The 72089-nt window shown below is 32.7% G+C and overlaps 2 protein-coding genes and 1 long non-coding RNA gene across 6 annotated transcripts; 2 read left to right on the forward strand and 1 right to left on the reverse strand.

Annotated features, from left to right (window-relative positions):
• The first annotated feature begins 3501 nt into the window (after positions 1-3501).
• LOC130955308 (probable LRR receptor-like serine/threonine-protein kinase At5g10290) lies at positions 3502-9826 on the forward strand. 4 transcript variants are annotated; one of them, XM_057882146.1, is made up of 12 exons: positions 3502-3687; positions 4108-4245; positions 4894-5026; positions 5190-5261; positions 5761-5904; positions 6014-6085; positions 6171-6236; positions 6654-6724; positions 6838-6972; positions 7327-7668; positions 8094-8488; positions 9237-9826. In XM_057882146.1, the coding sequence occupies exons 2-12, from the start codon at positions 4161-4163 to the stop codon at positions 9549-9551; spliced, it is 1830 nt and encodes a 609-aa protein (XP_057738129.1). In that variant the 5' UTR covers positions 3502-3687; positions 4108-4160; the 3' UTR covers positions 9552-9826. The 4 variants fall into 4 exon arrangements, with proteins under 4 accessions (XP_057738129.1, XP_057738132.1, XP_057738131.1 ...); XM_057882149.1 differs by having other exon boundaries at positions 6841-6972; XM_057882148.1 differs by having other exon boundaries at positions 3680-3726.
• A 9735-nt stretch (positions 9827-19561) lies between these two features.
• Positions 19562-21269, forward strand: LOC130956103 (uncharacterized). Its single transcript, XR_009077004.1, has 2 exons — positions 19562-19975; positions 21037-21269. It is a non-coding gene; the product is annotated as an uncharacterized LOC130956103 (long non-coding RNA).
• A 26864-nt stretch (positions 21270-48133) lies between these two features.
• On the reverse strand, positions 48134-48607 carry LOC130956786 (uncharacterized). Its single transcript, XM_057883771.1, has one exon. It carries the CDS (start codon positions 48605-48607, stop codon positions 48134-48136), a length of 474 nt encoding a protein of 157 aa, XP_057739754.1.
• Positions 48608-72089: the final 23482 nt, after the last annotated feature.

The raw sequence follows: 72089 nt of genomic DNA on the forward strand, positions 1-72089 counted from the left end.
ATATAAAATTATTAATTAAAAATTATTAAATAATTTAAGATTGTCTGACTCCATAATTCTGTACTCAACTCCATGCCGAATGCTGTAATTTTCTACATTCAGCACAACTTTCTCTTTACTCTAGAACGAACAATTGGCCAATCTGAAATTCCGTCCAAGAATTCGCATCATACATACCCTGCCCCACGAAGGTTGCCTCTACATTCTGGTGTATGCCGATGGCTTCCAAGTTCAAGGTCGGCAGGTGTGGAGGGTACTCTTGTGTTCTAGAACTGAAACCTCCATGGACTGTAGGTGTACCGCTTGGAATATCATCGTCACTGTCTCCTCAATATCGACCGACTCCTCATCCGAATCATGGTCACACAAGCCATTCTCAACTCGATCCGGTCCGGCCTCAAATTCAAAATCAGGCACAACAGGAGGCACATTAGCATGAACAGCACGTTGGGGCTCAGGAATCAGAATTGCCGCTGCTACCACAGGCATCGATGTTGAGGCACCACCGACTGTGGTCGACTGAGGATTCGGTGCCGATGCCCCAAAGCTGTCAACACCATCTTCCAACTTCACAAGCAGCTCAGGTATTCTCACATCCGGAAAATTATGCCGACAGTGAAACAAGACCTGCAGGTCTTCATCCGACCCTATCACAAATGTCTCATATCTCACATCAGCTGACACAATAGCAATGGGAATCTTGTAAAACAACTTTTTTACCCACTTCGTCCCACATGCACCGAGCTTCCGTAATATGCTGAGCTTAATCTCTACCAACGTAATCGAAGATCGGATAAAAATACTAAGCGGTTCTCTATCCGTGAATTTCATACCATGCCTTTTGCTCTTTTGAATTTTTACTGAGTAGTGGACCAGAGCCACAAAACTTTCTTCACCATCCATTTGTGAGAAATAACACTCTTCTTCCACCTTTGGCCCCTCCACGGTTTATGTAAGCCGCAATGCTCACACATACTAAACGTAAATTGCTATAGGCTCTAGTGGTTTACACACGAACTACTAAGCACATAAACCGTTATTGGCAGTAGCGATTTATGACAATCTCCAAACAAGCAGAAATTGCGGCTGGCTACAGTGGTTTCTGAGCTGCCACATTTGCTTGTATTCCACAGCTGACAGCAGCAAATTCTGTGTATTCACAAACCGCTACTGCCAGTAATAATTTATATAAATACGTGAAATAATGCATTTGTATCTTTATTTTAGAAATAATATATTTGCTTAATTTTAAAAGTGTAATAATTTATTTACATAAATTATCCTATTATTTAATATCTCTCATCTGTCATTTGTAAAGGAAGACACTTACATACACGTCTTCTCCTTGTTTTATATAGGAAGTGCAGTAGTGCAGCCCGCATTGTATACGATCCACAAGGGATGCAAGTATACAAATACAAGTAGAACAAGTTAGGTATGTATTTAAGTCTTACCTTTTACATAACTTTTCTACTGCAAAATGTATGCGTGCGTGTTAGAAAGAAAGCCCGATTGAAATCGAATTAAATTTGAAAACAAATAAAAACTAGAGTATTAGGACTTATAAGTTTTGCAAGAATTTTACGACGAATTTATAGGTCATTAAGAAAAATAATTATTAAGTTTCTGAAAAGAAAAATTGTGATAGATATATAGATTTCTAAGGAAAAAAAAAAAGTTCCCGAAAAATTGTAATAGTAGACTTATAGTTGTTTGACAGAGTGAGATAAAAGACTAAGAATATGAATTGTATTTAGCGCTGCAATTTTTCAAAGATTTGGTGTTTCAATTTATAGGATAAAAGACTGAGCATGATGAACTGTGTCCAATATTACAAATTTTCAAGAATATATTTGTCTATCATTATTACTTGTTTGATATTCTTTATTTTAAAAAACTTGCATGATATTTTACTTTTCATAAAGACCTATAAAATATAAATTCAGTACGAAATTTTTATATATTTTTATTTTGTGAAATGCAGGTTCGAGAAGCTAGCAGTGGTAGTGGACTAGTCATCCAATAAAGTCCAAGTAACGACCAGTGAGAGACACAGACATCGGCCAATAATTAATTGGTCATAGTCTTAAAGTTAGTTGTTCTACCTAGCACACAATGATATGGATAGACTCCACTATCCAACTATTATTAATGTTGGAATCTTTTAGTTTTGCATACATTTTATGCATTTTCCTTTAGTTTTTAATTAATTTATTTGTTAAAAACATCTAAAAGAAACAAATAAAATAAAATAAAAGGAGTGAATCTTTAAAATTTGATATAATTTAATGAGAAACAAAACTAACTATCAAATTAGTTATTATATATTTATACATAAATATATATATTATTTAATTTATTTTTAATATATATTTTATATTTTAATGTGTATTTTATACAAATAACTAATTTAATAGTTAATTTTTAATTTACACATAATATAATTAAAAAATAAAGAAAACTTAGAAAAATTAATTGATTATTGGTTAAAGAAATATTAATGAATTTAATTTTAACATACTGTGAATTTAAAATAATTTTATATATATTTAATTATTTTAAATTATAAAAACAAAATTAATTATTTTTATATTAAACACCTAAATAATTATTTAAACAAATAGATATAATTAAATGATGATATAAAATATTTTATGCTTATTATTTTTTCTATGCAGTGTGTATAACAAAAGGATGAGACAATGTTATGGAATTAGAGAAAAAGAAGTGTTCAAGTCCAAAAAAAAAAAAAGGAAAAAGAAGTGTTAGGAATAATAAGTTTTATGATTTGTGGGCATCAATTTAGTTATTATTAGTATTTTTAATAGTATGAGATTATTCACTTTTTTTTACTGGTTAAATGTTAGCCAAATTTTAGTAAAAATATTAATCCTCTAAATTTTCTCTTAAAAAAATTGGTGTCTCTGATCTCTTATTTAGTTGTATAATGTTCAAAAAATTGAATTTACTAATTTAAGTTGTTTAATTTTTTTAAAAAGAAATTGAATCATCCGATTTAAGTTTTAAAAATTAAAAGTTTTTTTATATTAGAATTTTGTTAACTTGTGTCTTACATAAAAAAATATTTTATAAAAATTAATTTTTTATATTTTAATACAATAAATACATAAAAAATATTAAAAAAATATTATTATATTTTTAAAATGTGTTCTTAGAACACGAATTAATTAAATTCTAAATATTAAAATTGAATTCTCTAATTTTTTTTTTAAAAATAAAAAAATTTAAAAATTAAAATCAAACCCTCTAATTTATAATTTTTTTTAAATAAATTAAACCATTCAATTTGATTAATATCAATTTAAAAAATAAATAATTCCAGAAAAAAACAATAACAGTGTATTACACATATTTAATCCATATAAAAAAAGTTAGCCATCTAAATGAGCTGCCTCAATAAAAAAAAAGCTGTCTCTCTGTTAGTTTAGTATTAACTAATCAGTATTCTGCTTCTCCTTCAATGTTCATTCAAAACACTCTTTTCTCACCTAGTAGGCTAGTACGTACCTCATTTCCACACATTTACTTCCTTTATTTCTTTCCTCAATTATTTATTTTACTTCTTTATCTTCCACTCACAAAAAATGACAAGAAATAAAAAGAAAAAAGAGACAATGTTTCATATTTTGTCTTCTACTCACCGCAACTCTATTGATGACCTAATGAGTAATGACTAAAGACTCTTCTACATAGTTCCAATTCTGGGTTTCGTTTTCTCTTTCTTCTTCTTCTTTAACCGTATCTATTAGTATTAAGTTTTCTCACTCATGCTTTTGGCAGATATGTCATATGTTTTTTATTTTTTATTCCTTTCTTTGCTCTGATTTTTTCTTTTGCAATAAACACTGATTTTTTTTATTTTTTATTTTTTGCTCTGTTCATATTGACGGTTATTTTTGAAAACGGAGGAAGAAATTATATATATAAATGAGGCATACATGCAAGACATCTCTATTATGAAGAGTTTTTTTTTTTTTTTTGGAGGTTCATGACTTTGGCATTTTGGTTCATATCTTTATGTAGCGTTTGTCTTTATTGTTTTAATTTAATTGTTTCATCTTAATGGTTTGATATTCTGCATTGCAGAGTTGAAGGTCGTTCGTTATGCTGATTGATTATCATGCACATGGTGCAAGTGGATGATACAAGTAGAAATGGGTTTCATAGTGTTGTTTTTGCTATTGGCTAGACTATGTTCTTCAGAGCTTGAAAATAATTCACAAGGTACAATCTTGTATTCATCTTACGAGAAAAATATTGAGAAGCATGGGAACTATGTAACATTTAAGTCAAATTGTAATAATCTTGTTTCCTTTTGTTCTTGTTTCCATGGCCAATTTCGGATTTCAGCTTTAATGTGGATAACAATTGAGGTTTCATAAGAAATTAGATTCAATATTAACTTTTATTTCCCTCTGCCACTGGAATCAAAATCGGCTTTTAGGGTTAGGAGGAAGTTGGCTGCGCTAGTGTGATAGAGGATAGGGAGAATTTCAGAGTGAGAAGTTGAGTCACATTTGACATAAAAACCCCAAAGACTAATATTGCTATTTTCTATGAGTGTTTGTTTCGTTTGAACTGCTTGCAATCTTTATGTGACGTTTGTCTTCTATGAATGATCATTATGCCAATTGTAGAATAACCATTTTCGTTGATTATAAAACTTTGGAATTCTGGTCATTTACTTATTGAGGAAGAACATGTTTCAGAAATTTGAAAAGAAGCCGCTAATTTTGTATATGGGATATACATAAAAAATTCTAAGGATCTTAGATATAATTGTCTTTTTGTTTTTGTGAAAGTTGCAAGTGTTGATGACTTCTAGATTTAGTTGCAATAGCTGTATGAATTATGATGATCCTGTTCTTTCAGAGGAAGCCCTATATGCATTGAAGTTATCATTGAATGCTTCAAAAAATCAGCTTACTAACTGGAATAGAGACCAAGTCAGCCCGTGCACTTGGTCTAATGTTTACTGTGACCCAAGTGGCAATATTTATCAAGTGTAAGATATTCTTAACGCAAATCTCTCTCGATTATTTTCTTTTAAATATTTGATGTGCGGAATAGGTCAATGGACGTCTTTGTTACAGTAAGATTATCCATGCCGCATTTTTATATATTGAATATTTATGTGCTGGATAATTATATAAATTAGTTTGTTGCAGTTCACTAGCATTTATGGGATTTACAGGATACTTGACACCAAGAATAGGAGCATTAAAAGGTCTTCAAACTCTGTAAGTCTTTATAAATGAAATATTCACACATGGGTAAAATTTTATAGAAACTTTGCAACTGAATTTTACTTCCCTTCACTTGCCCACATTTTATTTGCTAGTCGTATCTTTCTTGGTCTTTTGCATGAGTATTATAATCTGAACTGTGAAAGCATGTAAATTCTCGGTGCACGTTTATCTCAGGATTAAATTTTAGACAATGAATATAGAAATATGTGTCACATGTGTCATCCTTTGCTTGCTTTCTCCCCTGCTCTCTATGTGTTTCTATGGGACTGTGGATGTGTGGTGATTTGGATAGTCATTTGATATTTTTCCAGAAATGTATTTTCTTTTAATGTGAGCCATGCATGTGCATCTTTGTATTGTAATCTGGTTATATTCTGAAAAGTCATTTGTTGCTTTTCCAAACTGTATTTAGTATTTACTCCTACTATGAACCTCACAATCAAGATTTAAAATGTAACAAATGGCTTATGTCTGTATTCTATGCATATAGTGTTCTAAATGGGAATGGCATCACTGGAGGTATACCAAAAGAATTAGGAAACCTTACAAGATTAGTCAGATTGGATCTGCAAAACAACAGATTAACCGGTGAAATACCCTCTTCCCTTGGTAACCTTAAAAAGCTTCAGTTCTTGTAAGTATGGAAATCTGTTTCCAAGTTCTACAGATATATAGTGATTAATAGCATTTGTTTTCCATTGTTAACCTTTTTTGAATGCATCTATTTTTTGTCTTGCAATCAGAACATTGAGTCAAAACAACCTCAACGGATCTATTCCTGAATCATTAGCCAATCTTCCAAGCCTGATCAATGTGTATGTAATATTTTCTTAGATGCAGGCATAAAACTTTCAGTATCACTTTATGATCTGATTGATTTTTTGAATTTCTGTTTTGCAGTCTTCTAGATTCAAATGATCTCAGTGGTCAGATTCCAGAAGGCTTATTCAATGTTTCTAAATACAAGTATGTATGGTAATCAACAGTTACTTGAGACATTTAAACCATAGTTGAAAGCTACCGTTCTTTCCCTGACTCAAAGATCATAGGTAGTCACAATGTCCAAAAGAATCCGACACAAGATGCCATATGAAATAGGCATACTGAATGAGCAGGGAAATTGATGACATTTTAGTTAATTTAAGAAAGATACTCTGTATTATAGCAATCAAGAAATTAAACTTGTAAAAAGGCACCTCTGTCGTTGTCCTTGAATTATTTGCGTCTGTCAGGGTGCTCCTGCTGTGAGAAGTGAGAGTGTTGTGTTGGAATGGCCACTCTTGTATATTCAAATTTCGATCCATGCACTGTTTTTGCTTGTTAATAGCGGAATTAATTTAACTTTTTAATAGTTCCACTTTGTTTCTGTGTTCCATGTTGCAGTTTCACTGGAAATAAGTTGAACTGTGGCATGAATTATCATAAACTTTGTGCCTATGATATTGCAGACCAAGGTTACTTGTTTGAAATATTTGCTGATCCTTTTCTATTTTTGAAGGCTATTTAGTATTTACCTCACCCACCCCTGCTACACACAGTATTCTGAAACTAGTTTTCCTTTGTTCAGCAGGTTCATCGCATAAACCGAAAACTGGCATCATTGTTGGAATAGTTTTAGGTTTAGTTGTTATTATTTGTCTTGGTGGTCTACTGTTCTTCTGGCGCAAGAGCTACAAGCGTGATGTTTACGTAGATGTTGCAGGTTCGAGTTCTGTTTATACTCTTTGCAATTTTTTTTGTTAAGCTTTTCCTACATTTTGGTCGACTAGGGCAAGATTCGGTTAAATCTCGATAATCTACGGATTAAACCTTCTAGTACTGCTTTCATTGTGAAATCATGTTGAAATAATGCTATATAATATATATTATGTTAATTTTCATACAAGGATGTTTTCAACATAGAAAAGAAGAACAAGAGGAAAAGTTATCTTTTAAGAGATGAAAAATTTAAATAGAAAGAAAAAGAGAATTCAGGAAACTGGAAGCTTTTAATGTAGAGTGTAATAACAATATGAAATTAATTAATGTAAATTACCTATCTCCCTTGCTTTTTCAGGTGAAGTTGATGGGCGAATTGCATTTGGTCAGCTGAAAAGATTTGCTTGGAGAGAACTGCAAATAGCTACAGACAACTTTAGTGAGAGAAATGTTTTAGGACAGGGAGGCTTTGGGAAGGTTTATAAAGGTGTTCTACCCGATGGCACAAAAATTGCTGTTAAAAGGTTAACCGATTATGAAAGTCCTGGTGGAGATGCTGCTTTCCAGCGTGAAGTTGAGATGATAAGTGTAGCTGTCCATAGGAACTTGTTACGGCTGATTGGGTTCTGTACGACTCCAACGGAGCGCCTATTAGTCTATCCCTTCATGCAGAACCTAAGTGTTGCCTATCGTCTTCGAGGTATTTAACCATCAACTTATATGGCACGAGCAGTCCTGCTAGTTATAAATCAAATTGGCTTTGCGAGAGTAATATTTTTATTTATTTTTATAACTGTGATTGCACAGGTTCTTCGTATAGTTGAAGAGTTGCCTCCATTTTGCATCCTTATTTTGTTTCATTCCTATAGCTATTTAACATTCCAGAGTATAATTATCATCATCATAACAGAGGCTTAGGGAAATAAAACACGATAGAGAAAGATGAAGTTGATCTATATAATCAATAGAACTGTCATAATGTAGGCTTACCCAATTTCAAATGTCCACTAGTTAGCATAAATAATTCTGTATCCTGCTCCGCCAAATTTAAATTTGTATTGATAACATAGAACTGTATATTGTTGTTTATGCTAGCTCTAAAACTTGGGTCATTTTTTTATGAAGAACTTAAACCTGGGGAGTCTGTTTTGGATTGGCCTACGAGGAAAAAAGTGGCTCTGGGAACAGCCCGAGGCCTAGAATATCTTCATGAGCAATGCAATCCTAAGATTATCCATCGGGATGTGAAGGCAGCTAATGTATTACTGGATGGAGACTTCGAGGCAGTTGTAGGAGACTTCGGTTTAGCAAAGTTAGTTGACGTTCGAAGGACTAATGTGACAACTCAAGTTCGTGGGACCATGGGCCACATAGCTCCTGAATACTTGTCCACTGGAAAATCTTCAGAAAAGACTGATGTCTTTGGATATGGAATAATGCTTCTAGAGCTCGTTACAGGTCAACGCGCAATTGACTTTTCACGTTTGGAAGAGGAAGACGATGTGCTGTTGCTTGACCATGTAAGACAACCTCCTTTTATCCTAACCTTTTTGTCTGCTCCCCATGTGTGTCTGGTTGTTTTTTAAATGTAGGAACATGCTCTGAACTTTGCTTCGATGCCTTGATGATTTCCGGTTTGGCATTTTATTTTATCAATACACATTGTGAGTATGATTGTATATGGTAAATTACAGTGATCTCCCTTAAAGTTAAGTGACATTAGACTCAGCACCCTTTTATCTATCATATTTACACCTACCACTCTCAAATCTTATGCTTGTAGTGGAGATCAGTTTCATATATTACACAATTTAGGAATATAAGGGTATTAAGTATGGTCTTTTTAAACCCCGGGGAAGTTAGTGTTTGCTTTTGTCCATAATAACTTATTGTTTAAAGTGTACGTTTTGGTTTCAAATGCCCTTACCTTGATCGACTAAAGCTAGGGAACCAATTTTTTTCAGCCAACATTAGCCAATTTTTTTAAGATTATTTTGTTTATCTTAAATTCTAAACCCTATGTCAAATCCTTAACTCTAAATTTTAAATTATAAATCCTAAATGCTAATCCTCCAAAAAATGAAAATTTTTATAATTAAAAAAGAAAAGTTGGTTCCTTATACTTTCTCACCTTGATCATATTGATAATTGATAATGAATGGTGAATGGTGAATGGTGAATGGTGAACTAATAATAAGAGACGTGGAGCTTGTGCAATTCTGTTTGTGCTTTTTGGTTACTGTTTTTGCCATATTTGTGATGTTGAAGGTTAAGAAACTTGAACGGGAGAAAAGACTAGATGCTATTGTTGATCGCAACCTGAAACAAAATTACAAAATAGAAGAAGTTGAAATGATTGTTCAAGTTGCATTACTCTGCACACAAGCATCACCAGAGGACCGACCAGCAATGTCGGAGGTCGTGAGAATGTTGGACGGAGAAGGACTGGCCGAAAGGTGGGAGGAATGGCAACACGTAGAGGTCAACCGGAGGCAGGATTACGAGAGACTGCAAAGAAGATTGGGGTGGGGAGAAGATTCAATAAATAACCAAGATGCCATTGAGTTGTCTGGTGGAAGATGATACGATCGATGAGGTCATCAGTGTCTTTGTAGAACAAAAAATTTCTGTTATTAGAGTATCCAAATTACAATCACACGTCATAAAATGTTGACAGCTGTGGTTGAAAAACATGAGCCAAACCCAAAAAAATTGGGGGCCAAACTCTGTAGTCTGTTTTAGTGAATTACAGAAATTCTTCCATGTAATTCCTTAAAGTAGTTCATGTGCATAGAGCAAACCCTTGTGAGAATACATGAGACTTTTCAACCAAAGCTATGAACATGACATTTTGGATCTTTCTTTTCCTTTTCTAAGCCGTGATTACAGGTTTTGCAGTTTGTTTAAATAATGCATGGATGTGTGAAACTGAGCAGGTACTCCTCAATAGCTCGAAAACCCAGTTTTAGGAAACCGAGAAATCGAGGCTCCGTTTGTTTCTGAATTTTCTAAGAATTTTATGTTGTCTTATGGTATTCATTAAGGGCACAAGATAAAGTTTTAACGTAGATAATCAAAGTGTACATCATAACCTTTAAATTTCTCTTCATAAGGCTAGAAGCAACCGTTAACATAAGCTGAGTTTATGAATTTGTAATGGAAGTATGATTTTGTGAATTTGTAATGCAAGCACGATTTTGTAGTTAAGCTCATATATTAAATATGTCGAGTAAGTTCAACTCATTGGTTTGTGTTTTTGTGTTAATTCAATTATATACATATTAGGTTTTTTGCCCGTAATAATATTATTACGGGAATATAAATCTTTTGAAATTACGTTGATTTTGTTCTGATATTATATATTATAAAATATTTTTTTATTAATACTTAATTTTAACATTTATTTCTAAAATTTAAAAGAATTTAATGTGTATGCTTTTATATTTAATTTGGTGTTAAATCTGTTGTATAAATAAAAATGATTATTTTTTATGTTTGCTATTTAAAAATAATATTTTTTCTTTATATATTTAAATTATATTATTTTATTAATTTTATTTTTTGTAGAATAAAAAAAATAGAGAAAGATAAAGACGAGGAAGCCTGGAAGGAAAGAGAGAGTTTGTCAATTTAAAAAAAAAAGATTTTATTTTAATTGTAATGAAAGAATATTTCATGGCATATTTTGATTTGTCAAATTAGCAATATAAAATATAAAATGTAAAATATATATTATAAGTTATATATAAAGTGGCAAGGGTAGAAAGAAATAGTTAAATAGACAAAAGAAAGCAAGGTAGATAAGAAAATAGAGGAAGAAAATTTATTAATTTTAAATAAAAATATTTCATCTCAATTTGAATGAGTGTCATGTGACACATTTTAGTTGTTAAATTAGTAATATGATATAGTTATATTTTAATTTTAATATTTTAATTTTAGTTTCAACTTTAATTTAATTTTAATTACAATTAGAGAATGTCATGTACATTTTAATTGTCTAAGTTGTGGTTAGCCATTGATAATGATATATAGGAGAGATAGAGTAGAGACAAAATGAAAGATAGAAAAAGGGAGAGAGGAGGAGGAGATAACTCTTTAATTTTAGAGGAAAAGATTTAATTTCAATTGCAATAAAAGAGTAACATGTTGTTAGGGGTGGAAAAAGGCCAGGCGCCTGTCAGGGGCCTATAGCCTGGCCTGTGTTTGGCCTGACCTGTTTTAAAAGCCTTAATATATTAATAGGCCAGACCCAGGCTCACTAATTAGCCTTATTGGCCTGTCAAGCCTGCCTGGACCTTTTAAAATATAATTAAATATATAAATAATATTTTATTATTAACAAAATTATGAGATATTTTAAATTTATTATATTTTTATTATAAATATTTTTGTATATTTTAAATACTTTAAAAGATTAAAATTTTTTATAATATTAAATATGACATTACATATAAATATTTATATTAAAAAAATAATTTTTTTAAATAATATTTTTATTTCGTAAAAAAAAAAAGAAAAGATCAGGTCTTTTAACAGGCCAAGTCAGGTCTAGTACTTTATAAAGAGCCTATAGCAGACTGTAGGCTAATTAACTACATGACAGACCAAACCTATTAAAAGTAAAGTCTGACTTGACCTGATCTGTTTCTATCCCTGCATGTGGTATATTTATAAAATTAGTAATATATATAATTTTAGTTGTTAAATTAATAATATAGTATAGATATATTTTTATTTTAATATTTTAATTTTAATTTTAACTTTAATTTAATTATAATTATAATTAGAGAATGTCATATTGTATATTTTGATTGTTAAATTTATAATTAGTCAATGATAATAATATATAAGAGAGATAGAATAGTGAAAGAATGAAAAATAAAAAAAAAAGAGAGAAAGAAGGATAGAACTCTTTAATTAAAAAAAATTGATTTAATTATAATAAAAAAATAACATGTAACATATTTTGATTATAAAATTAGTAATATATAATAGATTATAATTATTTATATTAATACATATATTATGCGTTTTATACGTTTAATTTATGACCGCAATAATTATACACACAAACTCATAATTTTTATATATAATAGAGGATTGAAAAAATGGAAGTTTTTTCATTATGTTATAATTTATTTATATAAAATTATATAAGGAGATTCTATGGTGCTGAAACTCAATTTCATCTTCACGTAATGAAGTAACGTGTCCACTCTTTTATGATTACGCGTGTCCTATGGGAATGACGGTTTCATTATAACGGTCACAGTTGACTCCAATACAAACGGAATCCGGAGGACGGGACCCACAAATTACAGCATTTGTCCCTCAAATTACTTAATTGTAAAATTAAAACTGACCATAAACACATATTAACGATTTATTTAAAGAAATATATTTTATAATACTTTATATTATTTTAATTTTTTTGTAGACCTGGTTTTGAATTCTAACGAGACTTTCCCACAATTTAGAAGTGGATGTGTACAATGGGTTTGAGCAATAAATAAATAAATTAATTAAAAATGGGTCTCTGCTACTAAAATAAGAAAAAAAAAACTTAAAAATGTGTGATCCTTTTCAGAAATGCAAGACCAAATAATGAAAAAAAATCAATTTTCTAGTGTTTATTATTTGATGTTGAATTTAATTTTTCTTTTATAATATTTTAAAATTTATTCATTTTTATATTTTAAATTAAATATTAACTATTTAAATTTTTTTATTAATTAAAAATTAATTTTTAAAATGTTATAACAAACACCATAAGAAAAAAAAATTTCTTTTTCATGTTTTGTTATTATTAATAAATTATGAGCGATCTTAAACTCCACATATCACAATACACTGAAGATCACTATTAGAAGCACCACTTATTAGGTATTCAAGTGTGAGTATCCATTAATATTAAAAGAGATATATATAGTAGTTAGGTTATCGTTATGCAATTGTTCTTATAATTAATATTTTGGCCTTTTATTTTTTAGTCGATATTTTTGTTTTATCATTTTCCAAAAGACAGTGATGTAATTTAATTTAATTATTGAATTTATAGTTAAAATAGTTTCTTTTAAAAGAACATATATAAATAATTTTCATCTTTAAAATTATAAATAATTAGTCTAATTAATTATTATACAAATTAATCTTCTTTGTCTTGTTAACATTAAATCTATAATATTCTCTAATAATATCAAACCGGTTTCATTCTAAACTTAACTAATTATGTCGAATTTATTTTATAAATGGATAGACATATTATCCCAAAATTCATTTTTATATTTTGAATTAGAAAATTTTGACGATTTTATATAAAAAATGTAATTTTTTTTTGGTAATCAATGTAAATTTTATTTAAGAGTAATAAGAGAAATAATCAATATCGACATAAAGTCACACAAAAAAATCAACAACATGGACATAATCACATAAGTATACTAATAAGCCACTCAAATTCTTTTGTTATTTTGTTTTTTGTTTTTGTGTGTTATATGAAAGTAAAAGATTTAACTTCTGCAAAACGTAATTAATAAAAATGATAGTGGGATCACCAAAAAAAATGATAGATATACCAAACTATGATACGTGTGTGAGTATATATATATATGAAAAATTTTAAGTGTACTGAATATTGATATTTTAGTTATTTTAACAGTTGATTTTAATTAACATATATTATATATATTTTTTATAATTAAGATTAATAGTTAAAACAACTAAAATACCGATATTTTCGATACACTTAAAACTCTTCCATATATATATTTCTTTTCTATAACAAGATATATCCTTTATTATATTTAGTTAACTTCTAATTTAAATTTTTTAAAGAAGGCAAAAATATTGTTTATTTAGGTTAAGTATTATGAGTTTATAACATGATCGGAGAAATTTGTTGACCATAAACTTTTCTTCTTTGGATTTTTTTTTTTATTATTGGCCATAAACTTTCTTTTTTTTTTCCTTATTAGTAATAGAGCTCCATTATTTATTTATTGTTCAAACCCAAGCTAAACTGATTAATAATTTTACTGTACATAATCCACTCCTAAATTGCATGAAAGTTTTATCAGAATCCAAAGTCAGGTCCACAAAGAGATAAATTAAAATAATATAAAGTATTATAAAATACATTTCTTTTAATAAATCATTAATGTGTTTACGGATAGTTTTAAGTTTAAGGCTAAGTACGTCGAGAATAAATGTCATTTGCGGGTGATAACTTTATTGGGACAATTACTTTTATAGGACACGCGTAACACAAGGAGAATGACATCTTATTTCATTAGGTGAGGATGGATTTTAGTTTTAGCACCATAAAACTTTCCAATTATACATTATAATTATGTTATTTGAACAAATATGTGAGTTTTTTGGTAAGCCAAAGTTTGAAATTTATAAATAAACTCAATTGTTAATGAATGATCTTGATTAGAGCTTAATTTTCGTGAGTCGAAATTAAGTTTGGTTTGACTCATATCACTTCTAATTCTAGTTTCACAAAACTTGAAATTTAATGTTTGAGTTATTTATTTGTAATAAATAAAGTTTGAAGCATTGAATTTCTTAGGTGTGCTTGAATAAACCTTTTTTTTTTAATTTGGTGTATAAAATATAAGAGAATTTTAATATTATAATTAGTTTTTAAATTTTAAAATATCAGTTTTAGTTGAGATAATTATATTAGTTTATTTTTAAAATATTTTGTCTTATAAAAATATTTAAATTATGTTTATTCATAAAATACGTAGCTAATTTTATAATTTATTAGTTTTGAACTTTACTTATTATAAATGCATTTTAAAATGAAGTAGAGAATGGAGGAAATTAAAATTCCTTTGTTATAAGTAAAAATTAAAATTTCTTATTTTTAATAGTTGAAATCTCTTTTAAAATTTGAAAATTCTTTTAAATATAAATTCAAATATAATATTTTGTCTTTAAGAATTTTAAATAGTTTCAAAAAATACATTTTTTCGTCGAAATACCGTATTCAAAAATAATTTTTTTAGTAAAGTAGTGTTTTATTCTCTAATATTTAAACTAAGTTTTAATTTTGTTTTTTAATGTTTAAAACATCTTATTTTCATCCTAAATATTTTATTTTGTTCTATTTTAATTTTTTGGTTAAAATTAAAATTTGTTCTTCCAAAAATACTCTTTCTTTTTATTGTTATCTTTTTTTTTTCTCTTTTATTTAGTTATTTCATACTCAAATTAGTATAATAACTACCATGATCACTATAATTATAATTTTTGTCGCTATTTAAAAAAAAATCATAATGGAGGAAAATATATTTTTAAAAAAAAAAAATTTAATTTTGACTAGAAGGTTAAAATAGAACAATACTATATATTTGAAAATAAAATAAAACGTTTTAAATGTCTTAACTCAAATATTAAAGATTAATATAATATTTTATCCAAATCAAATAAGATAAATATTATATTATACATATATGTAATTTTTTAGACATTTATATTTTTAATTTCGTATTATATCTTATTTATAATGTAAATAAAAATAATAAAAAAAAAATTTATTTTATTTGCACATGAGATAAATAACCGCAGTTGATATTTATCTTGTTGGTTGTGTAAATTAAACAAGATAAGGATAAATGAACAAGAGAAATATGTGATTTTTTTTACATTATTTATTATTTATAGAAATAAAACACATAATTTTTTATTTGTAAGAATTAGAGAAACAACAATATTCATTTTTAAATAAATAGCAGTAATAATAATATACCAAAATTTTTAGTGTGAAAAATTTTTTTAATGTGAGAACTGAGAAGTAAAAATTATGAGTTATTCAAATTAAGAAAATAGTGAAATTATAGTTAAAAGGAATAAGTATTGTTTTGGTCCCTACCGTTGAAGGTCAGAATCGAAATCGTCTCCAATGTAATTTTTTATTTAGAATCATCCTTAACGTTTTATTTCGTTTTAAAATCGTCCTTTTAAATTTTTATGGACAAAAATATCCTCCACCACCACCACCACCACCTTTACCATCACCACTACCTCCCTTACTTCACCACTACCACTTTCCTTACTTTCATCAAATACTAATAATCAGATTCAAGAACACTAACAATAACACATTCAAATTCAGAAACAACAACATCAAATTCAATAGCAAAATAAAAAATAGAAGAATAAAAAATAGATACAGAAAAAGAAGTAAATTCAACAGCAAAATTTAACAGATGTAGAAAAAGAAGCAAAATTCAGATGTAACAGCAAAAACAACAAAAATAGCAAATTCAACAGCAAAAATAGCAAATTTAATAGCAAAAATAGCAAATTCAATAGCAGAAGAAGAAGCAGATGCAGAAGAAGAAGAAGCAAATACAGAAGCCGAAGCAGAAGAAGAAGCCAAAGAAGAAGCAGATGCAAATGCAAAAGTAGAATCGGAAGCAGATGCAGAAGAAGAAGCAGATGCAGAAGTCGAAGCAGACCCACTGACGCTTCGTCCTTTCTCCTTCCTCGTGCATCTCCTCTCTTCGCTGTTCTACTTCCCCAACGGTAGCTCGTGGGCGAATTGGCGGCGACGGCTTAGCGGCGTGGTCTCCCTCCAAGGCCCGATGACGACGCAGAGACGTAACACCATTAACACCATGCTGCTGGTGCCGCCCAAACCCATCAACATCACCATCACCATCTCCATCATGCTCCTCTTCATTTTCTTCCTCTTCTTCTTTGTCTTCCACTTCCTCTCTTCCCTCTCCCCCATCACCACCACCACCATCACCAGTAGAAGCGCTCGATTCACTCCCGCCGCCGCCGCATTGGAGCCATTCACCGATTTGGTGGGAGCGTTTAGGAGGTGGGACTCAAATGTGGGGTACCAGCGGTTCAGGGAGAAATGGGATAATGGGTTGGCGTTGAATCAGTCAAAGGATGCAGCTTTGCAAGGGCTCGGTAAGTGTAAGGATTTGAAGATGAATAATGTGAGTGTTTTGGATTTTCTGACGGCGACGACGGCTCCAAGCTTCGCCGCCGGATCCATCCCCCTCCCTCATTCCCCCTTTTCCTCCTTCCCTCCCCCCTTTCCCTTTTTCCTTTCTCCCCTCCCTTGGCGTTCTTTTCTTCTTCTTTTTTTAATTTTACTTATTTTTTATTTATTTGAATAGGAGTATTTTTGTAATAAAATTAAAAATTTTATTAAAAAGGACGATTTTAATACGAAATAAAATATTAAGGATGATTCTAAATTAAAAATTATATTGGGGACGATTTTCATTCTAACCCTTAACGTTAAGGACCAAAATAATACTTATCCCTAATTAAAATAGAGTAAAAGAGAATCACAAATCACTGCACAAAAAATGTATACAATAAGTCAAATAACCCAAATATTAAAACTTACAAAACAATAACAAAAAATATGAACATACCACAAAAATAGAGCTGCCATTACGTGGATAATATCTCTAATTACAGATCTCTTGTTGAAGATCCAAACAATTAAAACAAAAAACTAAGTGTCTAAAATATATTTGGGCTTGATCTAATAGTTAAAAAATTTACAGGTGGTTGTTACAATACTCTTTTATTATTTAGAGTTTTAAAATCATAATTGTAAGAACCGGACCGGTGATCAAACCGGTCAGGTTACTGGTTCACTGGTTTATTGGTTCAACCGATAAACCATTGGTTGAACCGATACAACCGGTTTCACATGAATAAAAAATATAAAATACTAAAAATAGTCATAAACTTAATAAATTCAAAATACATATCGTTAGTTCTGATTATTGTTTTTTTGGGTTCCGATTGATGCATCAGGAGTTGATCCTTGTTCTTGCGAAGATGGTGTTTCTGATGGTGTATTCGCAGAAGCCATTCTAAAAGAATATGGAGTAGCAAAACCGCAAAATTATAAAACAATAGCAATCCTAAATTTCCTAGTTCCTATTCCCTATTCAGCAAGACAGCAACCTTAAATTCTTAAATAGTTAAATTCCCTATTCAGCAAGACAAGCAAATTCATATTTCATAGATTCAAATCAAGCATATAATCCAACAGTTTCATATTTCCAGTACAAATCAACAAAACATAAATTGATTTACATGAAAAATTTGATTTACATAACATGAAAAATGCAACAGCCAACCGTTTCATATTTCATGTCCTAATCCAACAGTAAATTTACAAGAAAATTCAACAAGCATATTCAACAAGGAAATTCAACAAGCATATTCAAGTGTAATGTATTCAACAGTTTCAAATTTTAACAAGCATATTCAACAAGAAAATTCAGCTTAACAGAACTTACAGTAACAGAACAGAGCAGAGTGTAATGTATTTCACACAACAATCATTAAACTTCAAGTGCAGAACAAAGCAGAAGCAGATTACAGAACTGGAGTAGTGGAGCTTACCTGTTGACAGAGTCACAGAGCAGTAGCACTAGAGTAGAAGGGCGACGGGGAGGGCGACTGGGCGAGGGTGACGGCGCTGGAATGGCGAGTTCGACTGCGCGCAACGGCCGACCGGCGAGTTCGCGGGTGGCGGGTCTGCTGTTCGGAGAGGATGACGGGCTGAATTGGTTGAGTTGGTTTCTTCAGAGCTCAGACCGCCGGTGAGACAAAGAGGATGACGGGCTGGGGGCTGGGTGAGTGAGGTGAGGGTGGCGGACTGGCGGAGGGCTGGTAGGGTTTCGCCGTTTCGCCGTTAGGGTTGGGGGGAATAGCCAAAAGGGGAGGGAAATTGGAACTGCAAACTGGGATCGGGTGGGGCGTGGGGGTGGTAGCCCGTAGGGCTTTTTTTTTTTTAAAATAAACCAAAACGACGTCGTTTTGGAAAAAGAATAAAAAAAAAATTTCCTGAACCGGTCGGTTAACCAGAAACCGCCAGTTTTCCAGTTTTTATCAAAACTGGCCGGTTCAACCCGGTTCAAAACGGTTATATTCCTTATCCGGTTACATCACTCAACCGGACCGATTCTGGGTCCGGTTTACTGGTTTTTCGGTTGAACCGGCCGGTCCGATTCTTACAACTATGTTTAAAACTCTATTAAAAATTCATTTTAATCTTATATTAATTTAGACATTTAGTTAAACATATATTGTATTGGTGGGATCATCAAGCAATTAATATATACTAAAAAAAATTAATTTTTTCTTATAAACTTACAAACACATTAATTATAACCTTCAATTTATATTTTCAATAAATGGCAATTATGATTATTATTGAAAATTTAACATATTTTATTGTTATATAAGTTAAGCAATTAATTAATAGGAATAAGTATGATTTTGGTCCCGCTGAAAATTTATTTCGTTTTCGAGCTTTTTTTCGCTCTAAAATGGTTCCCAAAGTTTCAGTTTATTTTAAAATAGTCCTTTTAACCAATGTTCTGAAAATCGGACCGGACCGGCCGGTCGAACCGGTTAAACCGGGAACCGATAGGGAAAACGGTCCGGTCCAGCATGCAAAACCGCAAAATTAAAAACCGTTCAAGAACCGCTGAACCGGCCGGTTACCGGCAGGTTGGACCGGACCGGAACCCGGCCGGTTTACATAAAACGACCTCGCTTCCTTCCTTAAAAGAGAAAAACTTGCACGCGTTATCTCCCATTCCCCCTTCTCCAACTCCTTCCTTCAGCAAACCCTAGCCTCCACCAAAGAAAGCAAACCTAGTCTCCACCAAGTCGGAGTGAGAGACTGCTGCCTCCGTCCATCGCACTCAAGAACTTCCGTCTTCGTGCTCTCGGGCCTCTCGCCGGATCCTACACGTCGGGTGCTCGCATCTCGCCGTTCTCCTCTGTGCTCGGCTGCTCGCGCCTACCTCTGCCAGTGAGTGCTCGAGCTGTGCGTGTTGGTTGCTGCTCGATTCTGCCTCCCAGTCTCACTCGAGTCTCGTCTCAGTCACTGGCATCTCGTGGTTTGTCTGTCTCGTCGCTGGCGGCAGAAGCAACTCGTGGGGTTGTCTCTTGCTTCTTCGCCTTCCGTGGGGTGGTCGCCGACTCGCCGTCGACCGTTGGTGAGTCCCTGCACCATCGCTTCCCTGTTCTCTCTTTTCAAATTTCCCTTCTCCCTGTATTCTTGCATGTTGCTGAATTGCTAATCTAATTTGCCTTGTTGCTAATCTAAATGTTGCTGTAAATCGGGACTTTACTTGGATTTGTTAAATTTGTTGCTGTAACTTGAATTTGTTGCCGAATTTGTTGCTTCCCAGTCACAGAATCAGAACAGAATACTCAGTCAGTGCTTGGTTGATTGGTTTTGCTCACTGATTGTATTTGATGATAAATTTTAAATTGATAACTTTTAAATTTTAAATTTGTACTGCGTGTTACTGATTCACTGTTGCTTCAGTACTTTTTGTTGTTGTTAATCATTGTGATGAGTTTTATTAAAATTGGGTTGAAAACTGTTGAATCTTTTTTCATTTTTAATTGTTCTTAACTTCTGTAATTATTTAGTTGGATAACTGATGTAATTATTGAGTTCAAGAGAATGAGTTTTTGATTTGCAAGGTGATTTTTGGCTGATTTTTTATTTAATTTGATAATGGTGTTTATGATTGGGGTTATCTGGTTTTCATTCTTTTTGAATTTGAAAATTCCTCCTACTTCAAACTGCTTATGCTGCTTTTCACTATTTCTGGTGTGTAACTTGTATACTTCTGCATGATTCTCTTTTGATTCCACACAAAGTTGATGAAAAAAAACTGATTTTGTTATCTGGGGTAATCCTATTCTGTTTCTATCTATGTTTTCTTGCTAATGGAACATTCTAGTCTAGTTGTTTAGTGATCAGAATGTTATTCCTTCTTAGCTTCATGGAATGAAAGAGAAACTACATTGCATCTTCAGAGTCAAAGGAATCAAAAACCATTAATTAATTTATATATTATTCATTTTAGTTTTATGATTCTATCAATTTGGTTGTGTACTTATTCTTCTTATTCAGCATAGGAATTTAGCTGTGTACTTATTCTTCTACATTGGCATGTTCATCTTCACTTTGCAAAAAGCTTCTCATTTGATGATCTATTAACTACCTCATTTTCTCGTACCATTCCTTTTGATATGGCTTTAGCTGAAGAAATTGGAAGGGCTGGATGAGGAGACATTGATGCCTCAGAAGACATCTTGAGGTTTTGATGATTGATAACTCTTTATGTTGACATTTAATATTTGATATTTCTTTATACTATTTAACTTGAGTTTGTATATTAATAAGATTATATGAATTTGATTGATGACATTAAATGTAGTTTTTTAAATTTGAAAACTATTTTAATATTTATATTATACTATAATTATATTTTAGGATGTTTATTTATAATTTATTTATTATTTTATTTTAAAATAGTTTTTTCGGTTGAACCACTGGTTAGACCGGTTGGACCAATAAACCAATAAACCAGTAACTAGAACGGTTTGATGACCGGTCCAGTTTTCCGAACCTTGCTTTTTACTAATTTTATTTTTTTTATTACCAAATTATCCTTCATTAAAAAAATTATAAAATAAAATAAATATAAAATAAATATAAAATAAAAAAAGAAGAAAGAAAGGGATACGAGAAGGAAGGGAGGCGCAGAAGGGGGGCGCATAAAAAGAGGGGGGAGGAAGGGGGGAGGAGGCGGGGAGAGAGAAGGGAGATCGTCGCTGCACCACCGCCGTCGCACCACCGCCCCACAGCCCTGCCGACCTACACCACCGCACCACCACCAGAAGAAAGAAAGGGATACAGAGAAGTGGGGAGAGAAAGAAAGGGGGGGCGCAGAAAGGGGGGGGGGGGCGCAGAAAAGGGGGAGGGGAGGAGGGGGAGGAGGGGGGAGAGAAGGGGGACCGCCGCTGCACTACCGCCGTTGCACCACCGCTCCGCCGCCCTGCCGCCCTGCACCACCACCATTTCTTCTTCTTTCTCGCCGCCACGCCGCCCTGCCTCCCTGCCGCCCTGCACCAGCAGCACCATCATTTCTTCTTCTTCTTCTAAACTGGATTTTTTGTGAAATTTCTGGTTGTTGATTATTGTTTAAAGTGCATGTTGTTTGATTTTTCTGCTGATGATGATGATGATGACTATGATGATACTGGTGGTGGTGGTGGTTCTGCTTGATTGTTCTTTTGATTCCATTATCGATTGAGTTCTAAGTTATGGGTTTTCGTTTTTCTGATTTTGGGTTTTGAGTTTTGAAGATGACAATGATTTTGAGTTCTGGGTTGTTGTTCTTCTATTATTGTTTTGGTTCTATTTCTTGCTGTTTTTATTGTTGTTTGTTTGAGTTCAGATGATAATTTTTTGAGTTTTGATGATGATGATTTTTCTGAGTTTTGAGTTCATTGGTATTCTTCTACTTCTGTTTTGCTTTTGATTCTGTTCTGGGTTCAGTTTTGATGATGATGATGATGCTGCTTTTGTTTTGCGTTGGTTGATTTGGGGAAGAAGGAGAGGGGCATTTTCATGCGAACGACGATTTTAAAACAAATTAAAACAAATTGAAACTTTAGGGATTATTTTAGAGCGAAAAAAACTCGGAAACGAAATAAATTTTCAATATTTACGTTAGAGACCAAAATCATATTTATCCCTAATTAATACATACTAAAAAAAATTAATTTATTTCCGTATTTTATCTTCTGTGCAATACAAATTAAGTTTTATATATATGTGGTGCACTTACTTTTAATAATTTATGCATCAACATAGAATTTATATTTGTATAATTTTTTTTGGTGATAATTGTACACATAATTTATATGCATCACGCTTTATTTTAATTTTTCTAACTTTACTTTATAATTTAATTTTAATATATGAATATCTAAAATGTAAAATAAAAAGTTATCCATAGCATGCTTATAATAACGTTAGCGATAATAACTAAAATTATATTTTGATTATTTTTGATAAATTATAATAAATAAATTTGGTCGGATAAATAATTATATTTTTTATCAATATATTATTGCTATTATTTTTTATTTTGTTTATTTATCATATTAATTTTGATTTGAGGAGCTCTTTATTAATTTAGCATATTATACAATATCAAATAATTAGAAGTTAATAATTTTGATTTTTTTTGTCAATTAACATGTAATTTGAGATGAAGTTTATTAGTTTGATATTAATCCAAGGAGCTATTAAGTTTACAGTTCAATCCAATAAAATTTCTCTAAACATTAAATTTTATTATTAATTATGATATCATTTATTATTTTTGACTAGTTGTTCATCTATAAATCAGTCACTAACTTTGACAAAAGGTATTTTGGTATTTAAAAACAATGGTTGAAGTGAGATTAGGGTTAGAAAAAAATTATATAAATTTTATATTTTTATTTTTTAATATGTAAGGTAATTAGATTTGTTAGGATTTATGGAACTTTAAATTTGATATCCAAACCAATTAAGGTGAGGTATGCTTAGTAAAATTTTATTTGACATAATTATTCCTTGGGTACAAGGTTTAATATAATTAGGTCAGATTGATTAGATTTTAATTTTATTGAGTTTTCTACAAAAAGGACCTAATTACAAGATAAATTTAAAATAGTGTAAAAATTTAATTAAAAATTTTTAAACTATAAATACTTAACTACAAATTTAGTAAAATTAAAAAAATTGATAAAGTAATTTAACCTTAAAATGTATAATGTATTTGGATCTATTAAAACTAAATACAAATTTTTTCTTTTAAATTAATAAAACAACATTGATTAGATAATTAGTATTTTTTTCATTTTAAAATTATCTAAAAGTGTATCGTAATCTTTTTAAAATCAAATTTGAATTTTAACATTATAATTTAATTAAACAACAATAATCTTAAAAAGATATTTTGATCTTTTTAAAATTAATCTTAAATAGTATATTTTTATTTTTTAATATCTTGGACAAATTTTTTATTTTTAAAGCATTTGAAAAGATCATTATTACTAAATAAATAGATATTTTAGACTTTTAAATTTTAACATTACTCTTTAAAAAGAGTACTTTTATCTTTTTAAATTTAATATAAATTTTTAATCTTTTAAATAATTAAATAACTCTAATCTTAAAAGAGTATTTTTATCTTTTTAAAATTTATTATAAACTTATTTTATTCTTTTTGAAATCAAATTAATTTTTCAGTTATTTTTAAAAGATATTTTAATCTTTTCATATTAATTGTAAAAGCATATTCTTGTCTTTTTACTTTTTAACTATTTTTTTTAATAATTTTATGATAATCTAATATCAATTCAAAATAAAATATTGTAATCTGATTTGACAATGGTCCAGATTTTTTTAACGCACAAAAACATGAAAAACCTTAACCCGAATTCGTTTGTTTTTAGTATGCTAGCCTAATACAAAAATAAATGCAAATAATAATAATAAAAACAAATAAAATATAACTTTGTTACTTATTTTGTTTATGGAGTTTTCATATTCCAAAAGTTGTAAGAAGCATTTGATAGAGTCTTATATTTGCTGTTTTTTCTCAAATGAAACCTTTTTTTTACAAATGAAAACTCACAAGTAGTTATTTTTATGTGAAATTAATAATTAAAAATTATTAAATAATTTAATAAATTTAACTAAATTATTTTTTAACATAAAAATAACTGCAATTGAGTTTCTATCTATTTTTGTGATGAAAGATTTGATAGTTATGCATAGTTATTGTTTGTTGTCAAGTAACACATAGAAACATCATCATCGTCATCATCTTCTACTCTTCTTCTTACCTCAGAAGATGCTGAATCAAATAAGAAAAGCGGTTCTCTTGTCCGACCAAGGAATGACACTTAGTGGTTTTATCCATTGCTTTATTTTTTGTGAAGATTATTGAACAACAAAAATCAAAACGATTAAGAGAGAGTGAACAGAGAAGTGTTGCCAAGAATATTAAAGAACAATGAAACTATCTATTGCCAAATGATTACGAAGAAATTGAGCGTATTAGTACTTTTTCCAAACTGTACAAGGGGCTGTACAAAGAGCTGCTTGTTGTTAACTTTGTCTCTGACAAAATGAAGATCCACCTTAAAGTGCTTGCTCTTATTATGCAAAATGAGATTTGCAGCTAAGAGAACCGCACTAAGGTTGTCACAAAAGATAGTAGGAGGAATTGGTGAGGAAATGTGAAATTCTCGAAGAAGATTTCCGAGCCAAACAATATCTGCAGAAGCATCAGCAAGGCATCGAAATTCAGCTTGGATGGATGATCTTCTCACAGAACTTTATTTCTTGCTAGACCAGATCACAGGATTGGATTCCAAAAATACACAATACCCGCTTGTAGATCTTCTATCATCAAGATCATTAACCCAATCTGAATCTACAAAGGCAAGGATTCTAAAATCAGAATTTTTAGTGAAGTAAAGACCTTGTGGAACTACACCTGAGAGATATCTTAGAATCAATTTGACAGCACTCCAATGGTGTTGGAGAGGTTTGTGCATGAATTCGCTCACATGATTTACCGCAAAAGCAATCTCAGGATGTGTTTAAGTGGAATATTGAAGTCCTCCAACTATAGATCGATATAGAGTTGCATCCTCAAACAAGTTTGAACCTGTAGTTGTTAATTTAAGTGTAGAAACCATAGGTGTAGGCATTGGCTTAGAATGCAACACGCGAGCTCTGTGTAAAATGTCTAACATATTTTTGTTGATATATATGAAGTTCTAAATCAGATAGCTTGGAGATTTCAAGACTAAGAAAGTAATGCAGTGTACCTAAATCTTTTAAAGAAAAAAGGAATGCAGACTTGAAATTAAAGAATTCACTTCATTAAGATCACTGCCAGTGATGACTATGTCATCAACATATGCTAAGAGAAAAATAGTAGAGGAGTTAGTAAATCTAGTGAATAAAGAAGGGTCAGCACGAGTACAAGAGAAACCAAACTTTGAAAGAGTCATTCTCAGCTTTGTGTACTAGGCTCGGGGTGCCTGTTTCAAGCCATAGATGGCTCGATTTTACTTACAGACAAGAGATGAGTTGGCTTTCTCAAAACCTAGTGGTTGAATCATAAACACATTTTCATGTAAATCACAATTTAAAAAAGGCATTGTTAAAGTCAAATTGTCTTAAACACCACCTTTTTGATAAGCAATGGTGAGAATAGTCCTTATAGTTGTAGGTTTGATCACTGGACTGAAGATTTAATCAAAGTCCAGACCATGCTGTTGATGACAGCCCTTGGCCACTAATCTGGCCTTATACTTAAAAATAGAATTATCTGGAGCTCATTTAATAGCATAGACCCAGCGGCAGCCAAGGACAGTCGAGTTTGGTAGTAATTGAGTGAGTGTCCATGTGTTGTTTCGAAGAAGAGCTTCATACTCTTCCTTCATTGCCTGAATCTTGTAAGGGCAAGTTAGAGCTTGTTTAGTTGTGCTTGGAACATTTTGAACCAAATCCAAGTCGGGAGCAACAGCAGAAAAAGCCTTAGGCTTATAAATCCCAGCTTTAGAGCGTGTGACCATAGGATATTGATTATGAGTGATATAAGGTGATGCTGGGAGAGGGAGGGGATAGCCAAACACAGGAGCATGCTATAATCAGGCTTTTTATGATGTAGTAATTCATAAAGAGTTTTCATAGCAAGAACTTTTGTAGGAAGGCGATTAATGAGGGATGTTACTGTCAAAAAGGCATCCTCCCAAAAATGTGGAGGTAACTTAGCAGAAGCTAGAAGAGAAACTCCCATTTCCAGTATGTGTCGATGCTTTCTTTCAACAACTCCTTGTTGTTAATGAGTATAAGGACACAAGAGTCTGTGCATGATGCCATGTTCCTGTAAAAAATTATGGAAAGCATTGGAGAGAATCTCCTTTGCATTGTCAGTTTGCAAAGCTTTAAGAGATGAACCAATTTGTTTTTCAAGCAAGGTCTTATATTGAACAAAAATTTGGAAAACTTGTGCTTTGGAGTGTAGCAAATATAAACAGGTATAACGAGTGAAGGCATCCACAAAACTGATGTAATATTTAAAGCATGATATAGAAGTCACAGGGGCTGGTCCCCATACATCAACATACACTACTTCTAGAGGAGAATTATACGTGGTGTTAGAATCAGCAAAGGGCAATGTGTGCATTTTAGCAAGGCAGCAGTCATTACAGAAAAAATCATTCTTATTGATATTAAAAGGAACATTACAAGATTGCATCACAGCTTTAACAAAAGAATTGGAAGGATGGCCAAGCCTTTGATGCCAAATTTTAATTGCAAGATTACATTGATTTATAGAAGCTTGATATGCAGAAATATTATGAACAAATTTGTTTAAAGTTAGGCCTTGAAACTCATAGAGGGCATTTCTAAGATGTCCCTATAGAAGGATGTCTTTGGTAACCTGTGATTTAACAAGACAAACAAACAGATGAAATTCAAAATAAACATTATTATCTAAACAAAATTGAGATACACTAATGAGATTCTTAGTGATCTGGGGAATATGAAGAATGTTTTTCAAAACAAAAGTATTATTGTTTTCAAAGTTAGTGAGATATGTCATTCCAATTTGTGAAATTTGCAAACCTGTGCCATTAACAACATATAATTGATCAAATCCTTGATAATCTGATGTAGAAGAGAGATTTGCAGGGTCATTAGTCAAGTGATGTGAAGCACCCGAATCTGGGCACCATGAAGATTTAAAGATGCTAGAAGGTGTAGTTAGGTATGAAGAAGGTTGATGAAAGGAGCTGGGAGGTGGAGGAGGATTTGAAAGGTCTACTTCCTAATCGCCAAGAGCCTCTTCTCCTTCTGTTAAATCTTTCTCCTCTACCACATAATTGCCTCTGCCAAAAGAAATTGGAGCAGATGGTGAAGACTTAGCTAAATTCACTTGAGCAAGAGTTGAAGAATTTTGTTTAGAAGAGCTTCCACTTTATTGATTGTGTACATATATGATTTTTGCTTTCACAGTAATAACAAAGGGAGCATATTGTTCAGTAAGACCATCACATAGAGCTTCTATGTGATCATTATGTGAGATTGAAGCTCCAATTGCTACAAGAGAGTCAACTATTCCTGTGATCTTTGCTACATACTGAGAAGCAGAAAGATTAGTTTTCTTGATAGTCTTGAGTTCTGATTTGAAATGTTTAGATTTGATCTTGGTTGAAGAAGCAATGCACCATCTGATTCCAAAAAGAGACATCCATTGATGCTAAAAGCCATGAACCTAGATTGTAATCCTGCAGATTCTAATCAGTGTATGCTGTCGAAACAGAGCCTGCAACTCTATCAGCATCAGTGGCAAATTGAGGTGGTTACTGATTGGGCTGGATGTGGTTTTAAAGATTCTGACCAAAGATTGCAAATAGTGCTTGCTGCTGCCATGTAAAAAAGTTGTTTTCATTCAACTTATCTAGGATTGGATAAAGAAGGGGTTTGGAGTTTAAAGATGAATCAGCAATGGTAAAGGCCATTGAAAAGAAAGAAAAGAAAACCTAGGATCTCAAACTCTTGATACCATATGAAGATTATTGAATAATAAGAATAGAACGATTAAGAAAGAGTGAACAGGAAAGTGTTGCCAAGAATATTAGAGAACAATAAAACTATCTCTTCCCAAATGATTATGAAGAAATTGAGTGTATTACTACTTTTCTCCAAACTGTACATAGGGCTGCACTACTATTTATAAACTAAGGTAGTGCAAGAAGGTTTATTAATATCAAAAGAAACTAATCTCAAGACTCTCTCTTGATGTTGACAAAAACAAAAAACTAACTCTCAAGACATTCTTGATTTTTCTATTTTTGAAGGTGATGTCTATTTAACTCTTATCAAGATATTTTTAAGATTTTGATGGTCATTTGTTGTTTTTTTTCATGGAATTCATTTCTGTTCTAGTTAAGATTTATTAGGCTCTTTTTCATGTTATCTTGCTATATCATCATTGGTGTGAGGTATCACAGATTCTACCAATTTCAAGAACAAATGAAGAGAGAGAAGAAGAAGCTAGAACATAATGATCTATATATTTTTTATTGAAGTTAGTATTAAAAGTGGAGTAATGTGTATTTATACAGTGCAGAGTGATAACTAACTTTAACAGCAAGTAATAAAAAAACTAATCTAGCTGGCACAACTGTGTAGCCTACCTAGTTAGTTTGGTCAATCATCCTAGCATGTCCCCTCAAGCTGGAGGGTCTGTTTTGTATACTCTAAGCTTGTTTTTGAATTTGAAAAAGGTAGGTGTGGAAAGAGATTTCGTGAGTGTGTTAGCAAGTTGATCTTGAGCTGGAATGTGTTGGATAAAGACTTCCTTCTTGGCCACCTGATCTCCGACGAAGGATTGATCCAATACAAAGTGTTTGGACTTATTATGTAAGATTGGATTGGCACAGAGTAGTACTGAACTCTGCTTATCACAGAAGATTAAAGGTTTGATGGAGCAAGACATTATGATTTCACTTATCTGCAGCCACATGATCTCAGTAAGTGCATAAGCAATTTCTCTAAATTCAGCTTCTGTGCTGCTCTGAGACGTTGCTACTTGTTTTCTGCTGGGACATGAGATCAAGTTTGATCCGAGGAAGATGTCAAAGCCATTTGTGGATTTTTATCGTCTACATCACTTTCCCAATCTGAGTCATAAAATCCATATATCTAAAAACTTGAAGTGCTTCAAAATTGCAGCCCATGATTTAATGTTTCAACCAGGCACCTGAGAATACTCTTGACGGCTTTTCAGTGAGTTTCAAAAGGGTTTTGGAGGAATTGAGCTATTTTTTGACAGTTAGGTAATTGCTGGTCTTGTGATAGTGGCATACTGAAGACCACCAACTATGGATTTGTACAGCATCAGATTGTTGAAGATGGTATCTCCAAAGGCAAAAAGTTTTAAATTTGAGGTCATAAGTGTAGGCATAGGCTTGGCAGCACTCATATAAGCTTTTTGTAACAGGTCTTTAATATATTTTGTTTGATGTAGGGAGATGGTGTTAGAGGGGCATCTCCTGACTTCAATGCCCAAGAAGTAATGCATTTCACCAAGGTCTTTTAGACCGAAAGTGTTGTTAAGCTGTGAGACAAGAAATGCAATTTTAGCCTCAGAAGTTCCTGTGACAAGGATGTCATCTACGTACACAAGAATATAGGTGGAGGAGGTTGGGTGAACCTGGTGAACAGAGACACATCAGATTTAGTGTTAGAGAACCCATATTTATGGAGAGTGGAACTTAATTTTGTGAACCAAACTCTTAGAGCTTATTTGAGGCCATAGAGGGACCTCTGTAATTTGCAAACTTGTTGGGGATTTGAGGAAACCATGTAGACATTTTCATGAAAATTGCCATTGAGGAAAGCGTTGAAGTCATATCGGTGAATCTTCCACCCCTTCGAGATAGCTAAGCTTAAAATAACTCTTATAGTTGCAGGTCTCACAACCAGGCTGAAAATTTGATCATAATCTACTCCTTGTTTTTTATGGAAGCCCTTGGCAACTAACCTTACTTTCTATTTTTGTATGGTGCCATTAGGGCACCTACAACCTATTAGTACATGTTGGGAAGGAGCATCAACAAGTCTTCAAGTATGATTTTTCATGAGAGTTGTATATTCTGCTTCCATGGCTTGTTTCCTCTGCGCACTGGCAAGAGCCTATGTAATCGACTTTGCCAACTGATCATTGGGTTCAGACGAAACAGTAGTGAAAACTCGAGGTTTGAAGATACCATTCTTGCTCCTAGTTTGCATGGTATGGGTGTTTTCAACCGAACGGGAGGTAGACGGTGTAGGTTGAGAAGGTAGTGCTTTGGGGCCAATTACAACCTCTAAGGGGACTATGTCAGCTGAACCTGCACTTGGAAGAATATTAGTAGAACGAAAAACGGATGCAGAAGATAATAAAGCAGATAGATCATTACTAGTATTGGAAGATTGAGTATGCATATACATGTCTTTAGGTGGATTGGATCTGTAGAGAATGGGATATGTTGTGGGTGGGACTATGGTTGATGACTGTGGCTCAAATTGACTATGACTTAGGATGTGAGTAGACATTATGGGATATGAAAATTCAAACTCATGAAATAGGACATTTCTTGATATGTAGATTCTGCCGGAGGGAGCTAAACACTTATAACCTTTTTGGTTTTGGCCATAGCCTAGAAATACACATTTTTTAGATTTGTGATTGAATTTGTGTTGGTTGTAGGATCGCAATAGTGGATAACAGGCACAATCAAAGACTTTGAAGAATTTGTACTCAAGAATTTTCTCAAAGAGAATTTCTAAGGGAGTTTTGTAGTTCAAGCTTGGTGTTCGGAGTCTATTGATGAGGTATCTATCGGTTAGTATGGCTTCATTCAAGAGAGAGATGGGTAGAGAGGCTTAGATTAGGAGGGTGAGGGCCATTTCAGTTAGACGTTGGTGCTTCCTCTCAGCAGTTCCATTTTGCTAAGAGGTGTATGGGCAGGTTAATCTATGAGTGATGCCATTTGTAGTGAGAAAATTTGTGAAGGCTTTGGATATAAATTCAACCCCATTGTCTATTTGTAGGGATTGAATTTTGTGACAGGTTTTGGTTTCGATAAATGCTTTGTATTGACAGAAGGCTTGGAACGTTTGTGATTTGGTTTACAAAAGGTAAGTGCAAGTGTACTTGCTGAAGACATCTACGAAGCTAACATAGAATTTGAAGTCGAATTGGCAGTGTATTAGGGCTGATCCCCCATAGGTCGGAATAGACAAGTTGTAGGGAATAGGTGTAAACTGTGGTTGAATGACTGAAGGGTAGTTGATGCAATTTGTTTTGCAGCAAACAGGACATAGGGAGGGGCTAGGATATGGGTTTGAGGTTGTTATATTTAGTTTGGACATTATGTGTTAGGTGACTTTGTGGGAAGGGTGACCAAGTCTGTAGTGCCATAGGTTGGGTGAGGAATTTGTATTTTCTATTTGGTAACTCAACATTACACTAGCTTGAATTCTTTGGAAATATCTGCAAATTTGGTTTTGTTAGCGGTAGCTTCATTTAATTCGACAGCAGTAGAGTAGCACCTTGAACTATTAGCAGAATTAGTAGAATGACATTTTGTATTTGAAGAATCAGTAACATAACATTTTGCATTAAGGACTATATCAGTACACATAGCATTATGATGAAAACAATTTCTTTTATTGAATGTAACCATGTTTTCACTATCACATGTATCAACACACTTTTCATGCTTTTCACGGTTGGCATTTGCTACATTTTTGTTACTGTATTCACTTATTGGTGGAGACCTACAACTACTGTATATTGAATCTTTATTTCTAGGGACAATGTTATCCTTGTTAGAGCTTTTTATAGCCACATTTACATTAAATCAGACTGCAGCATCTTGGGCTTTCTTTTCTTCTTTATTTATGCAAATTAATCTTGGGATTTGAACACCCTCAAATCTATACAATTCATTTCTAAGTTTTCCATGAAGAAGAATCTTCTTTGATTCTTAACATTTTACATTTCATATAAGTAACGCCAAAATTCAAAGAATATACTATTGTCTAGTGTAAACTTTGCTACACTGATAAGGTTCTTTGATATGCTAGGGACATGTAACAAATTCTGAAGTTTGAAGGAATGATTAGACATGAATGAATGCATAATGGATCTTTCAATATTAGCAATGGTCATACCTTTTCTATAACTTCCTAGTACCTACTTTGGACCATCATATTTTGATGCATTAAAAAGATTCATCTGATGATGATGTGATGTGATGCTCTTGAATCTGAATACCAACCCTGATTTGGGGCAGAAGTGAGGTATGCTTGAGGGTTTGGACTTGTTTCTGGATGTTGTGAGTGCTGAACTTACTGCTGGTAGTGAAATGCCGCATTCGGTGGTGAGAGAGCATTAGATTAGTGAAGGTGTGGGTTTTGATAATGTTGATAAAATCGATGATAGCACTACCAAACTGTGTGACCCACTCTACTATGACATTGGGGTCTGCTCCCTTGCCATTAAGTTGATCTGCCTCCTCCTCGAAAGGACCGTCCTCGACCTTTTCTGCCACTGTAGTCTTGATTGTAACCTCTGCCATAGTCTTGATTGTAACCTTCATATTGTGAGTTTTTACCTTTTTCTTTTTTCAGAGTAGGTTCTTTGTGTGCCAAATTGGCTTGTTGTAAGCTCAGGATAGCTTTCTTGAACCTTTCATTCACTTCCTCTTGTGCAAGGAGTTGTGATTAAAATATACTAATTGTCATGTGTGATGATCTTGAATTAACCATAGTAATAAAGGAGCCAATTTCTTCATCTAAACCTTCTAGTGTAGAATCTAGGTATTCTCCCCTGGACAGTGGTGCTCCAAACACAGCAAGAGAATCAGTTACCTTGTTTATTTTTGCAATGTATTCTAGAGTTGTTGATCCTTATTTCATGGTTGACTTGAGTTGAGATTTTAGCATCTTGATTCTAGATTTTATTCGTGCACCGAAGTGTTCTTATAAAACTTCTAGAATTTCATGTGCATAACTGCATTCTATTATCTTGTTTACAAAGTTGCTGCTCATGGAAGAGAGCATCCATGTTACAAGACATTCATTACATTGCTCCTAATTTTCGAGTTCTTAAGACACTTTACCTTGTTCTCAATCTGCTTCAGTGTTGAACATTTGTGGAATTGTGTTTCTGGTGAGATGACTCTAAAGTCGATTAACTTTGATGCACGCTAGTGCTTGCTGTTTCCAAACCTTGAAATTGTCTTCATCTAACTTTATTGTTGCTGGAAAGCTAGCAATTGCAGTCATTCTCGACATCGCAACGTTGTTGATGGAAGTGGTGGGAATCGCAGAAGGAGTTACCATGGATCGAACTACAACTCTGATACCTTGTGAGGTATCAGAGATTCAACCAGTTTCAAGAACAAACAAAGAGAGAGAGAGAAGAGAGAGAGAGAGAGGAAGAAGCTGAATGATCTAGATATTTTTCATTAAAGTTAGTATTACAAGTGCAATAGTGTGTATTTATATAGTGTAGAGTGATAACTAACTTTAACAGCAAGTAACAGAAAAACTAATCGAGCTGGCACAACTATGTAGCCAACTTAGTTAGCTTGGTCAATCATCCTGACAATTGGTTCGTTGTTTTCTTTTTCTTTCTTGTATGGCATTCATTATCAAGATTCTATTATGTTTCAATCTATCTTGTTATAGGGTACATTGCTAATTAAAAGTTAACAAAAAATTTTGTATTTGGTTTGATTTATTTGTTTTTTTTTCCTTTCAATATTCTTTAAAGAGTCAATATACCATATTTTTACTTAGTTTTATTTGGAATAAGATCAAATAAGGGGTTGATATATTATAGGTTAACATTCCAAAATCATATTTTATTTATAATTAATCTCATTCTAATAAATTAATTGGTCTAGTGGATACACAAAACGACTTAGGCACATGGACACTTCTCAATTCAATAAACAAAATGGAAGCTGAGTTCACTACTTTAGTGAGGAGGGAACCACTTTTATAGAGACACAAAATGTCTTCTTTTTTTTAAAGACGTTTATATGTGTTATGTTATTATTGGATGTCTTTATTAAATCGGTTAATAATATATCTTTTAATAAACCATAACAAAATTAATTTATTATAGCAACAATAATAAATCCAATTATTCACATTATAATTATTAGACTCTATTTGATCCGATCGATTCACACAATCTGAACCGAATCATGTTTAAATTTTTTGATAAAAAGACAAATACATTCCTAACTTTTTATTTCGCAGACATTTAAATTCCTAAAAATTTAAAAATATAATTAGGTCCCTAGAAAAAAATCCTAACCCTATACCCTTGCCCTAGCCCAAGCCCTAGCCCAAGAACAAGCCCAATCTCTCACTAATCTCTCAAGATAACCCGAAAAAAGAAAAAAAAATGTAGCTCTCAGCGTCTCCTTCCTCTCCCTTTCTCACTGAAGCTCGAGCTCCTCATCTCTTTGCTCACTGGCTCTCGCAATCTCAGCTCTCTTCCTCTCTCGTCTCGGTCTCGCACCCAAGGTCCTAATTGCTTCCGTGTCGTCAGTCGTCACTGTCTCGCACTCAGTCGTGCTCGCACGCCTTCCTTAAGCTCGTCGTTGCCGGCAGGAGAAGTAGCCGGTCTCGAGGCTAATTGTTGGAACCAAATAGAGATGGACATGTCTCCTTTGACAATTTCAAAATGGAGCTTCCTTTAGAGGAGCAAATAAGATTGATCAAGAAAATAACACTGTTGCTGGAATCACAGCTAGTGCTGCAAGTATCTCCAAAGAGTGAGAATTTGGCTGCAGCTTTTGCTGACAACATAGATGCAAAGCCTAAATCTAAGCCTATCGACAAACAGGTAATACTTTAATAGTCAGTGTTGTAGGTAGTTTCTCTTTATTTTGAAATCACATTTAGGTCATGTGTGAATCAGTAATTACTAATTAAGTATTTGGATTTGGAATCATGACATTGGAGGTTGGTTGAAAAACTTAATCATTCTTCCGTATTTGGTAATTACTGATGAATGGCATAAGTTGGTTTGAGTTAGCAATAGAAGTAGCTGATCAACAAGCCATAATTAACACATTATTAGAACAAGAAATAAAAAATACGAACCATTTTATAATAGAAAATTTTTACACAAACATAAATTTAATACATAATCTGACATGTACAAATATATATAATAATTTATGAATCTCACCTAACATTTATGCTTGAACATTAAACTTGTGTATAAATTTATAGCAATGCTTGGAGCATCAACTAGCTGTTGTCTCTATAATCAACATAAGACATAAATGTAAAACTATACAGACAAGTAGAAAACATTTATGGAGAGAGGCAGAACATGATAGAATTGCAAGCTACTAGTTAGCTGTATATGCTATTTTTATTCTCAGTCATATCCAATACATTAGATACACCATAGTTATATTGATGAATATAATTTTGTAAATGAAGAAAAATAGTTGAGGAAATTGCTAGAGATTGAGGAAGACAAACTCTTCCATAGCAGAAAAGAATAAGCAACTTGATGAATCTTTAAATAGAAGTCCTATTTTTATTTATGTCTCAATCTACTAATGGTCATATTTTGGTCTTCATTCCAATTCTTATCTTCATTTACTGAAGAAAAGGCCGCGACAAAGAAGTCTTAATCAAAATAAGGATATACCTTGTTAGCTGTTAGTAGATATCTAAATAACATTGATTCTTCAAATATATTTAGTTTTATTCTCTATTTGTTATTTTACAAAGATGAAGTTGTTTATCATTGTCTTTCCTATTAGCTTTGGGTACTTTGATCCATTTAAAATATTACTGGCAAACCAATTATTTAGATTAAATATCTCTAAACTTTTATTCTTTTTTTAAAAAGTCTCTTATAAATGAAGGTCTTTTTTGAGAAATACGAATTTTTAAAGTATAGATTTAATTTTTTGGCTGTTTGTTCTTTTATTGTATTATTTTGTTAATGTGTGCCTTGAATTGTGGCGAAGAAATGACTGTGATATTTGGGTCGCTCAATGGATAGTCCTCAACCACTATTGGAGACCCAATAAGACATGAGTAAGAAAAACGTCATTGTTTATGAAGTTAAGTTTATTCAATTATCTAATATCATTGTTAATGTCTGTTAGGATGTCAATAATTACTCAAGGATGCGACTGACAGTAGATTTAATTTGGTGTATGGCGAGTACAACTTGAAGCAGGATATGATAAAGGAGCTCGTTGTTGCTAACTGGAATAAAAAGATGCAATGATATGTCCTTCAAACTTAGGATTTTATGATACTTTTTATTAGAACTTAATTAATCGTAATCGTGTCTTTTAAGAACTAACACGTTTATTTAGTTAAAATAGTCACGGATTGAATTAGGCCATTTTAATTTCTTTTGAAGAATAATTTATCTTTATATTTTGTACTATTTAGATATATGTTTATCTTTTTATTTATAATGATTTATATATTATTTCTTGTCTTTTAAGAACTAACACATTTATTTAGTTAAAATAGTTACGGATTGAATTAAGCCATTTTAATTTCTTTTGAAGAATAATTTATCTTTATATTTTGGACTATTTAGATATATGTTGATATTTTTATTTATAATAATTTATATATTATTTCTTAGAGTAACAAATACAATTCAAAAAAAGTTACAACAAGAGCTCGGCAGAAAAGAGTACACTATTCATAGCATATTACACAAAAATAAACCAAATTCTGAGGACAAATAAATTATGACATCATATAGATAGTATAGATAAACATAACACATACTCTAATTCATTCAATCCAAATAATTGATAACGATGAAAAGATCAAATAATCACAGTCAAGATACGACCTAATTACAGATGCATTACTGAAACACTCAAAGTCAATATATAATCAGCAAGAGAGATATCAAATTTGAAGAGAGTTTAATTGTAGAACATCCTGGTATAACATCAATATAACATTAATGTATTATTATTTCAACTTACAATTTTAAACACTTTGACTTCTTACAATTAAAACGATTGCAGCCAATTTTATCCACTAAATCTAACTTACATATTTTTTTTAGGACTATTCTTATTAAAATCTTATCAACAGTGGAATCTGACACATGGGAACTAGTCTCAGTTGACTGAAATCAATGGCCGGTGAATCCAGTTCCATTGCGGATGAATTGTTATTGTATTTTGCAAAATTCATTGCTTTTCATGCAAAAAAAACTTTTCTTAAACATATTTTAAATTATCACCTTGAGTTCTTCCTTCCCAACCTGACAGTTTCAAAGTCGCCTTGGCGGACCACGGTTCATCACAGAAACAAGATTCAAACAAAAGAAATAGAGCTTCTACGAGATTTGTTTGCTCAACACATCCCAAAAAAAAAATTTAAAAATATATATAGAGATCTTTATATGCTCAAACTACCTGCTATTTTGATCAATTATGTAATTCAGTTATGCTCTAACTACCTGCTCTTTAAATCAATTATGTGAGAATTCAGGAATGTCAAACCACATCATTCTTGTAATAGAAAGTGAAAAAAAAAACAAAAAAAATTATAATTCAATGAGTTATATAAATTAGTCGGTTCGACCATATCTGATAACAATTAAGTTTATTATTGTTGTTATAAAAAAATTAGTTAAAAAAATAAAAAATAATTAATTTAATTAATACATTCAATAATAATGTAACACATAAACGTCTTTACAAAAAGACATATGATGTATCTTTATGAAAAACATCCGAGGAACACAAAGAGTACTTGCTTTCCAAATTAAAGATGTTATAGGTTTAACTTATAGTTGTCTTATACTATATAGATTTTAGTATACTAAAAATTGTTATCACCGAAGAAGTTGGGGCAATTTTTACAAATCTTCTAAAGGGATATCTATCTATCTATCTATCCATAGTGATGGCCTAGATAATAATGATTAACTATAGCTATGTTTTGACTGACAAATACAGGTATGACATGAGGCTCAATTAGCACATAATGTAGTTATAAATGTCGTAAGAATTTTTAGTGAATAGTACAAATTTTTTTTTTTGTGTTAACTAATGTTAATTTTATTCATTTTTTAAGAAAAAATAAATTATTTTTTAAAAAAATATCCATTAACAAAAATTTTATTTTTTATCATTAAATTTTGCTTACCAAAATACCCTTTAATAAACTATTTTTTTATTGATTAAATTGTATTTTTATCAAAATATTTTCAAAAAAATTAATAATTAAATTATTATTTTTTTTTAAAATACCTAATCTTTAATAATTTTTTAATTATTAAATTGTGATTTTACTAAAATTTTTGTTAATAATTATTTTTATATTTACTATTAATTTTTTGATATTAATATATATTATTTTAACATTAAATAAAAAATCTCACCACTGTATAACAATTAATATATATTGATATTGAAAAATAATTTTATTAAAATTTTTTATTTAATATTAAAATAATATATATAGATATAAAAAAATTAATAGTAAAATATAAAAAATTGTTAACGAAAAATTTGGTAAAATTATAATTTAATAATTAAAAAATTATTGAAAGGTATTTTAGGAAAAAATAATATAATTATTAAATTTTTTAAAAATATAATTTAATCAATAAAAGAATAATTTATTAAAGAATATTTTGGTAAGTAAAATTTAATGATAAAAAATAAAATTTTTGCTAATGGGTATTTTAAAAAAAAAATTCTTAAAAAATAAATAGAGTTAATATTAGTTAACACAAAAAGTTTAAAATAGATTAAAGAAAAATATTTTAAAAGTTAGATAGAAAAGAAATATACATTTATAAAATAGAGAAGAAAAGTGTCATTTTAATATTTGTAGAAGAGAAAAATAAAACTTTCTCTTTTATTTTTGATAATGCTACATGCCCAACTCATTTTGACAACGACATTTAATTAAATTGGTCTAATAGTTTATAGACACATAAAAAAAGAGACAAACATAGGTACATATTACAGAACTACGACTGAATGCACTTATGCACATGCATTGTGTAACATCTCATTCTTTGTGACATGAAAAGATAACAGAACTTGTTCTTTGTTTGAACTTTGAAGCTACGGTTTTTGCCCATTCTTTGAGCTTCGCTTTCATCCACTCAACATCCACACTGATGGACACATTGCACTCATCTTGAAGGTGCAATGGAGGAGGAAGAAGAGTGTGTTCTGAGCTATGTTGATCACCCCATTCCTCTAAATTGGTGTCACATCCTTTGTAATCGACACCTGCCATAGCCAAAGCTTCTATAGACATGGTTCTTTAAAATGTCGAGGATTGCTCGGATAGTAATGGGAACCAAAAAAGAAGACTAGTTTGTTGGAAGTTTTGTAATTGGGGTAGCAACTAAAGGAGCTAGCATTTATATACTAACACAAGCAAAGGGTTTTATTCGTGCGTTTAGGACTTTAGGCAACTAAAAATCACGGATATTACATGGGGGTTAAGGTTTCATTGTATCTATGTTTTCATAATAATACATGTGATCCCCGATCTCTTTCGCTTTACTCTTTTATTTTACAAAAATACTAAAAAAACAAACAAAGTAGTCTAAATTTATTAACTTATTTAATATTCATAACTCTAACAACAATAAACAAATACAAAATAAAATAAATTCTAGCCATCTTTTGACAAACTTTTTTGTTATCAAATATTTTTAATTGTTTTTATAACATTTTTTTTAGATTGGAAAAAAATTGAATACATACTCCCAAGATATATTTAATTTGTTAAAAAATACATATTTTAGAGCATTCAGAAATAAAAAAATTAGTTGTTCATATTTTTTTATACACATATTAAGTAAAAGTATTACTATAGGAAGCTGCTATTACCACACCCAAAATGTGGCTAGCTATTGTTACACCCTTCGTATTTAATTTTTGGACACTCTTCCTTATGTATTCTTTCTTTCTTAATTAGACAAATAAATGATTCAATGAAGCAATGGTTTAATATATTTTTTATAATTTCTGTTATTAGATTTTCATTGTTGTGAAATCAACAAATACTAATTAAATTCATTTATAATGTAATTACCATAAAAGATTTAAATTAAAAATTTTTAATATTGTAACTTCTAAAATAACAATATCTAAAAAAAACTTTTTTATTTCTTATATAAAAAATAGATTATAATAAAAAATACTCTAAATATTAAAATATCTAATACAAATATCCGATATTATTCCCTTTAGTGTTTATAAAGTTAAATTATATTAGGTAGACATATATATAACAGGTTAACCCAAAAGAAAAAGAAAAAGAGAAACTATTTTTTTTCCTCTAGAACTAATTCTTTAGGTTTTTAAATACATGATTTTAAAATATTGGATATATTTATTGAATACTGTTTTTGTTTTTCCCTTTCTAATTAAGAATTGTAATAGTATTTTTTTTATTTTAAAAATTTAATAATTCAATAATGTTGGGATCATATATATAACTAAAATTGAAATATGCCTTCCTATAGTGTTTAATTACTTTAAAATAATACAAAACGAAAAAAAAAAGGCAAAATTGAAACAAAAAAAAAATAAAAATAATTATGTTAGGTGTGACAGTAATCCCTTCCCATCCTGTAATTACCTTCTTTTGGTCTTTTGGACTCGCTCTTGATACTATAAGAAGGAAGCGATTTAGCGAGTCATTATGTTACTAAAGTTAGTAACTTAATGTTTGTTGGTTAGTTACGTTATAGGTAGTGATACGAATACCTTGTGTTTTTATTTGGTATGCTTTTGTAAGCAACTACGTCACATAGTGTTAGAATAGGACATAATATAGTACACATGTCTCTCACCCTAAAGCTTCTTGATGAGTTTGCAGGCAAGAAACATAACAAGCTCGTGACCATCATATATATAATCAATACTGTAAGAGAGTTTATGAAACTTCGGATCCTAATTTTAAATGTGATCAATTTGGAAACAACAATGCTAGGGAACAAACTCTATATAAGCCAAGAATCAGCCAACTAGTAAACCAGAGGCACCGGTGACTTTAACCGGATGTTGCTACTAATAGGCACACGGATGTTTCTTTTTCTTGTAAATTGGATGGTTTTGGATATGATTTATATATTTCATGTGTTACGCATTAATAAAACATAATTAATTATATGGAACCAACTAATTAATAATCAAAGGATCTGTTCTGTGATTTTCTCCTATCACTAGCGTATCTTTTCTCATATTTTGAATGTGGTCAACAACAATTTAAAAAACAAATTAAATTATAAATTAATAAAACTAATTATAATTAATTATATTATTTTATTCTTGACTGATTATTAGTTGGTTCATATACTTTTCCATTTGGAAATAACCATGTGCGTTGATTAGTTTCGCCTGCAATACCTTGGTTCAAGGCATGAAAGGATTAAAATTGACAACTGTTACATTTTTGGCTAAGGTTGAACGGTATGGCATAATTAGTGCTTGTGTGCGTATTATTATCTTAATAAAAAAGATTTTTTTAATAAAAAAAGAATTTTTTTTATTTTTTAAATTGGTAAATTTTTATATTTTTTAACGTATTTGATAAATTTTTGGGATAAGTATTATTTTACTCTCTCACATTGAGAGTCAGAATCAATGACAGATCCAAAAAATTTTAATAATGGGGACAAAATTTATATAAAATCATAATAATTTTTATAATAAAAATAATATGTATATATAAAAAATTAAATATTAAATTATCTATTAACCATTATATATATGTGTATAAATATATATATTATTTCTTATTTTTAATATGTATTTTATATTTAATATATATTTTATACAAATAATTATTTTTTATGTACATATAACATGATTATTAATATGATTGTATTTTATTATTGTAAAATATGATTAGCCTTCAAAATATGTAATATATAAATTACAATACTGAAATAGTAATTTAAATAATAATATATAATTTAAAATTCTATTGTTTTAGGTTTTATATTTTAAAAAATTAAATAATTTTTCTCTTAACACTACCATAAAAAATTTTCTCTTTTTATATATATTACTAAATAATTATTTAAAAATTCACTTCCCAACGCAATTAGAAGTCGACTCTTATTGATATTTATAGTTAAAAAAGTTCTTCCAATTAATACAGTTGCTATGCAAAAATTAAAACTAATTTAAAAAGAAGATAAATAATATTCTTTTGAATTGATTTTTAAAAAATAATACTAATTTCGTTTAAATTTGAGAATTAATCATTCTAACGAATTTTTAATATAAAAATTTTAAATTGACGATTAAGTACCAAAAGTTGAGTAAAAAATTATTGTGGGGTCAAATTTAATAATCTAATGGGGCAAATAAATATTATTATCACATAATACTCAAAAAAATTTCAAATCGTAGTGGGGACGCTTGCCCCCACACCACTGTACATAGAACTGTCCTGGTCGGAATCGAACCCGTCCCTGGTGTATATTTTGATTTAAAATCATCCTTAAAGTCGTATTTGAATTTAAAATCGTTCTTTCTAATAAAATTTTTTAATTTATTCCTAAACTACCCCTATAATAACAAAAATTATAAAATTTAAAAAAATAAAAGAAAACGCGATGGGGGGAAGGGTATACGAATGGGGAGGGGAGGGAAAAGGAGAAGGGGAAGGGGAAGGGGGAGACGGCGCCAGCAGCAAAGAGAGGGAGGAGGGGAAGTGGAAGAAGCCGGAGAAGAAGAGGAAGAAAATGAAGGGGACGCGGGTTCGAGATGGGGGGAAGGGAAAAGGGGGGAGGGGGACGGCGGCGGCGAAGGGGGAAGGGGGAAAGGACGCGCGGTGGGGGTGGGGGGAAGGGTAAAGGACGCGGGGTGGGGGTGGGGGTGGGGGGAAGGGGGGAGGGGGAGGAGGAGGGGGAAGGGGAAAGGGGGAGGGGACGGCGAGCCACTACCGTTGGAGATCACGAGCCTCGCCGCCTCCGCGTTGCTTCTGTCGCCTCACGCCTCGCCGCCTCGCCTCGCTTCTGCCGCCTCCCGCCTCGCCGCCTCCACCTCACGCATTGCTTCTGCTTTCTTGTTTTCTGCTTCTCTTTGGTGTTGTTTCTGTTTCTATTTGGTGTTGTTTCCTGCTTGCTGTTTCTGTTTGGTGTTCTTGGTGTTGGTGGTGGTGGTTGGTGGTGGTTGTGGTTGTGGTTGTGGTGGTGGTAGTGGTGGTGGTGTTGGTGGTGTTGGCGTTGGTGTTGGTGTTGGTGTTAGTGGTGGTTGTGGTGGTGGTGTTGGTGTTGGTGGTGGTGGTGGTGGTGGTGGAGGTAATTGTGCTGGTGGTGGTGAGAGTATTTTTGTCCAAAAAATTAAAAAGACGATTTTAATACGAAAAAAACGTTAAATATGATTCTAAATCGAAAATTACGTTGAGACGATTTCGATTCCGACCCTCAACGTAAGGGACCAAAACAATACTTATCCCTAATTTTTTAGTAGTAAAAGTAAAAGTACTACAAAAATTAAAAAATATATTTTTTAAAAAAAACTGTAATTTATACTCTTTTTAAAAGATATTATTTTTTCAAAAAAAATTTTATGTAATAAATAAATTAAAAAATATTTTTATATTATTATACTCAAATATAATTAATAGATAAAAATATTTTTTTTATAAAATATTTAAATATAAAATTATTTTTTTTATAAAATCTTTTAAAAAAATAACTCAAAAAAATATTTTTTTTAAAAAAATTCATCCAAACAAACTTTTATCCTTAGTATAAGAATAGATATAATTTTAGAGTGATGTTATTTGTTCAACAACTGTGTGAAAAAAGTGCATGCTTTTATGCTAAAAAATCAATCTATGTTGGATATACATTAAAATAATAAATTATTAAAATTAATTATTAATATAAAATATATATTAATACTCAGTTAAATTATGCATATATATATTTATACATATATAAAATATATGATGATTAATTTTTTATTTACATAATATTATATAATTTCTCTCTGAATACACATTTTTTAACACACGCACATAATATAAATAAATCATATTTACATCGGTCTCTCTCAATCTTATACTCGTAGTTGTAGTGGAGATTAGTGTATGTTTTTTTCCGTAATATATTGTTTAAAGTGTACATTTTTTGCTTCTAAACGCCCTTAGCTGGATCATATTGATAACCATAAATTAAAGACATGCAAATTTTATATGTATCTCCAATTCAAAAAATATTACGCAGATGTCTCTTTTATATTTTTATATAAATCGAATTTATTAAATTTGAATTAGATTTAATAATATTAAATTAAATCTAATTCGATTTAGTTAATTTGGGAGATTACATGTAAATTAAATTTATTAAATTTGAGTTAGGCTAAATTACACTAAATTGAATCAATACATTTTGAATTATATAGATCACTACTAAATTGAATTAAATAATTTCGGTTTAGTACTCTTAATAAATCAAATGAACTGAAGTCCATTTACAATGGGTGTGAATTAATGGGCTTTGGATTGTACCCACAGTAAATCGAAATAAGTGGTTTCGATTTACCATCCCTACTAAATCGAATGTAATGACTTCGATTTACAGCCATTGTGAGTCACTAGTAAATCGAATCTATTGGAGTCGATTTACTTGCATGAGGCCTATATATAGAACTCAAATTCAACTGATTCGAATTACAAATCATTCTCGCCCAACCCCACCACAAACGAACCTAGACAAAAACTTTGGAAAGAAACCCCACAAAATTCAAATCTTAACACGTGGAGAATGATCCAAATCGTATTTATTAGTTGGATGGAGTCACGCATATTGCTGGTGCCGTCAATGAAGAGGTTAGTGAATGAAAATTTTTGTTTTCAACATAATTTAGTCATGCTAGTAATGTTAACATACTTCCTCTACTAATTGTTTATAGTCGTTAGTTAGGAATTAGAAAATTAATGTTTTCGATATAAATGCTAGTTAGAAGTAGTAAGCTATTAGTTAGTTAGATTTTGAGAACCTGAAATGGTACCTAAATGTTAGTTAGAATAGTGATTGTAGGCTCTGATAGAGTTTTTAAGTTATTAGTTTTATATTCAGCGAGAAATAGTTTAAGATTAGGATTCACTTTAACTCAACTTTTACAGTCATGATGATAATTGAGTATTCCGATATCTAATTATAATTTAGATAATTTTTAAGTTATTAGTTTAGCATTTTTTTTCTTTTGTTTGAATGTGTGAGATTATACGTTTGCATTTTTTTTAATTAGGTCATGCATTATTTAGCATTTTATTCTGGTTCCTATGAACAAAATTTTCATGGTTCTTATAAACAATTTTTTATAAATTAGGGTATGCAATATTCAGCATTTTTAGAACTTTTTTTAATCGAATAATGTTTTGTTATGGTTGTTGTAAATAATTTTCTATCATTGTGCAGCCCCAGCAATGTATCACTAGCATGAGAAGGCAACATGGTATGGCCCTGAATGACAGGATTGTGCCGTACTTGCAGATAGTCAATTTATAGCATTTTTCAAGGCTGAATGAGACTTAGTTTAGATTGGATGAGCCATTAGTGAGTGCATTCGTGGAGGGATAGCCTCCGGAGATGTATACTTTTCACATTTCATTCAGAAAGTGCACGATCACACTGCAGGATATAGCGCACCAATTAAGGCTCCCAATTGACGGTCAGTATGTCAGAGGATGCCTCACGGACTTTGAGCGACACATTGACGGTGGCTACCCTACGTGGGCATGGCTCGAGGAGATATTGGGTATTTTACCTCCCGCGAACTGCATCGACAAGTTCACAGTGAAGTGCACTTGGATGCAAGAGACATTTAGTGAGTATTTAAGGTTTCAATATGTTCATCGCTAATGTTATGTTGGCACTGTTACTGTTTATGATGACTAACGATAAGTACTTCTGTTCATAGTTCGTGTGGATGCCATATAGCTTGTCTGATGTCATTCAGGTGGTGCACCCCGAGATATTGGAGCCACGACATATGGCATTGTGGAGGGCATTAATAACATTGATCTATTTTGCTGTCATAGAGTGGCATCAAGTGGATTGAGTGCTACCGCAGCTTGGTGGTGTATAACATCGACTTCGTGCCGCACTGGAATCAATGATGTCAAAGGATGACAGAGGTGCAGATTGGTGGTTTTTTGATACGTTATAGAGTTGGCACATTCATTAGGCCAACAGAGCACAACATGTGTTATAGTTTGATGTTATTCCAAACTCAGGACCTTCACATGCGTACTTGGAGTGGTGGCATGAGCACGACAGAAGATTCTTGTCGCCTAAGCTCCTCCTTGGTGACCCCAAGGCAGTTGTGATACCAACTAAGGCAATGCAACAAGGTCCAGGACATGTTCCTAATATGAACCAGGTGCTGATGTCCCGGACAGACGTCGTGTTGGGCAGAAACATCGTATTGGGACACGTTCGAGTCAGTGTGAGGGGAGGGGTCGTGGGCGGAGAAGGGCGAGGGGTCACAGCTGTAGAGGAGCTAGAGGTGGTGGTTAAGGTAGAGCCCGACGTGGAGAGAGAGAGGTTATGGTAGCGATGAAGACGAGGGTGGTGATGGTCGAGATGATGGGGGTGACGACGGTGATGAGGGAGGTGATGGTGGAGGACACGATGGTGATGACGGAGGTGGTGGTGGTGGTGGATATGATAGATCCGACGATGGTGACGGAGGTGGTCGTGGAGGTGGTTACGGGGGCTATGGTGGTGGAGATGATGGTGGTCAGGGTGGGAGTAGCCGAGGTAGTGAGGATGGTGGTCATGGTGGAGGAGGTGAAGGCCAGGGTGGTAAAGGTGAGGCAGGTGAGCAGGTGAGCAGGGAGATGTATATGGTTGCAATGATGTATATGGTGGAAGTGAGACAGGTGGCGGTGTAGTCAGACGAAGGTTTGGTGATTATTTCTTTGGGGTTCCTAGCAGTAATGTGGCGATGCACGAGAGTCAGAAGTGCATTAGCCTAGGTCAGATGCTATTGAACTTGCTTGGCAGTGAGGACCTTGACGCGGAGTTTGGTGGATCACGCTTCCTTGACGAGATCAGCATGATCATGTAGGAGGATGACTTGGCTAGATGCAGATCTCAGGTAGGTGGATCCCAGGCACACCTTGATGTCGATCTGAATCAGCCTCTTACTGGACATATGGATGCCACATTTGCATTGGGTGGTACACCCCCCTCGTCATTGGCAGCACCTACTCTAGCACATCCCAGTCCATCCACATCACAGGAGCGCATACCGGACGAGATTGAGCAAGACAGAGACAGAGACGGAGACGAGGACGAGGTCCCTCTGGCCCAAAGAGCACGATGGATCAGGCTCCCCCGTCGCTGCTTCATATGATCGCATCTTTTCTGACTAGTGATTATTTCATTATTCAGTCGTGTTATGTATTCCGTGTTATTATGTATTCCATGTAGCTATATCTTACCGAGGAACAACTTAAGTTAGCACCTGCTGTATGATGTATTTTATTACATTTAGAAGGACATGTACGTCATATTGTATGGAAGCCCGGGTTTGTTATATGACTATTTCGTAATGTATGATAAAGTTGTCTTATAACACAAGTACGTAATATACCAACATTAAAATAAACCGTACAACAGACACTAACATTAAAATAAACCGATGACGAGTCTGAAGACAAAACATTACAATAACTAAGCACAACCCTACACATTATTGGCGGATGCAGAACCAATGGTGACTCCTCCCTGTGAACACCTCCTACGAGTGTGGCCAGGCTGTCTGCAAAGCCCACATATCTTGGCCTTGTTTGGCTCAGACTCGTCTATGGTAATTTGGATTTTAGTAGTCTTGGGATGCCCTTCAAACACACGTCTCTTGGTAGGATCAGGTATGACTCTTAGACCATCATATGGTGGCCAAAACCTCTCAGGGATTGGAGGTGTGAATCCCATCCGATAGAGATCGAATACCGAGCTAAGGCGATATACCTCATGGACATAGGTGGACCAACTCAGACGTGCATATGCATAGCATGCTAAGGCATGCCGACATGGATAATGAAGTGCTTGGAAATAGCCGCAATCACTGGTTTGATTCGTCAGGAACACTCTATAAGAGCCAAGTGAGAAGCTCCTAGTCATAGTGGTCTCAGCTACAGTGAACTCAGAATTGTTCATATCGTACAAAATCACCGTTAAACACCTTGAGGCCTTCAGATTAGCCTTTATTGCCTTTATCAGATGCTGACTAAACTACTGTCCGGTTCTTAATGGTGCCTTTGTCTCTCTTCCTTTGCAAATAAATAGCTCAGTCAATCTCCCATAAGTGGACTTCATCAACACACACACTAGAAGGTTCCTTACACCCTTTAGTATCGAGTTTACATACTCGGAGATATTCGTAGTCATATGCCCCAATCTCTGACCTTCGTCCTGATGCAGAGTCCACTGTGCATAGTCAATCCGATTAACCCATTCACACATTGCAAAATCTTTGGATCGGAGGATGTCAAAGCAGTAGTGAAACTCGACCTCAGTTCTGGCAAAAGCAGCGTTCACTAAAAACCTCCGTGCATCCTTGCCCTTGAAACTCAGAGCGAAATTCGCCGCCACGTGACAAATACAAAATGTCTAGTATGCATTAGGCGGAAGCTAACCACCATTAGGGGTCTCCAATGCAGCCTTTATTCTGTTGTGCCTATCTGATATAACTAGAATACTCAGTTGAAAGGTTACATGCTATCAAAGGTGAGATAGAAAGAATGACCACAACTCTGCATTCTCACTCTCCACAAGTGCGAATGCAACATGAATGATATTGGAGTTGCCGTCCTGAGCAACCACGACGAGCAGTGTACCCCCGTATTTGTCGTATAAGTGAGTCCTGTCGACACTAACCAACGGCTTGCAATGACAAAAGACCTCGATACACGGTGGTAATGTCCAAAAAAGCCTATGGAAATAAGCTGATGACTCATCCACTTGCTCACCAACTCGTACGGGACTTGTCCTCAACACCGCAACACTACTTGGCATCGTGATTTGCACACCCATTACCCATTGCGGCAAATCATTATATGACTTTTTTTAATCTCTGTAAATCTGTGCCACGACCTTCTTCTTAGCCATCCAAACCTTCCTGTAAGTCAGTCTAAACCCAAAATGTGCCTCCGTTGCATTCTGCAATACCTTGATTAAGACGGTAGCATCAGCTCTAATCATGGGCAGTATGAAGGCCGATATCACATGATAATCAAGCATCCTATAATCACTATATATCGATGTGGCGAGATAAGTATGAGGTCTATTGTACCGTTTTACCTCCTAAATACCTCTACGCTTGCGAAGACTGATCTGAATTAGCCATGTGCACCCGGTGCCGAACTCCTTACACTTCTCATAGTACTTGCAGTGATCGGATTCCAACACTTTGTACTCAACCCTATGTGGATGCTATAAGTCTTCACGATTAACACGACCTCCTCTTTACCCTAAAACTGCTGACCAACCTAGAATTCTGCTAGAGCTCCTATATTCTGTGTATCTCTGGCCCATAACTAGAGTAGTCCTTGTTATGTCATCATCACTATCATCAACAATCGTGGCGGACTCCACATCATCATCATCATCGTCATCATCATCATGATGCAGTACATTCTCGACACCATCCGGTACTCCACCCTCAACCATTGCAATTGCAAGCTCACACAAGGGTCGAGTAGCATCTATTTCTCCATCATGACTGCGGTTTAGATCAGCTACAAAGGACGGAGATGCAATTAAAATGCCTCATGTGCAATCACCAACATAGATGACGAGACACCAAGAGACATTGAATTAGAGCAGGCTGGTACTACTAAGGATTGAGAATTCCGGTTCGAACCTCCTAAACTATAGGCCACATCCATAAGCTTGGCCAACAGCTCAGGGGTCCTCACACTACTAGAAAATTAGTTATTACAGACGGATATTTCCGACAGATTTTATCCCACTGAAATACAGACAGAATTTCAGAGGAATTTTTTTGTTGGAAAACGAAAAAAATAGATTAGCATAAATTACAAACAGAAAAGAGAATCCGTCTATAATTCCGTCGGAAAAATTAATTTTTTTTCCGTGGAATGGTTACAGACGGATTTTCCGTCTGTAATTAAGTAGATAAAACTCGCGTTTTATTAAATTATTACAGACGGAAAATCCGTCTGTAATTTAAAATTTTCTGTCTGAAAATTTTAATTTAGACCTAACCTATACCCTCTTCTCTCTCCGTGGCAGCCCCCGTTCAAACTGTGTTTCGAGCTCCATTCAGAGTTACTTTTCTCCCTGGCACGAGATCAAACACGAGGGTTCTTCCTCTCTCCCTGGCACAAGGATTCAGAGTTACTTTTCGAGCTCCATTCAGAGATCAAACACGAGCTTCTTCCTCTCTCCATGGCACGAGTTACTTTTTTCTCCGTGGCTGCTACTTCTGCTTCTTCCGCCGTGGCCGTTGCCGCTGCCGCCGCTGCTTGCATCGCACAATCTCTCTGTCATCCCTTGCGTCCTACAAGATCCCCCCGCCGCCGCTCTCGTCGCAAAGCTCTCTCTGCCGACGCTCTCATCGCATCTGCTCCCTCTGGCACCTCTTCCATCTAATCTCAACTCGCTCTCTCAGTTCTTCTTGTAACCATCTCAAATTTCAGGTATATAAATCCTGATTTTGTGATCTCTGTTCTTTGTGATAAACCTTAGGGCTCAATTTTCCTGTGTCAGTTTTAGATTTATCATACTCTACTTTTGTGCTTCGTTTGAATCTGCGGATTTACTCTGATTTTGATGAATTTTTTATGCAATCGAAGCTTTCGTTTGAATCATTTGCTTGGACGAATGTTGAATCTGTTCTGTTGTGCTTTGTTCAAGTAATTTGTAATTCAATTTGAGCTATTTGTTTGATAATTATTTACAACTTTCATTGTTTGATCATCATTTGCTTGTTATTCAATGTTATAGCTCAAGATCTTGTTGACACTATGCTTCTAAATTTGCTTCTAAATTTCTGATATCTTCACTCTTAACGATGGATCTGTAACGCCTCTACTCAAGGTTAGGGTTTCATGTCTCTAATTATATGCTAATTATGAGATTATGTTGATAGTAATTGAGATTGTGAATGTTGCAGAGCATGACAGTGCATAATATGTATGTTGGAGAGGGTTCAAACTTCCAATATAATATATAAAAGGGTGGCTGAGCAGTGGGGTTCTCTTGGTGACTTGACTGCGTCTGTTACATCGATTCGATTCGATTGATACAGAAGGAATACTCAGGATCTGCTAGAATTGGCGATGGATCTGTTAGACGAGATCAAGTTGGTCTAGCGGGTCAAAATACTCAGGTTAATATTTCAATTGCATAACCCTTATAGAGTTCTATTTTATGTTTCAGAATTATTATTCTGGTAAATAAGGTTTAGTTCAATATTTAATCTGTATTGGTTTCTGTATTGTTGGCTTATGTATTTCGCAGCTTGTTCATCAGGGATTACTGAATTATATTAGTTCCCAGGTAAAGCTGGCCCTCCTTGTCTCTCCCAAGTCTTGAAGACATACTTAATCAATTTTTAACCCTTTAATTCTTATCTTCTGTGAGCTCTGAAGTAATGGTAAAAGGATTGGAGGAGTTAGTAATCAATTTTTAACCCTTTAATCTGAGAAGGCTCAAAGTGAGTTGGAGCATAGTCCAATCTTCTCATTCAGAACCAGAGAGTTGGAGCATAGTCCAATCACTAGTCTTCCACTACTTCAGTACTATCGAGAGTGCGTTTGAGCCTACAAGCTTCTAAGTAATATTTTTCTCTTCATGGAACAGTTGGTTGAATCTATTTTAAGCAAGGTTGTAGAAGAGTTCGAGCATCAGATTGCAAGCTGAGGAGGTGAATAGTTACAACCAAAAATAACTTCAAGAGATCCTGTTTCTCAAAGCAATGGGTCTTCAAGAGGTGAACAGTTACAACCAAAAATTTCTTGAATGTAAGTAGAACTGTTCAATGAACATGACAGCATAGCAAAGAAATAGGAAAGTGCTGTTGATTCCTTTTATTGTTGATCTTTTTCTAGTCATATTCTAGCACTTGTTCTGTTTGATTTATTTTCTTGAGAGTAAAACGAGGTTCAGGGCCACCTAATTAGAAGATAAGAGGTGAATTTAATACATTAACAGATGTAATACATTCATTTTTTTTGAAAGATAATATAAAAAATAATTATTTTTACTGTGGCATGTAATTGGATGTATTTGTAAATTAAATTCTTTTAAACATTAGCCTGAAAAGAAAATGTGCAAGTTTCATTGAACCTTGAAAAGGGATTGAGATGGGGGAAGGGGCGGCGGGGGCACCCGATTTCTTCTACAAGGAAGCTCAGCGCCTTGGCTATGTTGCTCGCTCTGCCTTCAAGGTTCTCGAAACTTCTGTTTCTTCTTCTTCTTCTAACTAACTAACTAACTTTGAGTTAACAGCTAGTACAGATACAGAAGCAGCACAAGCTCATCAAGGCTGGCTCATCTGTACTAGACCTCGGCTGTGCTCCAGGTGCTTGGCTTCAAGTTGCTTGCCAGAGCCTCGGTCCTCCCAATCATGGCGGTTTCGTTCTCGGCATCGATCTCAAGGTAACCCAAACCTCCATCTCTCTCTTCCACGGAAACACAGCTGATATTGTTGAAATGTATGTTACACTTTTTGAAGTCAAAGAGAGAAACTTGGATTGGAGAATACGCCAAATAATTATTGTGCTTTCCTTTGCATTCAGGTTTTTCAGTCGACTTGGAATGGTTCCAGTAATTGCATTAGTTGGTTTTGAACTATTTGACAGAGGGTTCCTTGTGGTACATATAACACCAGCCCCACTTACTGCATTATTAATAGTGAAATTCACGATTATTTTCTCATCACTAATATGGTTTAGTATACTATTCTGAATCTAAATCTTTTGTGTTAGGTTGGGAGTTGCGTCAAAATTGGAATTCCCATGCTAATACTGTTTATAGCCTTATCTCAGGTACAATTTAAAAGTAGACACTAATGGATTAGAATTCTCGTGTCTATCTTTCTTAAGGCATATTAATTTTGGCATATTTCTTAGTATTATTGTATAATTAGGTAGCTGTTATTGTATAGGACAAGGGAATAACAAGACAAATCCCATCCAAAACTAAAAGAAGCACTCATGATCACGTAGGTCTAGTCGATTTATAACTGCAGCTATATACATCTTTTACATGAATTAAACCATCATTCATGCAGAATATATATAATCATCACCATTAACACTTTTCAGTTTTTCCTACTCCCTACTTGGCACGCTAATAATGTCTTTCTCTAATTTTAATGATTTATTTTGGACTTCAAATAATTCACATGCAATACGGCTATGAAAGTGGGCTTGGGAATTTTTGAGAGAGCTCTATAAAACAGAAGAGGCCCAATAATAAAAAATATAATGCAATATCTTTATTAAAATTGAAAAGGCTTGAGCCTTGTACTATACTTTAAATTGTCGGAAAATTTTGAAACAGAGATGTTGCAACAGTTTCGCAATAGCATCAAGGTGCCATACCCAAGGTATGTTTATTCTATTCTGTTTTCCATGAAATCAGTCATATTCTATGCTCATCTGGTTTCACATTGTTCTTGTTGATTATCACATTAGCTGGTGAAAGAGGCATGAATTCAATTAGCAGCTTGCTAAGTGGTATTTACCAGTACTGCTTTGCCAGTGGCTCGGTCTAGACAAGAAGTTTAAGAAGCTTGTAGTTGAAATCACTGCGAATCAGGTAATCTGTCCCTTCTAACTTTCTTAGTTAATCTTGGATTTCTACTACATATTCTGCAAATGCTGATATTGCATACTGATTGCTATAGTGAAAAGTGTATATTAGAGAATATGTTTGTCACAGTTCCACACATTTTTCTTTTTAATTTTTTTCACTTTCTCATTATTTTGAGCTGCTGTTATCCATGCATATCCCTATTTGTTATTGAATTTGGGGTTAATGAATCTAAAAGGCATGGTCCCCATGTTGAATTTTTAATATAGATATAGGGAATTAGATTAGATACGTTAGAAGGAATGAATAAAATAAAATTGGGCAATATATTATGACATATATTTGCTTGCTGCTCTTGCTTATTGCCACGTTGTTTTCTTTTAGATGAGTTATATGAATCTCTGACTTTGTTTTCTCTCTAATTTAGCTAATGTATTACTTCTACTTTTACTACCGGTTGCAATTGGGCCTCAAACTGATCTACTAAGGACTAAAATATACTTAAATAGCAATCTAGTGAGTTTCTCATCCTCTTGGTTAGTTTGGTTCATTAAAGGTTATCCTTTGCATTTCACTTGTATTTTCAGCTGCCTGGATGTTAAGTATATTGGTTAGAAGAACTGGGCCATTTTCAGCAATTTTCTGTCTTAGATAACTGATACTTTTAAAATATATTCTTAGAATTTTATGAATGTACTATATTATGTAGAAATTAATATAACTTTTTAATATCTATGAGAAATATGCTATTTGTTTCCATCTCTAAATGGAAGTGATTGTATTATCATGGCTTCAATTTTAAATCATTCCTTGCTGTGGACATATGGAGTTTATATATGATTTTTTTTCTTGAAAAATGCTGCTATAGTTACATCATTTTGTTTAGGATGCCATCTGATTAATATGTTTCCTTTTTCTGTTCATTATTTTTGTTTAGGATGCCATCTAATTTAAAGCAGGGTCAGGATGCTCACAACACTGGGATTCATGTTGGCACCTTGAAATGAGAGCAGGAAGTGGATGAAGAAAACTGTCTCAGCATCAATGGCAGTGAAACTAATGCTACCGTTTCAAGAGCACTCACATAGAACTATGCATAAGCTTAAGTCTTTCTACTTTGGACAACTTTCACCCACTACAAATTTAGCATATTAAATTGACTGTAAGTTCGTTCTTTCTTTTTTTCTTTTGGCCTTGAACCATCAATTCCATCAAACTATCAGATTTGTTATTGATTAGAATTTAGAATAGAAGCTTCTCTATTCAATTAAGTTACTCAACTTCCCTTGAAATTTGATTATGCAGGGTCCATGCCTAAGCAAAGTGCTATTAGAACACGTATAGTTGTAATGGCTGGCCAAGAAGGCCCTACAATTACAAGAACAAAAAGAAAAAGTGCTACTCAACATGGTCAGTTTCTTAAACAAAGATGAACTTATTTTATTTAATGATAAAAGAAGGGAGATTAAATTTACTGATGCATTGGTATGGCAACGCATGCTCATCTGCAGGTGGTTTGACATTGCTTGATCTTCTGCAGGCTCTAAAAGATTATTTACCGATTTTTTTGGGGTTAGTCAATGATGGTAAGTCTTATATTTGTTTTTTATTATGTAATATGTGCTTTTTTTTTGCCTTTCTGTAAGATAAATATTCTAATATTTGCTTTATGGTGAAGGAAGCCATTTACAATATAAAGTATAATTTGTTTGGGTGAATCAAGAGGATGATGCTGAGGTAACTCCAACCATTTTCATAATATGTCTAATGGTTGGTATGAAATGTTGTCAGTTTTATATTTGATGGCAATGCTATTACTATCACAGGCTAATTTTTTACTGCTTCCAAGATCATCCACTGATGGTTATCAGCTTAAGGTATCTGAAGGTAAGTAATTTGGAATTTTAACACAAAGCTATTGTACGAAACAGCCAAAATCCATTGTAATAGAATGGTTTAGACCTCAAATTAGACTCTTTGCTCTTGAGATAATTGTTGTATATACTGTAATACTTTATTTATAAGAATGTTCTGTCTTCGTAGTTGCACTGATCTTTAGTATATATTGTGTTGATTGCGAAAGTAAAATAGTTGTTACTTGTAACAGAAAGCAGACGAGCTTCTGTTGATTTCTTCTTAAAGGCTGCTGGATATCTGGATTGTGCTGTCAAACATGTTTTTCCCCAGTTGCCGGCCGAACTCAGGTTAGTACATATATATGTCATTTATGCAATAACTGGAATGAAGCATTTTCTTTCCCTGTATATGACCTATATAGTTTTCTATATTATTTGATGCTTATTACATGTGTTCTGATTATAAGAGAAATTTACCAGTAGACTTAGCAGAAGGAACGCTTTGAGCACTCTCTCTACAGGCATTAGGATATTGGCCAAGTGTAATTTGTGACATTCATGTAACATTGGGATGGTCATCTTATTTTTTTTTGGGTATTTTTTTATTAAGACAATGAGATATTGGCCAATGATGTTAAAAAATAACATCCAATTTTATAGGTATCATGTAATGAATTTTATGTTTATTTATGTGATTTTTGGCTTTCTTTTTTCAATTTACAGTATTTGATGGAGTAAATTTAGAAAACAAATCTAAAGTATTCATTTTGCAATGAAAAAATCTAAAAAAATTCTATTTTATCTTACTGACGGATTTACAGATGGATTTTCTGTCTGTAATCAGAACGAGATGGTTTTCCAAAGTTTAAATTATAGACGGAAAATCTGTCGGAAAATTCGTCTGTAATTACAGACGGAAAATCCATCGAAAAATCCGTCTGTAATTACAGACGGAAAATCCGTCTGAAATTCCGTCTGTAATTACAGACGAAAAATCCGTCAGAACTTTCGTCGCCTTTGGGAAATGGATAGAAAATTTACAGAGGGAAAATCCGTCAGTAACTGCTAAAAATCCGTTCTGTAATTTTCAGACGGAAAAAAAATCCGTCGGTAAATAATTTCCGACGGGGCTTTTACAGAGGGACAAAATCCGTCGGTAACCAAAAATCTGTCTGTAATAAAGACTAAATCCGTCTGTAAATTTGTCTGTATTAATTCATTTTCTAGTTGTGTCACCTCGAAAAACTGACGATGATAATAGAACAGAACTTGCAAATCTTCGTCATTGCCTGTGATGAATGAATCATACTTCACATCATCACGCAACACGCAAATTGGAATTCTATAGAATAACTTTTCCACCCATTTCACATCATGCGGCCCTAATTTTTGGAGTATAGTATTCTAAAACTTAGTAAAACTCGTCGAAGGTTTGAGAAAAATACTTAGCGAATTCTTATCAGTAAATTTAATTCCTTATCATGTTTTTTTTAATCGACTCTCTATAGTGCACCAGAACTAAAAAACTATCATCACTAACCATTGTGAGTCCCACTACAATGAAAAATTCATGTTCAGCTTGTATTTATATATGTTAGGAATATACTAAATCGAATTAACTCATTTCGATTTATACATATAGGACATTTCATAGTAAATCGAACCTACTGGACTCAATTTACCATTAGCTACTATTGAGTGTAAATCAACTTCAGTTAATACGATTTACCAAGGGTACTAAATCGAAATTATTTAATTCGATTTAGTAGTGATCTATGTAATTCAAAACGTATTGATCAATTTAGTGCAACTTAACCTAATTTGAATTCAATGAATTCGATTTACATGTAATCCTCCAAATCAACTAATTCGAATCAAATAGATTCGATTTACATAGGAATATGCAAAGAAACATTCACATAATGTTTTTTTATTTGGGAGATACATGTAAAATTTGCACGTCTTTGGTTTATAAAGGTCATTTACTCTAATATTAAGACTGTGTTTAGAAAAAAGATTGAGATTGAGAGATATAGAAATTAAAAGAGTAAAACTAAATTAAATCTCTGTATTATATTTAGTGTAAAGTGTATAAAATTAAATTATGTTTCAGTATCTTGTTCAATTCAAAATAAATATAGAAACTAAAATAGAATAATTACTAAAATACTCTTAGTTATTAAAAATATTAGAATAAAATATATTTTTCTAAAATTTGCTAAAAATTTTAAAAATATACCTCTGTTTTAATTTATTTTAAGTTTATCCTTAATATTTTTTATTTGCATTAATTTTATCTTTAATTTTAAGTTTTCTAATCAAATTATAGTCAACAATATTTTTTTCCAATTTTACCTTTTAAAACCTATTTACTTTCATCGTCATCTCCAAAATATTATTTTCTCTCTCTTTTAAATACTCTCTCAATAAATTTTTTATCACCACCATCACCACCATCACTATCACTATCTCTTCTCCTTAATCTTATTTTTAATTTCAACTTCGTCTTTACTACTTTTATTTTTTTTAGTCCAATTCTACTTTTACCTCTATCGTCACCACCACTATCACCATTACTACCGTGAAAATTCATCACAACATGATTCTCTTGTTCTGCAATAATCACAATATACAAATAAAATTAACTTAGTGGAATGAGCCACCAGGGAGCTAATGCATCTTCTACATTCGAACATGAGTTGGTGGATAGGGGATAGGCCGTTAAGTGCCTTTGTTTTCTTTTATTCTTTTCTCTTTGTTTTTTGTTTCTTTTTCATTTACTATGCAAATCTGTTTGATAATTTTTTTTAATGGTGGTTCCTAAGTGATTGTTGGTTAAAGAAAGTGTGATAATTTTTTAATTGAGTTGTGAAAATTTTCTTTAAAAATGTCATATATAGATACCGAGAAATTAAGATAAGAGGAAAAAGGTTAGAGATGAGATTGAAATTAAAGATATAATTGAAAAAAAGAAATGATGATAATAGTGATGATGATGGTGGTAGAAAATTTGGTGAATAGCATTTAGAAAAGAGAGAAAAAATGTATTTGAGATGATGATGAAAGTGGATAGCGTTTCAAGGTTGAAATTAAAACAAAATTATTATTGACCATAATTGGAGAAAATTGGAAGACAAAGATAATTCAATTAATAATATTCATAAATTTATACACAAAAATCTATAATTTTATATTAATAACATCTATAATTTTATACTCATAATATTCATAATTTTATTTATATGATGTCTATAATTAATAAATTTTTATAATTAATATTATTAAATTTTAAACTATATGTCTTATTGTATTCTTCAAATTATCTCATATGTGTGCTAATATGTTATGATTTTAATATTTTTATTTAATATTCGTATGTATACTTATTTATTGATTTTAATACGACGAGTTAATAATTATTTTTAAAATTTTATTTTTTAATTTTTTTTATTTTTTATTTTTTATTTTTTAATAGTCTATATATAAAATATAAATTATATAATAAAAGTTGTTAAAAATTTTTAATTTAACTTCCATCATTTTTACAGAAAATTATTGTATTTTAATGGATAATAATATGATTGAGATATGTTAAGGATTTGATTTAGGAGAAACTAAAATTAATTTAAAAAAAATATTAATGACTCTAAACATGCAGCAAAATAATAGATGATAAAGAAAATAAATAATAAAAAAATATATATCAATATATCACTTACTTATCAAAAAAATAAAAATTTTTATATAAAAATTTTGACTATCTAACATCACTCAAACACTAATTACTCACTTACTTAAGCCACTAACTTCCACTCACTCACTTGCGCACTTCCTTCTTCTTCGTCCACTTACACTCAACAATCAGGAACTTATATGTAGTATAAGCATATTATTATTATTATTATTATTATTATTATTATTATTATTATTATTATTATTATTATTATTATGGTGCATGCATAATATGCATATATTATTATTTTATTTTAAGTGTTGCATAATTGTTATTTAAAAAAAATTTTAGAATAAGTAATTTTTAGTATTTGTAGTTGTTACTTAGTTAGTATAAATATTAAATTATTTTTAATAAATAAATTTTATTTATTTATGTATATAAATTTTAAAAAATAAAGATGTAAATTATATTAATTTATGTATGTAAAATTTTAGTAAATACAAATATAAATTATATATTTTTTATGTGTAAAAATATTCATAAATATAAAAATAAATTATTATTAATTAAATACTAATAAAAAATAATAATATTTATTGATTATGTAACATTCTTAATTACCTTAACATAAAATTCTTTCACCAAAAACATACTGTTGTCATATATTGTAATGAAGATTTCTCTCTTCTTTTACTAAACTCTCCTTCACAATATGAACACAAGATTGAACAAATATCTAAAGCAAATAATTTCAAGAAGAAAAATTTTGTGGTGAGGACGTCGAAAATAAATACGTGATGTTGGCACTACATGTCAAGTTTAGACTATAATGCGTATAAGTTTTATTAATTGTGGAGCAATTCTGAATTTTTGTTTTTTTGTTATTGACAAATAAGATTAATGATATTTATTTGTGATTAAGTATTTATGTATGGGACATATTTGGACCAGTAAAAAGAACTTAATTAAATGGTGAATAAAATGGAAGAGATGCTTTTTCTAGAGTGTGGACGATTATGAAAAATAAAATTTGTTTTGGTTGGAAAACATGATTTTTTATGGTACAAGATATAATAGGCATAAAAAGAATAAATAATCATTTGTATCAATGAGAGTTCAGAATGCTGATATTTGTATTCATCGTAGATGGAAATTGACTTTGTAACCATGAGAGATGGGTCCCGTGTGACAAAAGTAGTTTGGCTTGAATTGGCATCTGCTTCGGGGTTGAAGGATCCTACGTGGCTCTCCGAACCTCCCAAATCTCTGTCTACGTGGATCTAAACGTTTCTATACGAAGGTAATGCTTAAAATGAAAACCCTAGCAACTTGTCTTCCCCAATTCGAATCATATCCCCAAAATGAAATATTGGTGAAATTCAAGCGCACCCAGAGTTATCTCGTAACCCCAGCAATGTCACCACTTAGATTTAACTCTGATGCAAATTTTGGAATTTCGCAGCAGTTCTTCAAGTTTGAAGAAGATGAAGGAGAAGAAGCTCGACGGAAAATATTTCTGTGAGAGGGATGTTGTGTTGATGGAGTCTGGAATGATTACGAACCCTAACAAATGGTTCATCAGATGTCCTCTATGGGCGGTAAGGGCCAGATGCTGCTGTTGTTGAGGTGAGACAATTATTTCTGAGTTTTAGTTGACAATGTGGGACTTTTTTTGTTTTCTCAGACAAGAGATTGCAGATACTTTTGTTTGGGTGGATGAACTCGAATAAGGATGGGAGGTCCTGGCAAGAAGTTTAGCCAAGAGAAAGTTCGAGCATTGTTATGCAATGCCTGATGATGGATTGACTCTCACTGCAGGGGGAAAACCAGCAAGCATCCTCAATGAGGCTAGGAAGATAGACAAATTTAGGGTTGAAATTAGGGAAATTAGAGTGTTGATTACAATCGTTGCACTGGGAGTGTGGGCTGTTGCGGTTTCGTTTCCCTCTTCAGTGGCCTCTTGTTCAGTCTTTGCAGCTTCTAATGTCTCCTCATAGTACATTTGTAACACCCTACCACACAGGGCCTTACGCTTAAGTCGTAAAGTAGAGGTGGCAAGGTATTACGACCTCTAAAAGAAAATGATATCTACATAGATATAGTTGGGTGAAATCATATCTAGGAGCCTTGAAGAACAAGCTAAACAAATTGATAAACAGAAAATCGTGACACACTCGCATGGATATTCGTAAAACGGACAGGTAAAATCGAAAGATAACTGAACACATATATATACATATCAGAGTTCCAAAACTCAAATAGCAAGCTCCAGACTCGACCTGCGAAGCTAAGGCCGACCAGAGTATATAATTATGTATATATACAACCCAAAATAAAACTCAAACCACAAAATAATCCCCTGTATCTCCAAGTCGACCTCTAGGAGGGACAAAACACAAAATATACATGCGGAGATTCTATAAACATATATACATAGCCTAAAACAAAATATGACAGTCCAAAAGACAGTTCTTCGCTCGTAAGGAGGATACCCAAATGCTCAACGAGGTGTCTCTCGACCTGCATCTGAAAAACAACAACATAGTATGGGATGAGAACCGGAGGTTCTCAGTATGGTAAAGGTGCCCGCATAGTTAATATAAAAGGTCTCGGGAAAGCCAGAGGCATTCCTAAAACTTCGACACTCAGATTTCAGCTTAAGAATTCAACTAAACCGGAAGTTAGGTAAATTGTCTAAGGTATTCTAGTTCTAAATCTAACTTTAACCTAATAATTCACGTTCTGTCTCCTCTAATCCTCCGAATCATTGGTGGAACAATCCTCTCTCCTCACACCTTCGCCAAGAAGGATTTCTCAGAAAACATACACATATAGTTCAAGCAAGAAAAGCACAGGTAGAGAAGCATTTACAGCAAGTAGAACAAGTAGCGGATAAGCAGAATTAAACAGTTAAGCAAACCAAAACAATGCACACTCAAGCAAACAAACAAATGCATATGATGTATGCCTGTCCTATGGCTGATGAGTCTCATCTGTCGGTTATACAGCCAACCCGACAAGTCCTGGTAGTTAATCATTGGACAGTCCCTCTGTGCGCGCATCCCCAAGCTCAATAATATTCCATGGAGTCAAACTCCAAGCTCAAATATAATATTCCATGGAGTCACACTCCAAGCTCAATAGTATAGTATTCCATGGAGTTAAACTCCAAGCTCAATAATATTCAATATTCATATTTATATGCATGCCCATGGGGGAATTCGGGGAGTTAAAGTGCCCAGTCACATCTTGCGACAGAGGGTCAATAAATAGTCTCAAATCCACAAGCCACATAATAATCTCTTTCTTTTTAAAATACCACCTCAAATTAAACTCCAATTCTTAAAGAAATTTTGGCATTATCTCCTCTAAGACTCAAATTTCTGCCACCCTTAAAGGGTCCCAACTATCAAACCAAACACCTCTCAGTCACTCAAATTATTTCCAGCAACAAATTATTTCATAATCAAACAAATACCAATATTAAATCTTTTTCCAAACCGACCAACTTCAACAGCAAATTATTGACAACAGCTAAACCTCACATTTTATACCATATACACAAACCATCAATTATTCACTCAGTTCATTCCTATCTTAAGGTCTTCTAGCCTAAGTTTTTACGTGACATTAAATATTAACTACGAGAAACCAAAACCATACCTTCGTACGAAATCAAAATATTCAAAGCTCTGGAGAAACTTTCTGACCGAGCTATCGAAGAAGAAAACGTCCAGAATCGTCTTTGCCTCCTAAAACTCTCGTTGGCCAAATCCAAAGGAAAGAGGAACTACGTCATTGTCAACTTCCACTAATCAAAAATAGTGTCAACGTGTAGAGGAGGAGGTTACGAATACTCTTACCGGATTAGATTTTTGATTGGAGTTACGGATCGTAAGAAATCGAAGCCGAAAGGTTAGAGGAGATTTACGTTCTTACACTTCTCTCTCTCGGTCACTCTTCTCTCTCGTCTCTCATTCTTTCGTTTTCTGTATGTATACATATATGTATGGCGGCGTAAATATAATAATAGTAATAAAGTAAATATTACTTATTCCTTCATATGATACTATTATATATAAAGCTAGCTAATGATATAATAAAGCTAACAATTCTCATAACTATTTATTACATATATGTATACGTATAGAAAGGCTTTTCATTAGCTAAAGGGCTGCCGCCTTGCGTACATGCATAATAATAATAATAATAATAATAATAATAATAATAATAATAATAATGTAATAATATATATATATATATCCAACGTAATCCATAATTGAAGCCGCCTTTTACTTCCATGCTTTATGATTAGTAGTAATAATAATAATAATAATAATAATAATAATAATAATAATAATAATAATAATAAACAACGTAATAGTAATAATAATAATACAATTATAGCAATAATATTTATAAAGCTGAAAGTATATGAGTTATTAATATAAATGATATTAGTAATTTAAGGATAAAAGATATTTGGTGAAATATTAGTAAAGCTAAGCTCACCAAAGAGTACTGATATTTATTCATATAATTAAGTATCAAACTCGATAATAATATTATGATCTAAACTCTATTTTTAAATAATTACAATATCAATTATTCAAATTAAAATATACATATAAGTTTCATTATTTATAAATTACTGGAATTATAATTTTAATTATGTAAAATATTTTATCATAAAATATTTATATATATAAAAATATGAATTTGATTGGATTCAAATAGTTATAAAATTAGTTCAATTATTGATAATAAAATAATTTCTAATGGTAAAAAAACTCCAATTTATGAAATAAATTATAACTTATTTATATTTTATATTTTTAAAACTGAAGGTCGCTACAACATTTCAGCCAGCATATCCTCATCCTCATCATCTGCTGGTGCTTGTGATAAACGAAATTTAGCATGCCGATTTAGAATTCAAAGATGAATATGATCGTGAGTATAGTCTAATCGACACTTAAATTTTGTACCAAACAATCCTACAATCTATATCCGAGAGTACTAGTCTCCCGAGTCGTCCTCCCTTGGAATTGCCAAAGTGTGCATCTTGTTGATTAGAAAGCCTTGTAGGATTCTTTGAAGGTTTTAGCAAAGTAATAGGAAACAAACAATCAATCATTAAAAGACTTGGCTTAGGGTTGGCATTAGAATTTCTATCCTTATAGTTCCTTCAATGATGACAACAATTAGGCCTTACCTCATTTAGTTATCCCCTAGGTATAGAGGAAAGTCAAATGAGAATAATCAACTTGAGTCACAAGTCCTAGCTTCACCTCATGGGAGTCTAGCTTTAGTGCAAACCAAGTTAATTAGCAATCCCTAATTCCAAATCAACAATTGACACAACTATTCAACTTCTTCTAATGGCCCAAACCCTATGCCAAGTAAGAAATTTCTACTCCATAACTAGTATTGACATTTTATCAAACATTTGATGAGCAAGAATGAAAGTCATAGTAAAATGAGAGAAAAGTAGAATTAAAAGTATTGCAACACAAGGAACTAACAACAATTATCAAAGAACAACAATGAAAATCAAATTCTCAAGGTATTGATAAAATCCAAAACTACAAAGTTAAATTCTAGATCTATGAGAATTGAGCAATTACAACCACTACTTGAAATTGGAGAAGAATATCTATGACATGAACAAAGTGAAGTGAGAATTGCAATGGATCTCACCAAGGAGTGATTGAAAATTCAGAATTTGGATGAAGATGAACCCTAGTGAAAGCTTGGAATCTCTCTCTCCTTCTCCAAGAGTGTAACTAACTATCCCCTCAAAAATATCTAAAATCTAGAAAATGAACTAAAAGTCCTTAACCCTTGTTCCTTTGGTCTTCTTAAGCTTTTCCTGCCAAGGCATTTCGCCAAAATGGATTCCTAACTACCTCCATGCCTAAGTCACGTGACTTCTAAAAAAATCACATTCGCACATCGGCGCGCACGCGCAAGGTACGCGCGCACGCCACCGAAGCATCTTGTAATGTGCGCGGAGACGTGATGCACGCGTGCGCGCCACTGAAGATCATAGCTTAGCCGCTACGTAAGCCGGCTCGTGGCTTGGCTCTTGGCTTCGACTTCTAGCTGCTCTGTCCACGCGGACGCGTCAAGTGCGCGCACGCGCCCATGCTGAGATTTCCAAGGCTCAATTCTCATGCTCCCTTCCTTTGCACCCGTCCTCCTTCTCTCTTCCGGTCCGTCCCTGCCCTATATTCTGAAACCACTTGACACACAAGTCACGGCATCGAATGGCATCAAGAGAAGATTAGAAATGTATCTATTTTAGTGCAAAATAAGCATGCTTTCATCCATGGGGCAAAATTAGGAATAGGAACACAAAATCTTGTATTTTCACATAGAAAGTGTGTGGAATCATTGATAAAACTCCTGAAATCGGCACAAGATAAACCCTCAAAATGGGGTTTATCAGCTTGCGATGCAGAACTCCCTTCACCCATTGCTTCCTTCTGCTTTTTACAACTTCTCTTATTGTGACCAGCCTGGCTAATGAAACAAGTATTAGTCGTAAACTCAACTAAAAATCACATGAATCAATAATTATAGAATTTACAGAATTTCATTACAAATTGGTTTACCATACCTGGAGGCAGTACTTGTAGATAATAGTCCCAATCCTCCTTGTTGTTCTATGAGGGTCACTCTTCTCTTTAGGGCCACCATTTCTCTTGTCTCTCTTGAATGTAGGTCGCCCGATTGGTTTTCTATACCGTGGTGGCAAAATGGGGAGGATTTCAAGGTACTCTCAGTACTCCTGGCTTGGAACTGGACGCATGGAAGTTTGATAGGCTGCGTTGTATGCACCCATGGTGAGCCAGTTGTGTGCATATTCTTTGGGCCTTCTGTTCTGGTAAGCCAAAGCAGCACAGGCATGTCTACATGGTAGCCCTGTGATTTGCCAAAGTCGACAGCTGCGTGTACCTTTGCCAAGATCCACACTTACCTTTATTGCAGACATTGCACCTCATACACATTCCATGTGTCATCTCCAGTAGGCAGAGGCCTCCATTTGTTGCTCTCTCGCTTCTCCCTTTCTAATCTGCTCTGTTAGGTTGGAGCTAACCTTCTACTGTACCCAACCAAAGCTTTTTTGTTCCTAGCCATAATCCTCATTACGTAGCACCTCACTTCCTCCAACATCGTAATTATCGGCTTACCCCTCATCTTCTTCACATTGGCATTAAACACCTCGCAGTTGTTGTTGGTGTAGTTATCCAACTTAGCGTATTCACTAAAATGTGCTCTACTCCATTGTTTAGGGCTTATCTTATCCAGGTACTCCCAAGCCCCAGCATTGATCCTTTTTAGTCTCTCCATGGTAGCATTGAAGTCTTGTATTGTGGTTGCCTTGGCACAAGACCACATGCACATTTTCAGCTGCAAGTCACTCTATTTCTTGCAAAAATTTTGCCATATATGCATTGCACAGAATTTGTGGTTGACATTTGGGTAAATTTCTTGTACGGCCGGTATTAGCCTCTATAGGCATGCATGTAAGTAAACAGCTATCAGAAATCCAACAATTCAGAAACAAAATTCAATATTTAGCTAAACTAGATTCCAACATTTCAATATCAGTCCCATTACAGAAAATGGAAGACAGAATTCAATAATAAGCTAGTAATGATTAAGTAATGAGCTTTCAATGAAATTGTAAAACAGACCTGAACAAGTCCATACATGAATTCTCAAGACAACCCAAAATCATAACCAAATTAAGACCTAACATCAAAGTCCCTAAACACATGAGTCAAACATACATCATTATAACATGTTTAAAAGAGATAGAAAAGGTATAAACTTGCCCTAACAGACTTAACAAGTAAATATGCACAAGTACCTTCTGCATATCTGACATGAAGTTAAACCCATTAGCTTAAAAATCTCCCACATCCTCCTGGAGTATCTCTAAAAACCACTTCCAACTTTCTTTGTTCTCTGATTCCACAATTGCGTAGGCAATAGGATAGATATGATTATTTGCGTCCTGTCCTATTGCTGTCAGTAACTGCCTCCCATAATATCCTCTTATGAATGTCCCATCCAACCCTATAAAAGGTCTACATCCACTCACAAACCCCTTTTTGCACGCATCAAAGTAAACATAGATCCTCATAAAAATAGGATTCGAATCAGGCATGGGATTCGTGTGGATCCTTACTGTCGACCCTGGATTAGTCTTCAGTATCTCGTTAACATAATCATGAAGTTGTGCATACTGTGCAATCTCAGAACCATCAATCCTCTCCTTTGCTTTCTTCATAGATCTATAAATTTTTCTTTCATTGATTAGTACATCATACTCAGATCTGAAGTATTGGTCAGCCTCCCTCACTGTCAAGTTTGGCTGCACTCGTATCCTCTCCTCTAACTCATCTATGACCCATTTTTCATCTGTTGACTTACAGTGATTGTCCCTACTGTAGGTATGTTCATTTACGAATGTCTTTACCTGATAACTTGCTGGAAATATTTTCTTGGCACAGTATATTTGTCAAGGACAGTCCTCATCATAGCATATAGCCTTTGATCTTGTAGAATCACAACAAGTAAAGAATATGCTCCTTCCAATATTGATATTAAACTTTCGGACAGCCTTTCTGAAGTGGCTTAGAGTTTCAAACTCCATCCCAACCTCCAACCGCACCTGGCTAACTTGGGCATCAGTATTGCTCTGAGGAAAAACTGGCGTCTGGACTCTGGTCAGTATCCTCGTCACTTACTATATATGCTATGCAATTCCTCTTATTCATAGCAATGATGTCCAGGATTTTCATTAGAGAAATCATCCTCATCAACGAGGACGTAGAAGGTTAGAGGCTTGTCTGGATCGGGGTTTGGGATGAAAGACTGGCCTGTAGGGGGGCCTCTTTGTTAATCTCCTCTTGTTCACCTTTGGCCTTTCCTCAACCTCATTTGAAGGATTGCTCTGATCATTCTGGGGAGTCCTATTGGTCTCAGAGGATGGGACTGTCTGACAGATTGATTGTAAAAGTGGATTCCCATACGGATGTGGGGTGTATTGGGTTAGTTGTTCTGGTTCAAGAGGTGCAGAGACATTGGGTTCAGAAGAAGGGACTGAGTCTGAACAAGTAGTGTGTGTTGGTTGTTAATATTCTTGAATAGGTGGCTGGGAAGGTTGGGACTGAGTTGATGGTGATTTATCTGGTATGATAGGTGTTGGGGGAGGCTAAGAAACTTGTCCTGCCTTATCAGATCCTGAAAGTAGTGGGTCTGCTGTCTCCTGGGCTATATGGATATTGTCCTCTTTTTGGGCCTCAAAACCAGCCTGTTTATGTGCTTCATAGGCCTTTTCCCTGCTCTAGGCCTCACTCCTTTTTCGGTCCTCCATCCCAACTTGTACGTTACGTACAATTTCAGCATCATCCTCATCTTCTACTACTATCAATCTTTTTTTTAGACTCTTTTTTGGAGTTGGAACCCTTTTAGCACAGCGCTTTACTCTCATCTTTGATGGAGTCATGTTGTTCTCCTCAACTAACACGGGCTCATCCACTGGATGCTTTGTATATACATTTATTCTGTTACTGTTCTTCACAGCTGCCTCATATATTCTAACTATATCCATGTCAACCCTTAGGTCCCTCAACCCATCATCAAGCTCCTTCCCAGGTTCCAGCTAGAAAAAATTAGTAGCAGATGTATATCCTATGTCCTTCAGCAAATCAGATATGAAAAAATCATTCAAGGTATCAACATTAACCCTCTCTATCTCTATGACTTCACCACCAACGTAACTAACCTTCCCACACGGCCCTCTCTCAAACTGTCCTCTATGATTAATAGACAGTGTTATATGGATGGTGGCCATTTCTAAAAGTGAAATAAACCAACACATTCTTTGAAAATAGTACATGTTACTACACCTAACACAAACCCTAAATCAACTAATTTAGCAATTCTCAAACAGAATTTGATATGGTAATGTAATCTATCTAACTAGTCTCAATGACATTTGAAATTAATCAACATTGGCAACGACATACCTCAGCTCTCTGCCAACCAAAGGGAGTGACCTCTACACCATCGACGACAAAATCCCTGGGTTCGAGCTCTGCTAGCTATTCCTTGCATGTTCCTCTTTCACGTTTTTATACTGATGGCTTGCTACTGCTCCGAATGGCTTTTTCGACTTGGGAATGACAGCGTTGAAATTCGTAGCTTCAGGGTGATGGCTTAGGAGTGTTCTAGATGTCTTCTTCGAGTTGGAAACAAAACGACGATCTCTGCTAGGGCATCAACAGAGTCCCGCAAAATGTTTTTCAATCTCCCAGCCCTTACTAAAAAAAATTGTTTAATTTCACATAGATTGGGCTTTGGGAGGTTCGGAGAGCCACGTAGGGTCCTACAAACCCGAAGCAAGTGCCGACCAAGTCAAGGTACTTTTATCACACGGAGCCCATCTCTCATGGTTACAAAGTCAATTTCCATCTACGATGAGTATAAATGTCAGCATTCTGAACTCTCATAAGTACAAATGGTCAATTATTCTAAATATATAAATGATGAATAAAAGAAGAAAAAAAATGAAGATCAAAATTTTAAGTTTGAAAAATAATTAAAAAAAGTAAATAATAAATTTAACTATCTTTTTTAACATATTATTTTTTTAATATCATGCACATATAAGTTGATGCAGTTTATTTTAAATAAAATGAGAATATTTTTTTAACTTATTATAAATGTATTAAAAAAATGTGTAAAACTTATATTTTATCATATATAAACATAAACATGTTATAATATATATTGTCTATTATATAGAATCGTTCAGGTGAGAATTGTTCATACCTCACGGTCAACAAACAATATCTAATATAACCGTAAGAAAAAAAATGTTAATATTAATATTCATATATTTTGTGTATAGATTTATGACACAAATAATTTTTATGGTGATATAATTTAATTTTATATTTACACCAAATAAATAAATTTAAATTCAAAAAATTAAAAATATTTTGAACCTAATTATATTAAAATGATTATTATTATTATTTTGTAATATTTTATAATGGTAGTTGGTTTAATCTATTATATATATTAAAATCAATTTTTTGTTTGTAAAAGTGTTTTTAAATTTAGTCTTTTCAATCATTAAATAAAAATAATTAAAATAAATAAATTATAAAATTAATTCATTTAATCAATTCATATGGTTGAATAATTTTCAGATAGTATTTATTTTTATAACTTTAGTTAGAATAATAAAAAAATTATTTTGGTTAGAGGTCAAAATAAATTAGCAATACTAATTCCATCATAATCATAGTTAATTTATTTAGTATATCTAGTTAAATTTTAATAAAATTAATTTTTGAATAGCTATAAATAATGAATAATAACAATAAGTACTCCGATGTACTCCGTTATTTGAAGCATTCAAGATAAAGTGTGCATCTTTTTCTTAAATGTTCTGTTCTAGTGAAAAACATCTTGATCTTCCTCGACCTTTTGTACAGTATCATTGGGACCATTTCAAAATGCTTAATATGTATGTTTGGACTCACGACCAACACGAATGTTAGTATCTGGTCATATCAGACACTACTTTGTTTCACTTACTATATATATTCTGTATGAATTACGGGAAATTTCGTAGCCTCTTATGCTTGCTATGTTGTTGGATATGCATGACAACGACTCTTGGTTTAGAATAATTTTTTTTTATGAATTTCTGCTGTGTTATGTCTTGAACTACACTTTCATGTGCCTAGTGTCTTACATTTGGATTCGAAATCCAGCTATAACAGATAAGTGTTGTCATCTTGATTGGCTAATTTTGAATGTAATAATTTTACAGTTTTCTAAAATCGTTGTTGGGATTTTATTTTAGTGAAAAAAATAAGATTAATTTAAAAGAAGACTCAAAGAAAATAAATTTGTCATATAAAGAAATACAAAACTTAAAATTGAAAATGAACAACGTAGTATTTCGGAGTATCTTAGAGTACTTATTATTGTTATCCACTATTTATAACTATTAGAAAATTAACTTCACTAAAATAATATGGTAAATAAATTAATTATAGTTATAACATAATTAGTATTGCTAGCTTTAACTTTTAATTAAAATAAATTTTCTAGGTTCAAAGTATTCATTAATTAAGAAGCTAAATTTTCAACTTCTTGAATTTAAATTTATCTATTCGGTGTAAATATAGAATCATATTATATTGTCATAAAAATTATTTATGTCATAAATCTATGCACAAAGTATATGGATATTAATATTAACATTTTTTTCATGGTCATATTGAATATT

Source organism: Arachis stenosperma, chromosome 10, assembly GCF_014773155.1.
Source record: "Arachis stenosperma cultivar V10309 chromosome 10, arast.V10309.gnm1.PFL2, whole genome shotgun sequence".
In the NCBI taxonomy this organism is placed as follows: domain Eukaryota; kingdom Viridiplantae; phylum Streptophyta; class Magnoliopsida; order Fabales; family Fabaceae; genus Arachis; species Arachis stenosperma.

Bases quoted from the DNA above. Each gene is read 5' to 3' on its own strand.
- LOC130955308 (XM_057882146.1), top strand. From the start codon at position 4,161: ATGATACAAGTAGAAATGGGTTTCATAGTGTTGTTTTTGCTATTGGCT. The intron at 6,086-6,170 runs GTATGTAATATT...TCTGTTTTGCAG, and splicing joins CTTCCAAGCCTGATCAATGT to TCTTCTAGATTCAAATGATC. The intron at 8,489-9,236 runs GTAAGACAACCT...GTGATGTTGAAG, and splicing joins ATGTGCTGTTGCTTGACCAT to GTTAAGAAACTTGAACGGGA.
- LOC130956786 (XM_057883771.1), bottom strand. From the start codon at position 48,607: ATGAACAATTCTGAGTTCACTGTAGCTGAGACCACTATGACTAGGAGC.